Consider the following 72,089-nt stretch of genomic DNA (forward strand, 5'->3'; position numbering starts at 1 on the left):
TTGACGTATGACTACAATTGAGCCCAAAATTGTGGTTGCTAAGCAAGAGCGTTGTTAAGTCAGCTTCACCACATTTTACCCAATCCATGACATCTCCTGGTGAGTGACATCAAATTGGCCACGCCCACCAGGGCTGGGTTTCGACCGGTTCGCACCGGTCCCTGCGATCCGGTTGGTCGCCGAACCCGGAAGTAAGTAACTTCCGGGAACGGCGAAGGCCCCCCCCCGCGCCCGCGCACTCCCGCACACCCGCGCCCGCTCCTTACCCGGTTTTTTTGAATTTCGCGCTTTCCACGCATGCGCAGAACGCCTGCGCGATCCTCCAGGAGCAGCTGGAGCATCGCGCAGACGCTAGTACGCATGCGCGCGCCGCGTGCGTGCGCGAGGATGCCACGTGCGCACGCGCGTGCACGCACCGCGTGCGTGCGCGAGGACGCCGCCGGCCTCGTTCCAACCGATCCGGTTGGAACGGGGCGAGAAACCCACCCCTGATGCCCACCCAGTCACACTCCCACCAAACAGGCCACACCCACAGAATAGGTTCTAAAAAAATTGAAACCCACCACTGGGCTAACTGTTCTGAAAAGTCATTCAGAAATTCCCTCTCTCACATTTTTAATAACTCAGTTGTTTTACTTAATATATTTATGTGCTAACTTTACATAGTTCAAATAATTCCTCAATGAAAGATAGTAAACATGATATATGTACTAAACATGTAGCAAATCTAACCACAATGATTAGTTTAACTAAATATTTAGAAAAGCATACTAAAATAAAGAAGCAGCTTGCAACCTCCATCACCCGAGCATAAACTAATGTACTAACTTTTAACATGCTTTTAAAATTACAAATAAAAAACCTTTTCTTCCCATACATAGCCTATGTTTACAGTTCTTCTTCAGCAAAAAGCCCATTAGGGGTTACTATAAATATTAAACAAAAAGCTTATCCCCGATTAAATAGTTCAACCCTTCTTTTAACTTTTCATAATTTTAAACTTTAAATCATTTCAACAGCATTGCAGAATTTGATCTTGCATCAATCTTTGCATTTAGGAGGAATTTTTCATCAGGTTACTTTGTAAAAGAGGCATTATCAAAAATTTCTTGTTGCATGCCTTTCCTGATTTGTCTTTGATGTTCTGATTGATCTCAATTTGTTGCTTTTCATGCTTTCAAAATTTATATCTATATGAGGCAAAAGTTTTAAAATGTTTTCTCATAGTTTTCTAAAAATGTATCCATTGAAATCTGTATTCTTTGAGATTTTAGTTATTAAAAGTTCAGTTATCCAAAAGAAATCTTTAAGATATGAAATGATTATAGCTAGCTTGACTAATTTAACATTTTTCTGCCTGCTCTTTTAGTTCTTTCTAGTGTCCATTTGCAACCTTCATCCTCAGGCCTCAGCTGTTAATATGGGCAGGTTTAGTTCCATTTCAGTTGTTTCCCATGACTATATTATTTAATGATATAGTTGTTTTTCATAACTTACAGTAAAAATAACTGATATTTCAAATCTCTCTGGTCTCCCAGTCCGTTTACAACTTTCTTAAAGCAAATCCTTTTGTTCTTTAGTCAACTAGATGTTTTTCTCTTCCTCTTCATCCTAGCCTTTTCCCACAGGTGCAGGATCAACAAATATTATTTCATTCAATCAAATGCAGTAACTAGGTTCACTTGGATAATTTTCATGTCCACATTAATTTGTCCTGCCACTATTTTTTTTAATTTTTGCAATTTGAAAATACAAAGAAAACCATTTTTGCCAATTGTATATTATTATATCTTAACTCTTAAACATCTTTTAAATAAAAAAAGGTAAAATTCACCAGGTGTTAAAATAATCTCCCCATTTTGAAGGTCTCTATTATCCCTAAAAAAGTTAAATTGAACATTTCAAAATATGTCTAAAAATGAATTTGGCTGGCTTATTATCCTTATTAAAGGCTCCACTTCTACTGAAAACAAAGTTGTCATCTCCTTTGGCTTCTGGTCCTCAGAGCAGAAGGTGACTGCTCTTTTATGATCTCCTCATGAAGAGCTGCCATTCAGAGCCCCTGTGAATGATCTTCCATCTTTCTTTTTCTCTGGAGACTTTCTACTCCCAATCTTTCATTCTACACAGCCCTTGTCATTACTGTAAATTCACAAAGAGGGTTTCAGTCAATCATGGCTCACAGTAGAATCTGAAAATTGCACTGGATTTTGACTTCTGCATGTTCCTGCTGAAAGCAAAATTACCCCGGCAAGTGTTCTTTCCCAGAGACTCTGTTTTGATTTACATTCCTTTCTTTGTCTCTCAGTTATCTATTCAGCCTTGCGTAAATTGCTATTCTCACCTAGCAACTATGTTATGAGTTTGAAACATGAAACAAGACAACAATCAACGTTGTTCACACATGGTATTTTGGATTTAAAAATTTATTAGTTCTCTACACAATATTAAAACAAATTTAAATGTTAAAAATTTAGGCTACAATTCCAAATGCAACTACTGCACAAAGAATTTTAACATGAGAAATTATCATGTTATAGGGATGAAAGCTGGAATAAGAAAGAGAACATTACTTGTATGCAATGCAAAAAATGGGAATGGTTGATATAATACATAATAAAATAAAGCTTTGAGTCCAAAAGTGATCTAACACTTTTCACTATGCATGGATATCTCAATATATAGTACCTTAAATTGCTTGAAAGGCAAGAAGAGTCAAACAATAGCCCAACAGTTTATAATTTTCATTCAATAGCATTTCTATAATATAAGCAAATATTAGTTGATTTATATAAAATAGTGTCTCCCACTCCCAACTCCAGGCAGTGGTTCATGACAATGCCATGATTTATGTTGTCAGAAGCTACAGAGAAATCTAGCAGGATCAGAGCATTGCACTATCCTTATTTGAGTCACACAAGGAGTATTAGTGTGGTTTCAAAACATATCCAGGTCTGAAATCCAACTGAAAAAAAGACTCAGATAAGCCATTTCTTCTAGGGTTTCCCATAGGATCCACCACCTTCTTAAGAACCTGCCCTAAATAAAGAAAATTGGAAGAGGAGAATAATCATCTAATATTACTAATTCAAATAATGGGCTAGGGTTATAATAAGTATATGCTTTCATCTATTGGGAAAGGTAGGGATCTAAACCATAGGTATCTTAGCTAATCTCCAACTCCATCTTAAGAAACAATTATTAAAACCTGTTTCTTTCATTTTCATTCGATTGATTGCATTAAAATGTTTTCCGTATATCTGAAATTATATTCTTCTTCTAGTCTGATGCAATGATATATCTCAGAAGAGACATTTTGATTGGACAATTATTCTCACTGCATTAAAGGAACAGTTATCTAATTTTAATTAAACTTCTAACAATATTCATGGCATAACTTTTTATGGGTGAAAAAAATAAAGGAAACACAGTAAGCAATATTTTTCATCTCAATAAATTCTTGCCAAAGCTATATTGCTTGCAGATATTTTCAAGAATAGTCCTATAGTACTGTACAAATGTGGTGACTCTTCTGATACTCTTGCATTGTGGCCTCTTTGGTGCACTATAGTTTTATTATCCTTATCAGTTGAATCAGTTTAGCTTGAAAACTCAACATTTTTGTTTTACTGAAACATTTGAACCACTGATGAGTGCTGATGTGGATGCGTAAAAAAGTCAAAAATTATTTATCTACTTTATCCTCTGTGGCTTGTCACTCCATGCTTGAGATTTCTTTTTGGCAAGTTCCATCCATGAGGGTTGATCTGGAGAATGACCAACCTTCTTAAGTGGCTTTACATCTTCTTTTTCAATTGGCAATGATGGCTGAGCTGCATATGGGGGTAAAAAAGTTTCTGTTACAGTATTTCTCAAGCCTGCAATTAATATTTGAAAATAAATCTGTAAATATGTGGAACACCCATTTAAACAACACCCATTTAATATTTCTACCAAAATATTAATTCCAAGCATTTATTGAACATTGTATTTTTGTACTTCATGCTATATCATAGCTTTTGTCACAGGTGTATCAGTCACAAGGTTCTTAAATAGACATCTGAGTACTAAAATCTCTAAAAGGATAGCCAGCTGCTGGTTGATGATACAGGAAAAGCAGGAGCTAAGGGAGCAAGCTGACCAATGAATGGAGGGAGATGTAGCAGGCTATCTGAAAGATCTTGTGGACTATCAGGGATCTACAGAACCTAGTCTGAGAATTGTTTTTTCTAGAAACTCAATGTTCAGCAGTATTTGCTAACCCTCTGAGATTCTACTAGGCAAGGCTGGGTAAGAATTCTGTGAAATTAAACTTATGAATACAATTTTTATATTGTCTACAAAAGTATTCTAGAACTAAATATCAGGTTTATCCAATCCCATGCGGTATTTTTAGGGAATTAATATTTTCTAAACATAATAAAGAAAACAAATCTGTATAAAAAGAATCTGCTACATAGGCCGCAGAAACAAAACCTAGAATTTTTTACCCATTCAGCAAATGAACACTGGATCTTCAGTTCATCTGGATTTGACAAGATTCCATGTATAACTGCGTATACATTCATAGAAAGCACCTTTATACTCTTGATTATGTGTTTGAAACATGTATATGAACAATGTCTTAATGGCCTGTGACTTAAGCACAAAATAATATACCTATAAGTAGCAAATGAACAGTACTGTAGTAATAGTGAATGGGTCTACATATTATGTTAAGGCATGTTTTGTTTAACCACAATTGGTCAAATTAATACTGCATGCCAAGCCAAAGCCAAATTGATACTGCATGCCAAGCCAAAGCCAAAACCTTTTTTGGCTTAGTACAATGTGGGAATCCTGCATACTGTGGAACAATAACCAATAATCACATGTGTAGCCGGTCCCCGCCATTTTCTGTGGGAGAGGGGAACATCCCCCACATACACCTGCCATCCATACACAAAGGCCTCATGGATGCCTCTCCCGCAAGCCCTATCTACCGCCCCTTCTCTTAGGGACGGCTGCAAAAGGAGCAGCAAGCCCAGCGAACTAGGGCTGGCAAGAGTGTGCCAGAAACCGAGACAGAACTTCTGTCCCTCTCTGGAACAGCTGATCTGTGGGCTGTGTGCCAAAATTAAGGAGCCTCCTGCACCTCAAAAATAATAAGACCTCCCTGAAAATAAGGCCAAGCGCTTATTTGGGGGGGGGTCAAAATTATTTTCGGGGAACCACGGTATTAATTCAGTGTTTTGGCTTTTTTTTGTACCAGGGTTCTGATGGGATGATAAGCTATTTCTTAGTGAAGAGTCTTGTGTTTCTAGCTTCATCTCTTTCTTTGTTTCTCCAGCAGAAGCTGTGAATGGGGAAGATGACACTGTGTTCTGAGGCAAATCTGAGTGTTGCCTTACTGCTTCCTAAATAAAAGTACAAAGAGACAATTAGTAATGTTTTACATAATTAATTTGGAAAGAGAATATGAGCGGACTTAACAAACAGCACATAGGTAAACAGCAGAGGTAGATCTCCTGCGCATCTTTGAACTTATCCTGTTACATATTACAGTTGCTGCACTCTTCACACATAATGGACTATGGAATTTATTATCGTAAGACTTGATAATTGAAATGTAATCCATGGACAAAGATCTATCAACAGCTATTATATCAACCCTGCTTGATCAGGTAAAAGGAGTTGCTTACTCCTTTCCAAATTTATTATTTGGAGCCTTTTCAGTCAAGTTTCAGACCTGATTATATTACTGAAATGACATTGATTACCCTTATTGGTGTATAATTTGTGTTAAATATAACACTTATTATACACCAAAGATGCATAAAAAAAACTGCTTGGAATAATCACTACGTAACCAACTTGGTTCTTGGGGCCTGACATTCTGTTGTATACATGGGACTTAAGGGTGGGTTGCTGCCAGTTTTACTACTGGTTCACAACCTGCATGCACCAGACACGTGCTGTGCATATGTGCACTGTTCAATATAATAATTCTTTGTGCATGTGCAGAACAATTTACAATGAACTCCATATGCATGATGGCACAGCGGCAGTGAGGGAACCAGTTTGGGGGCATGGCAGGCCTGAGTTGCTGCCAATTCTGCGACCCAGGCCTGAATTCCACTACCGGTTCGGCCGAACTGGGCCAAACCTGGAGCAACCCACCTCTGATGGGACTGCCACTGAAGAGCATTTGAAAGATGCAACCACTTTGGCAGCAAAGATAGTCTTGGGCATCTCATGATATGCTCATATATTACTAGGACTCTGTGAAGTGCACTTGATGCCCAAGTTCTTGATGAACTTCAGGATACTGACTATCTCCTATAAAATCCTGCTGGGGCTTTATTTGGGGGACTGTATTTCCCCAATTGTTTCGTTTCACCTCATCAGGTAGGATACTTTGGGACTTTAATATTAAGTAGTCCTGTCAGAACTCAGGACATCTATCTTGTTTTTTGTAGCATCTGTCCTGTGGAACAATATCCAGAGCATTGTGCACATGGGTGTTTGCGGGAGCGCACCCAAACCAGTAGTTAAAAAATCGCAACCCACTACTGATATGTACATGCTTATACATACATTAAAAGAGGTTCCCGCTTAGAATGAATTGTAAATTATAGGTGCAAAACAGCATTGGAGGGAGTAAATATACTTTCAATACATATTATCAAGGATGTTGATGCTATTTATGATTTCAACACATTTTTGGACATCTAAAAAGAAAAAAAATACTGTAGCTTAGTATAATTTTGTCTGTACAGTAAAGCAAGAAGAGTATCATTAATGAATGATTAATGAATCTGAATAGAAGTTTAACTCACTAAATATGAAAGATGTATTTTAATTGTATTATAGAGATGCTGATCGAGGATTCAATTACAAAGATATTTGAAGAAAAAGCAAATGGAATGAGAGCAATGGGAAAAATAATAAAAGTCATGGTTGGGTTAATCCCAAAAGAGAGGACAGAAAATATATCAATATATTTAAAGGTCATTTAAATATTAAAAAAGCTGCACAGATACAGAAGGGGATACACATTTAAAAGTGTCTCAGGTGGAAAACAGGCTCACCTATCCCTAATCATGTTAAGGCAGCCACATTTGGAAAATTCAAGGTTTGGGATAGGTTGGAATAAAATTCAACTGGAATAGAAAGTGGCAGCCCATAAAAAGAAGGGTTCTCACAGCATCAGTGAGCTTTGTATGATGTCATAAAGGTTTGTTTTCCTGCATGTATCTGAGCTATACTGCATACATCTATGTGAATGCTAGGAGAGGAAAGGATGGTTTATATTAAACCATTAATAATAAAGAGTTTGGTTTATAAGAAGATTCAAATTTCTAACCAACCTGATCAAACTGCCACGAATATAAATTGACACACTACTTCCCCATAATTTCCCCATAATGTAATAAATAACCACAACTTCATGACAGAGATGAAAAGACATCTGTCATTACTGGCTGAATTCTCAGAAGCAGAACAGGTTTAACTGATTTGATTAAAGGGTATATCAAGGGTTACAGGACTGATCAACAAAACTAAAAGATGTGCCATTGAAATGACACACACCAATCAATCAGTGGTAAATTACATACTTCCATTGTTTCCTTCTCTTTTATTTGTTTTTCTGCATCTGCTTTAGCCTGTCCTTCTGGCTTCTCTTCTTTGCTAAGGTCTTGTTCAACAATCCTTTGCTTTTGCTTTGCTATGCTAATCCAAGCTGGCATTTCAGTTGATCTTCCATAGTCTGCAGCAGTCACAGGAGAAGACAAACTTGTTTCTGTTGAGAGAAGATTTAGGGAGATTATTGTAAAGGGTTCTCCTCCCAGTAAAAAAGAGAGAAAACCTTTGACTTGTAAACCTTAGGAATGGCTAGCAGATATTTCTAAGAAGAAACATAAATTGCTCTATAAACTGAGATGCCAACCCTAAGAAATCCAGAGCTGATGTATATGTATCATTTCACATATCCCCACCCCCTGCCAAGATTAGAACACATGGACTCTGTTGGCCTTTCACATGTTCCTAAAGACATGGTTCTGTCACAATGTCTGGGGAACTGAATACATGACTGAACCCATGTTGTTGTAGTTGCGAAGTTGTATCCGATCTATCACGACCCCCGTGGACAATGTTCCTCCAGGCCTTCCTGACCTCTACCATCCTATAGGAGTCCATTTAAGGTCACTCCTATTGCTTCGGTGACTCCATCCAACCACTTCATTCTCTATCATCCCTTTCTTCTTTTGCCCTCAATCTTTCCCAGCATTAGGCTCTTCTCCAGTGAATCTGACTCCATATTTCCATCTATTCATATTGATTTGTTATGGGTGAATTTATTTACACTCTGGTTGCAAATTACACATTTGTTTTTATTTTTATATCACTTTAATTATTGTTAGTTGCCTGGAGTCATGAATTGAGATACGCAGCCATATACATTGAGATGGCAATGATGATGTTGATAATGTCACACCAAGTAGACACTGCAGATATAGTCAAAAAAATAATTGCTTTCTTCTACAGCTACAGTTATTCAAAGCCAGAAGAAGTAAAAGAAGCCAGAACATCTGAAGTTCATAGCACATAGCACTTTCCAGAAAATGTCATACTGTATAGTTGCACCTATGATCTGGACTTCCTTTCAGGTTAGTTATTGAGATTTTGATAAATTCTTAACACAGGCTATAGTAAAGGAGATAATTCCCACTGATAGTAGAAACTAGAGTTAAAGCAACTGAATCGGACTTGAGATAATTTCCATAAACATATAAGAGCTCAGGAAATCTTGATCCGTGATCTATGGAGTAAGGGCTGTTCTGTTATGCCATTATCCCAGAACCCTAAAATTACATATTCTGGGTACCTTGCAACATGCTGCATGTTTTTGAGTCAGTTACAGACTACATGGTTGAAGGAGGAGAACTAATATAACTGGTAGCTTCTTGTCCAATTGAGAAGAAATTAATGAAGTACTTTTTTCCCATTCTAATCTTGGAATGGAAACTTTGTATGGAAGGCAGTTGATCTTTTCCCTCAATTCCATCATCTGTAGATATAGTTGATTGATTTGTGGTTTTATGATAAGTCTGTATGACTTTCCCTAACAAGCACAAATTCCATAGTAGGCAAACACAGAGCTTTTATTCTACAGATATTTCAAAAACAAAGTTGCAGCTGTTGCTCAGTTTGCACAATGATAGTTATTTGTTTTAGAAAAAAATATTGGGTTTGTATTTATATAGGTTCTAAGGCCAAGAAAATAGTATTTTATTATATACCTCTCATTTCTACTTTAAAAGGCATGGTTTTCCTTGATACTTAAGAAGAACATTAGAGGGAGAATGGATTCTGAAATATTTTGACTCCTAACAAATGCAAGTTCTATAGTACAGTACGTATCCAGTTGATTCATTCACACACATGCAGCTACCCAGAAATGTTTTGGTCAGGCCATTCCTAAATCTAATAAATATATCAATAAAAACTTAAGATGTTTTTATGTATTGAAAATCTCGGGCAAATATACTCTTTTTATTCTTATTTATTCTTATAGTAAATTGGTTGCATGGATAGTTAGTTGAAGACCAATCTAAAAGTTCATAAAATACAAATACTGTGTACAAAATTGCCAATCTATAACTTTCATTTAACCCCCCAGATATTCACTACTCACCAAAAGCAATTCTCATTCTTTTGATATGTTTACAATAAAGACCTATTGGTTTAATTTCAGAATGCCGGTCAATTCTCTATTATAACTATTGTAACTTCAGCATTAAGTGTACATCCCAATGTTTACTTTTATTAAAAATGAAGTATTAAACTGTCAGATTAAACACATAAATTAAACACACAAATTATAAATAAATGTAGTCTTTGCTTGCAAATTCTACTTTGGAAAGTTGTAGGGAGCAGCTGCTCTATTGTGGAAAAAGTACACATAGTCCAAAATATTGTAGGCAGATGTTATATTTTGCCTCCCATGAACTCTGAAGCACTTTGGAGGCTGAAATCTGCACAATTTGGGAAGAAAGAAGCTAATCGATATCTGGGAGAAAGAGGAGAAGCTATTTATCTGTGACTATTCATCACAAATGTGTAACTTGTAATGGGATCTACTGTTTTTGATAATTACATACTTATCAAGTAGTGCAAGATCGGAAGACACAGAGAAACCTGGCCCATAGAATCATCAAAAGTCAGATACAATTGAACGGACAACATTATCATTATCACTTACTTATCAGTTGAGAATAAATGGCCTTAGAAACAAATTTCATAAAGAAAAATAATAAAGGACTGAATTGGTTGAGCAGTTCTTAGCATTCCTGCTGTTCAAGGACATCTCACTGACCACCAAGAGAAGGGAGTAAATTTGGTGCCAAGGTAGAAGACCATTTAATTTCCAGTTTAGTCACTTGTTTTGATTTCTCCTTCATGTTAAGAAAAGGCTGGAACTCATTCTGAGCTAACCTGCTTGTTTTTCACTCTTGCTTGCTGTGGGGGAAGGAGTCTTCACACAAAGCTTTTTTTTCTGTGAATGTCTCAAACTTTAGGTTTCCATCATGTTCTACTTGGTCAAAGTCCGGTGTTGCAGGCTTGTGACCATAGAAACAGGTCCATGAAATCATGGTGCCAGGTTTTAATAAAAACCCTAGTACTAACTAGCATTTATGCTGGGAGCTTCTGCACAAAACCTAGCATTGGATTCTATGGAAACTGATCATCCTTGGAGTATCCCTGCTGTCATTATTAAGGAGCTTCTGACAGTTTGCAAGAGATTTGGGTATCATTTTGCATGGTGTGTCTGCTTTTTATATTATGCTTTAAAATTTGTTTTTTGAATTAATAATAAAGCTTAAAATCTATACCCACTAGTCTGCTCAGTGTCTCTGAATCCAAAGAACCAATTGTCTGGGCATCTGGATCACTGCCCTGACACTTGGCAAAACAGTAGATTGGATAGGCGTCTGGCCTAATTGAGCAAGATAACATAGAAAGTCAGATTCCCTGCATCTAAATAGCATATCTCATTCTCTTTCTTCCAAATTGTAATGCAGGGGTGTCAAACTCATGGCCCACAGCCCAGATGCACCACATGCTGGCCATGCTCACCCCATTTTAGTGAGTGGGGGTGGGGAATCATGATATGTCAAGTGCAGCGGTAGGTTCTGGCAGGCACTATTGCCGGTTTGCTTATGTGCGCACCATGCAGTGCAATAACAATTGTTCTGCACATGCGCAGAAGCAAAAAACAAGATGGCGGTGCCTATGGCGCTGCCCAGAGAACCAGTTCCAGGGCGTGGCAGGCCTGGGCCACTGCCAGTTCCAGTGACTCAGGCCATCAAACCACTACCTGTTCAGCCGAACCGATCCGAACTGGCAGGAACTGATCACTGGTAATGTGACGACAATGTGATGACGCGAGTTTGACACCCATGTTATAATGTATTGCGTTGCATTGTCACTGAGGCTAAGACCACACATAGTGGAAGTACATTTACATCTCTTTCCAAGAAATAGCATTTGATTTTTAAAACCCAGGAGCATGGATGAGTTAATCTCTCTCCTCTTTGCTTTTAAAATCAGCCTCACCTTCATTTCTCATCATTTGTATTTTGAACCTAAGATTGTTTATAACCTTCAAATTCTGAGAGAAAATGGCAGCAGATATCCCAGCTGGCAATGACTGCCCTCAGGATAAGCTTGTTATCTGCTTATTGAACAATTCTTGCTTTTCTTTCATCTGTCAGTCTAATAAGCTCAAAACCACTAACTTTAAAGGCATCCTAACAAAAATGGAGAATACTGGCATAATGTTACCTTTCTTGGATATGTATTAAACAAAACAATTTAATTATTGTAAGATGTTTTATGTATTTCTTTCTCTGTTATACAGGTAGTCCTCAACTTACAAACATTTGTGTAGTCACCATTCAACATTACAACAGCACTGAAAAAAAGTGTCTTATGGCCTTTTTCATGTTTAAAACAATTGCAGCATCCATCACATGATCAAAATTCAGACACTTGACAAGTGACTCACATTTATGACGGTTGCAGTGTCCCAGAGTCATGTGGTCACTTTTTGCAACCTTCTGTCCAGCAAAGTCAATGGGAAATCCAGATTCACTTAACCGCCATCTTAACAACTTAACAACTGCAGTGATTTACTTAACAACTGTGGTAAGAAAAGTTATAAAATGGGGCAAAACTCACTTAACAACTGTCTCACTTAGCAACAGAAATTTTGGGTTCAATGGTGGTTGTAAGTCGAGGACTACTTGTATATACATCTTTCTGTTGCTATATGTTTTTGTTTTGTTTTTAATGAGGAGCTTAGGGAATCGTGCTGAAATATTAAAAGACTGTAAGAACTCCCTAAATAAATTAACTGTCCACATTAATAATGCCTAAAAATAGCTACTTCAGGTGAAAGCCATCAGTTAGATAGGACCCAAATCTATCATTTAAATTGTAAGAGAAAAAAAACCTTTAGATTAAATATTAGGAAGAACCTCTTGACTAGCTAAGTATTTTGACATGTTCCATATATAAGATTCAAATTGTTATTTCTGTCTGTTAAAAAATAAATTAGATATATTTGGATGCAATGGTCTCTCATAATGCAACCAAACACTTTCATATACATCATATTAATGGCTTTCTGAAACTTGCTTATTTTAAACTTTCAGAGTATTACAGTATAGCCATAATCTGTGGTAACTAAATTTTCTAATCTCACACAAATGAGTCATAAGCAAAGTTATAAATAAACATACGGCAGTTTCACTGAAATATACATACATGGTTCATCTTGATTATATTATTTAATTTTGGGGTAAGGAGTATTACAAAAAGAACTGAGAAGGAGAAGTACTAAGCCAAATCAAATTTAGTATCTCTGCTTAAGCCTTTCAATTTTTGCAAGCCATCCTTATTCTTACATACACTGCTTTATGTTTCCTTGTGTTTTTTTATTTCATTTTTTTTGGGGGGGGGTTTTCTTATAAATTCCAAACAAAGATGTCAGAAAGGATCTTAGCGAGGAATTTCTAACAGCTGTCAGAAGGGACAAGAAGCAATATTACAACATCTATAAAGACATTAATGATGGGAACAAATACAGAAGCACAAGGAAGTCTTCTAAAAGATCTTTCAACTCCAAAGAGGATTCCAACCTTGAAACTGATGTTTTAAAGAATACAAATGGGCAGATATTAATTGACTCTAAGAAAATCAAAAGATGGAAAAAGTATTTTGAAATGTGTACAGTAGAGATGTCTACTTCCAAAATTCAAGCCCACCCACTGCTGAAGTCATTTCTGGATCCCAACTTGCTGGTTTCTGTCCCTCTAGGTAAATGCCTAAGCAACCTAGTTGAAAATGATATGAGGAAGAGAGTGAGAGAGGGCGGGGGAAGAGAGAGAGAATAAACCAATGCAGAGTTCTTGCTTGAGGCACAAATGACCAGGGTCAAATCAGTATACTTTAGACAGGCTATGTGAAGGGATAACTCGTGAGTAGTCTAGAATATGAGGAACAAGAAGATGACAACCACCAGCAATAATATCGATGGACTTAACTATAGCAGTGATGTTACCCCATTGGAAGATCTGAAGGTTGAAGGCTGATCATCTTGAAGAAATTTCATCTATGTGATCACCAAGAGTTGTAATCAGTTTGATCACACAAAATCTGTCTGTCTGTCTGTCTGTCTGTCTGTCTCTCTCTCTCTCTCTCTCTCACTCACTCACTCACTCACTCACTCATTCTCACTTACTCATTCTCTCTCTTTCAATGTCTAGGTAGAGATCATCATTCCTTCTAAAGCTTTACTGGATCACAGGTTAAAAATTGGAGAACGTTTTTTATTTAGAAACTGTGTAGCCAGAGATAGGGTTCAATAGTTAGGCAGAGTAAGGAGATGATCAGCAAATATTGTTAAAGAGACCTACTCTACTAATCTGATTCCTTAAAAAGGATTTACATGCTTTTCTGAGCTAAAGGGAACCATAAACCTTAACTTAAACCGTGCTTTTAGCTAAATACCTTGCTGTTGATAAATATATTTCAAAGAAATACATTTGACTAATTAGTCTTATCAATGCCACCAGACATGGCTTATTCCAATCAATCAACCCAGTGTCATGTACCCTTTCAATACTTTTTTTTACTTCTCCTCACACTGACATCTTCCCAAAATGAGGCTTTGTTATTCAGCCAGTGAAATTTATAATGTCCATTGTTTTTCCCCCTACTATTCTCATCATCCTGCAACTACAATTACTTTTGATGGCCAATACTCAATTTCAAAACATTTTCCTCCTCCTTTTTATTTCACATGGCTAATTTTGTGCTTCTTTTAACATATGTTTTACTTCTTATTTTTTATCTTACATTTCTCCAGATACGATTAAAAATCATTGTGATGCTACTGCTTTTTGACCCCACCCTTAAAAAACTAATGTACCTATTATCATAACATTTTTATTGGAACAGATTATTATAATTGACATAACTACCATATTTTTCGGAGTATAAGATGCACCTTTTCTCCTCAAAAAGTAGGCTGAAAATCTGGGTGCGTCTTATACACCCAATACAGCATTTTTTGTCTCCTGAAGCACCGCCCCTTCACCAAAATGCTCATGCATACCCTTATGGAGGCTTTCAGAGAGTTTCTGGGGGCTGGGGAAGGCAGAAATGAGCAAAAAACAGGCTGTTTTTTGCCCCCCCAACCCCCAGCAGCACTCTATAAGCCCCCATAAGGCTATGCAATTAATTTTTTTGACAAAATAGGGGCCCGTTTTTGGGAGGCTTGCAGAGTGTAAAAACTTTTTTCCCCCTTTCGGAAAGCTCTTTAACTGATTGATGAGAATTACACTGATCAAATGTGTCAGCAGAAACAAAGCCTTAGGTGCTGCAGATTGTCAGCGATTTCCTTCTCCAGCACATGGATAAATACACCTGGAAATATCTACCTACCTACCTACCTACCTACCTACCTTCTCTCTCTCTCTCTCTCTCCCTACCTACTTTCTCTCTCTACCTATCTACTCTATTTCCCTCTCTCTCCCCCTCTATCTACCTATGTACCTACCTACTCTCTCTCCCTCTCCCTACCTATCTACTGTATTTCTCTCTCTCTCTCTCTCTATTTCTCTCTCTATCAGCAATTTCCTTATCCAACACATCTACCAAACTACCTACTCTCTCTCTTTCCCTACCTTCCTACTGTATTTCTCTCTCTCTATCTATCCCTCTACCTACCTACCTACCTACCTACCTACCTACCTACCTACCCACTCTCTCTCTCCCTACCTACCTACTCTCTCTCTCACTCCCTACCTATCTACTGTATTTATCTCTCCCTCTATTTCTCTCTCTCTATCCTCTACCTACCAAACTACCTATTCTGTCTCTCTCCTTACCTATCTACTGTATTTCTCTCTATCTTTCTAGTTCTCTCTCTCTATCCCTCTACCTACCTACCTATACACACACTCTCTCCCCCTATCTACCTACTGTATTTCTCTCTCTCTATTTCTCTCTCTCTCTATCCCTTACCTACCTACCTACCTACCTACCTAGCTACTCTCTCTCTCCCCCTCCCTACCTACTGTATTTCTCTCTCTTTCCTCACTCTCTATCCCTCTATCTACCTACCAACTTTTTTAAAAAATTGCCTCTTCAAAACCTTGGTGCATCTTCAGTGAAGGGATTCAAATAATTTAACAACCGGTTCTCTGTCCTAATGACCAGCAGGGCCAACTCAACGTCACTCACGTCGATGGGCGCTTCGCTTTAGCTGTTACAATGTACTAAGGGTTAACTGGAGAGGCAGTTTCTGTAAGCAGGGCAATAAAGATTAGGCTAGAAACAACACCAGAATGTTTCCTTCCTGCCTTCCTTACAGGATTAGCCCTGTAAAGTGGAAAAAAACAAAAGGAGATTTCTTCCAATAACCGGTTCTCCAGACTGCTTAGAAAGTTAACAACCGGTTCTCCCAAATAGGTGCGCACTGGCTGAATCCCACCACTGTGTGTCTTATACTCCAGTGCATCTTATACTCCAAAAAATATGGTAGATATTTCACCAAGACATACATACCGAAAGTACTTCTGTACATTTTATCATAAGCGTCCTTGAGAATAACCCACGAACATATCTGATAACAGACAATAGATATTTGCTTGATACATAGCTCCTACTATTAGCAGACTTGGCTAACAAATGTAGCCAATTCCTTCTGTATTTTAATTCCAGTTATTTGAGAATATGAGTGTTGTTTGTTTCCCTCCTAACTAGTTACAGCTTTAAGTCATGTTTAATTCTAAACAAATAATGTGTTGAACTCTCTGGAATATTAATCACATTCCCAAAGAGGAAGGATCAAATAGAAATAATGAAATACTATATAACACATTGGTTATAACATTTGGTGATATGTGTATGCACTCTCGGTATATATTTAGTTTTGTCCCTTCATAATTTTGATGCCTTATCCATCTGCTTTCCAAATTTCAGGTAAATCCTAATAGAACACATTGAAAAAATGCCTCCTCGGAATTTTCAAAATAAGTAAGTACATACAGTTAAAAATTTGCAAAGTGATGAAGAAATACAGTATATGTTACTGAAAACAGCACTTCCAATAAATTAATTTACTTAAAATCAGTATCCTCAGGAAAGATTCTACAGAATCCCAAGGATGGGGTAAAACAAGAAGAAAAGAAGTGGTACCAAACTTTTAGGATACTGGAAAGCAGATTTTAATATAGTTTTTTTTAAAAAAAATCTTGAAAATCTGATGTAAATGTTCAGAATTTCCTTGTATTTTCAGAAAAGATTTTCACCTAAGGGAAAAAGTAAGGGAGACTTTTGTATCTTTAATATTATTTATCTAAAATCTAGTGAGTTCTGAGTTCATTTATTGCACTAAACCATGGCTTGCCGAGTAAGTTATACACACACACACATATATAAATATGCCAAAGTCTTACCAGGCACTTCGGAGGGATTCTGCTTCTTTTCCACATTTCTGCTTTCTGTTTTAAGTTCTGGATATTTGGTTATCTTTTCCTGCTTTTCTGTACTTGTGTTAAGGCTAGTAATACTGGAGTGTTGCAAAGCAGGTTTTCTCGGCAGTGGAGGTTTTGTGTTTCCCTGTTCAGAGGATTTTAATTTAGTTTTAAAGGTGTCATTGGACAAATCAGTAACATTTCCATCTATTGTCTTCCTGATTTCTCCTTTTTCAACTTTCGGTGAAGATGAAGTCACCTCTTCTTTTACTAAATTAAGTTCAGCATTATCTCCTTTCCTTTCCTTTGATTCCCTTCCAATGTCTCTGTATTTTAACGATAAAGATGTGGACCTAAGTTTGACTTGGAAGGGATTTTGGCTCTCAGAGCTTGAATGGCTTGGATTTGACAGCTGCAGAAGATTACCAAAAGAGTTGCTCAATACTGGTTTTGAACCCAAAGGCTGCGAGGCAAAAGTCTTTGAGTCTAATGCTCGACCAGGAATATCAGATTCTGATTCTAATGAGGATTTTTGTTTATTAAAGCACCTGTTTTTCTCTTTTGAAGAGTTCATCTCAACATCCTTCTTTGTCTTTTCACCCTTTGTGGAGAAATTTACCTGCATGGCAAGAGGCTTTTCATGCTCTGAAGCCTCCTTCGTGTTCAGGCTGTTAGATCTTGATCTCCACCGTGCTGATGACACTGAAAACTTTCTCAAGCCACTAAGGTCATTGGTTTCTTTCTCTGCTTTACCTCCCAATTTACTATCAGATACAGCTGAGAGACGTTCTTCATCATTAGATTCCAGTTTCTCTTGAGTTGCTTTCACTTTGCCTTGAACCAAAGAAGTTTTCTCTTCCAATGAAGAGTTTCTGCATGAAGCCCGAGAAATACCACTGTTCTCTGAGTGGAGTAAATTTGGAAGCTGGGAAGGATTTGTGGATAAAGAAATGACAGAATTGGCCAATAAAGATGTTCTCTTCGTAGCTTCCTTGTTAGAAACACTTTCCAAAGTTTCCTTAGCATCTTTCAATGGTTTTTTCTCTGATGCATCTGATTCCGCAGTCATATAATTTTTGGCAGGGATATTTTTAGTAGTTCCTGTGTCACTTTTGGATGGAATACCAGAAATCTGTTTATTTTCTTGGTCTAAAATACTTAAGGGCACAGTACTTAAATTCTTAGGGGACATCTCTAAAGTTTCACAGTGCTCTTTGTCATGTAGTAGAACAATATTTTCTTTAGGGTCAGAAGTTGAAGATTGCCTTACAATGTGTACTAATGCTTGAATAGATTCACCGCCTTCTGAAGAGTCCTCAGAACAATGTGACTCCATCAGAGAAGTGGAGCGTGACATGTAAGTCTTTTCATCTGGGTGACTCAAAGGCTGAAACTTGGAGAAAACTATATTGGACAAAGCTGCATTGTTAGTCAGTTCCTGTGGGCTGGAAATCACACCTTTGTAAAGCTCTTCAACCAGTACTTCTTTTTCAACACTTTCATCTTCCTCAAGGGTGCAGATCATGTCATTCTGAGACTCAGATAATTTCTTCTGCAAGAAAAAAAAAGCTTGCATCTTTTTTCTACATCACAACATTACTTTCTACAAAGATTAGTTACTCCTAAAATGGAAGTATCATTGATAATAAACACTTTTGGCAACCTAAATTGTGGAATTTTGTGGTTTGTTTCACTTCAACAGTATTAAATATTTTCAAGAGAAAATAGAATTATGAGTGGTGCATGTGATGAAATTCGCAAGGAACATATACAGTATAAGAGAGGCCACCTCCCTTCCGGCTTTCCGCAAAGCAACTAAGACCTGGCTGTTCTGGCAGGCCTGGGGCTGTTGAATCTTCCAGCCCCATCCGAGGTTACGACTGTTGCTGTATTTTTAAATTGTTTGTCTTTTTATTTTATTTTGTACCCCCCCTCCCCTTCAGATTGTTAGCTGCTCTGAGTCTCTCGGGAATAGGGTGGCATACAAATTAAATAAAACCTAAACCTAAACCTATGATTTCAATTACATTTCCCTCTAACCAGTTCCCATTGCGTTTCACTATTCAGATGAACCATAACTTTGGGTGCTCATAAATTCAGTAATCATTAAGATCTACAAATTTTGTTGCCTGATTGCAAAGATTAAGACAGTCATCATTTGGAAATTGTTATAATTCAGAAAAGCAATCCTACCATCGAGGAGGCAACCCTCCATTGATTTTTTTTAAAAGTTATATATCCATTTTTTTTCCATTACTAATTAGAAACCATTATACAATAAATGGAAGAGAAATACTGTTAGTCTCTTATTTTCTTATTCCCTTTCTACCTTTAACAACTAAATACTGTGTAAAAAAGATTTGGAAGTACATCTATGAAGCACCTCTGAACCTTTAAAATAGCTGTATCTTTCAATAGAAGAGACTCTTTGTAGCTCATGTTTAATTGTGGAATCCTTGGTGATCTCTGAGCTTGGTTGTTTGCTTGCATGTGTTTCATTACTTGACTAGATAACATTATCAATGATAGTGGGTGTTGTAGCACTACCTTAGGGGGTAATGAAATATCTACAAGCTAAAAAGCAAGCTGAGACAGCACCAAGAACTCACAGCCACATCTTTGTCCAGCTTAAGTAGCTTCAAAAGCGACTTCCATTTGTTTAGGAACTGATTATTTCAGTTTCTTCATTCGTCATGGTGCTTTTTTTTAAACTGCATAATTTCAGCCTACAACTGTGACTAACGTTATTTTTACAGTATATTTTTTATTGGGAGTCTGTAGTATTTTGAATTTAAAGACAAAAAATGACTTTTCAAATAAATAAATAGTATACTACAATACATCTTTTTGTCTTCACATAAATTAGAATTCAATGTTTCTTCTCAACATGTCCTTATAATTCTTGTCTCTACCTACTGTATACATTTTCATTTTCTGTGTAAATAATTATAAGATAGTCTTGCACTATTATAAGCATGTTGCGTGCTCCCAACTACAGGGGTTATTCAAGCTGTAGCTAAGTATGAGGTGTGAACCAAGCTTGTAACAACAATATTAGGCTTACAGGGATAAGAGATCTGAATTTGTATAAAGCAACTTTTTAGGATCATAAGAGTACAAATAACTTTAGATCTATTCAAGTGTTTCCTTTCCCTCACTTAATGACCACCTGAGAAAGAAAGCTCATATCTAGTAATATAAGTAGTCCTCAACTTACAAACACATATTGCTGAGTGATACAGTTCTGAATCTTGCCCTATTTTATAACCACGGGGCTGGCCTGGAAATGGCAAAGAACCACCTCATGGTGCCTCTACTAGCAAAAATGGGGCAGAGGGGAGGACCTGCACATCTCCTCCTGTGCCCTGTTTTTGGTCTGGACAGCTTCCACTTTGCCAACCATTTTGGCTGGCAGGGTGCTACAGGAGACTGTCCAGCACCACCACCCTGCCTTCTGACCAGCCTGTGGAGAACCACAATGCTTTTCCAGCCCTTGAAGAAATCTAGTTTGACATCCCTGCTGTAAATCATTGCAGTTGTTAAGTTAGTAAAATGATTGTTAAGTGTATCTGGCTTCCCCACTGACGTTGACAACATGACCCTGAGACACTGCAATTATCATAAATTTAGCTTGTTGCCAAGCATCCAAATTTTGATTACATGGCCATGGGGATGCTGCAATGGTGGTAAGTGTGAAAAACAGTCACGTCACTTTTTTAGTATCATTGTAAGTTTGAATGGTCACTAAATGAAAGGTTGTAAGTTGAGGACTACCTGTATATCATGGTGTACCTATTCAATAGGACTGTGCAAAGCATTACAAAGGCATTTTTCACAAAATGCACCAGCAGAGAGGATCCCTTCTTGAGGTGTCAAAGCATTCAATCCTTCAAAATATTTGTGGGGCTGCTTCAAAGGCCATCCTTCCCAGGTGTTGGCACATGTATGATTAGACAATACTTTCACTGGAACCACCCAGCACATCAGAATAGGTGTGTATCCCCATACATGTGCACAGATAGTTGAGGACAGTCCCTGAAGTTGTTGCCTGAGCCTTCTGAAGCATGGGATTATTTTTGTGTTTAGAGGAAGGGAGCATCACTAACATGCTTAGCAAAGTATCCCTTTTAAATCCTTGGCACAGCCCTGTTGCTCATCGAGGAGGCTTTTTTTATATTGTTACATCATAACAAGCCAAAAAACAAATTTCCTTTTTCAAAAACAAATATTTCCTCTTTCAAATGCTTCCTTCTCCCTCTCTCCCTCCCTCTCTCATCAATTACCAAAGGTAGTCTTCTTATTTTACTAGATCTCTGGTTCCGTGGTTTTATTGAAAGCTTGTGCTTAGCCGCAGAATTATCCAAGCAAGAGGATAATTCCGGAAGAATATCAAAATCAGCAGTAGGCAAACAGCTGCTATCAAATGTTTGTTCGGTTATAATTTTAGCTTTTGACTGATGGGAGAACAGCTGACTTTCTGTAGAACAGGATCTTGAAGGACTTTTTGTAACCTAAAGACAAAGGGGGAAGGGGAACACCATCAAAGCACAAATCTATAAGAATTTAAAAAAAATAAAAACAGGAAATTCCTAAATTTTGTTACATACCCTTATTTCATCATTAAAATTAACACTGCTTTCAAATGATCCATAGTCTGTTTATATCTGTTTGTATTTTTTCTGTAAGCAGAACTTAATTTTCCTATTTTATTTATTTATTTAAACTATGGGGGACAAGACAAAAAAAAACAGGAAAAGTCAGAAAAACAGGTACCAAGCACATCAACACTTGGGGGAATAGCAAGTAATTTGCAATTTGCTGACACATATTGTTACATTTAAAATTTTGCTACAGCAAAAATAGTCATATTGTAGATTAAAAAAATAAAAGTTGTAGACTTTCCATAGCCATGTTGCATGTGATATTGTGCTTCTTTTCTCTCTTCCTTCAGGAAACTGAAAAGTGTTTGTTTGGCAGCCTATCATTAAAATAAATCTCAGGTTTGGCAAAAGAAACAATGACCTGTGCTTCATATTTCAGAACAATGGATAGTAGAAACAGTTGATTAAAATAGAATGGTAAGCATTGTTACAATATTCTTTATCATGATCTACACACGGAAAGTGTTCACTTAGGAAAGAAAAGTAGTGATTTCTTTGTGTATTACTTGCTTTCTTCTCCATTTGTAGTGGTCCAATTGTCCCTTCTATCTCCCACATTAGCTCTTCTCCAGATGAGAGAATAAATGGGCTCCTTCCAGAGGCTACTCTGCTGGTTACCTGTGCCACTGATTGAAGAGAGGCAAGCATTCTGTCAAAGAGAGCTTTGGGAAACAATAACAATGCTCTCAAACAGAATAGCCAATAGCCTTCATCAGCAAAGCAGTTGCAATTTTGACTGTTAAGGGGGAAATGTGGCTGATCAATTAGAGAAGAATAAAAGGGCTAATCAAAAGACTTTGGAGATAATCTTTGGACCTGCTCAAAATTAACTTTTAAAGACAATCTGGGGGAAATTGTTCAAAAACCTCACACTTTCCTTTTGGGTGACTCCCAGCCTAGCAAATAAAATATGCCAGCATTTGTTTCCAATTCATTTCTTCCTTAGCCATGTTTGAAAGAAAAATAGATAACAATAGGTGTAATGCAGCTAATGATATCCTTCTTTAATAGCTCTTAAGAAAAGTGTTGCAACCCCATCCCTGAAAGCTTTCTGAGAATTCAGGCATCCCATGAGATATACAGCATTGCCGTTAAGTATAAATGCAATTAAATTACCTGTTCTTCTTCTTCACTGCCCGTTCCAGTTAAACTCAAAGCGCTATGATGCTTGTGAGAGTCTGAAAACTGTGGGATGGAATGAGGAAAAGTTTCAGTAAAAGATTACAAAATGATATGAAATATAAATAAAAGCTATAGTCCCTACTATGCCAGTATTTTTTCAAACTTGGAAACTGTAAGTTATGTAAACTTCAACTCCCAGAATTCCGCAGCCAGCATGCTGTGATATACAAACACAATACTATACCAACATCACACAGGCAACAAGAATGTTTCTAATAGAGCTCTAAAAATTAGGAGAAATCTGTAAATATGATAATGGATGTTGTTTTTAGAAGAAGGCTGACCATATTTTCTAGTATTTACACAGTTTTCTTAAAGAAAATATCAGAGTAAGGGGCTTTCACCACTGATGAACTGAAGTGTCCTCCATCCATCCTTGAACTAATCCCTCTCCTCTTCATTGTTTCTATTCCCAACCATTGTAGACTCCTAATTTTCCTCCAAAATAATGGGTAGCAAAGCTTAATAGATGTTGTTCACCTTAAAGCTTTGATATGTCAAACGAAGGAAGAAAGCACTACTTTAACTTTGGTATAGCTCAGAAAACGTAATGCCTATCTCACTCATACACTGGAAATGAAGTAAAGGCAACATTATGAGAAAAACCACAGGGAAAAAAGATGTTGCCTAGGCATGTTTGTTCCACAATTAGATTAGTTGGAAAGGCCTTCAGATCAGCTGTCATTTTAAAACTTTTTGAAGCTTTTCTTTCTGAACAGTATCACAGTCCGGAAGGAATCAAATAGATCTCTGAGAAATCTACAACAATAAATATTACCTCTATCATTTGACATGATTGTAGGCCAGCGGTCACCAACTGGTGGTCCGTGGACCACTGGTGGTCCATGAGAAAAATTTGGTGGTACACAGAAAAATCATTTGCATTTTTTATATTGCACTAAATATTATTTATCTTAAAAAAAATCCTATTAGTGGTCTGTGGAATTTAAAATTATGAATTTAATGGTCCCTGAGGTCCAAAAGGTTGGTGACCCCTGTTCTAGGCTATTCAATTTCTTACAGTTATTCTTATGTTTATGCATTTTTCAAAACACCTTTTCCTTAGAAAAACAGGATCTTATCTATAGCATACAAATATTTGAGTATCTTTATTATTAAACTTCTGTCATTTACTATTACTACAAAGTGAAATATGAATTTAGATGATAAACACAATCCATAATTATAAAACATGTTTCCCAATTTATCCTACCTTTGGTGTATTGGGATTTAGAATTTCTTGTAGCAAATATGTTTCTGGTGGGCTCCTGGGTAAGCCATCATCTTCTGAACTCATTCCTGCATCCTCTTGTTTTTTGGAAGGCGTTCCAAATGGATAGGAGAGGCCCATCTTCCAGTTTTGCTGGAGTTTCACCTACAGTACAGTTTTAATACATTTATTATACTACTAAAATAATATATTTGCTTTCATAAAAGAAAAAATGATGTAATCACCTGCTGTTCCCAAAATCACAAGCACACTTTCTTTTTGTGCCCAGCAGAATGATGCATGTGAATAATGTCATTTTATTCAGCCTCTTGCCCTTTATCTTATTTAATTATATACAAGGAGAGTTTGGTTTTATACAATGCTTACTTATTGTTGTGACCCACTTTTATTAAATTATGTTGTAAATAATAAACAAAACAATGTTGATCCTGCCCTTGGGGCCCAAGGCATAGGTTAAGGGAGTTTAGTAGCAGGAAAATGAACAAGCAGTTATAATCTGTTCACATTTCTTCACACTAATTACTAATAAGGAAGGACAGGGTATTTGTTCTGAAACTATGTACAGAATGAGCACATCCTTACTGCCCTTTTCAAAAGGTACCTTTTGGCTTTCTGTGTAGATTAGCCGTCATATAATCACCTTGTTATTCAAGTTCCTTGGATGAATAAATTCTCTGCATCATTAATTTAGAGAAACCCTATTGCAAATGTGTCTGTTGATTCACATGTTGAATATCACACTGCATATACCAAAATCAAACACAAATCTGCAAACATACCAGAAATCTGGAAATCATCTAAATTAATTATTTCAACAGTATTACCTGCAAAGTCCTAATTCGATCAGAAACATTTTCCTGAGAAAATACTCGAACTGGCCTAGGTGGTTCTTGTGGAGTCTCAGAAATGAAAATGCTGTCATGTGACAAAGCTCTGTTTCCCATGATAGTTCTATGCATCCTAGGATAATATAGAAAGCTAATAAAACAACACATATTTAAACCTGGTCTTTCTTTTCAAGTAATAAAGTCTATTTGCAATGCAAATTTGAGTAGGAATGTAATAAGGGAAGGAACAGCAGAAGAAAGATGTCCTATAACAGTATCTGACATATTTTGGTCTTTGTGATTTTACATACACATGTTATTTTTGAATAGCAAGTCCACTGGAGATCTAGATTCTCTAGGTAGAACAAATTATAATCTCATAGTTTAGTTAGAAAAATCTAACCAATAAATTGGCCAATGAATAATTTGGAGTTCAGTCATAAGAGATACCCAACGTATTAACAGAATTGAAAAGGATTCTAGATAACACGTTTCCAACTGGTGCCTGCAATTCTTCAGACAACTTTAGTCCAGTCAGTTCCAAGCTAAAGTTGTAGCTACCAAGTACTTGTGAGCCAACTACCGTAGGTAGGTTAGACCAAAAAATCAACTCCATGCAGATGCTAAAATTAATTTTATTGAGATAGGCTATAATAACAGAATCTTGCAAATTTTTGCTATTAATGTTTAACAAGTTATGTTAATTTATATTATCCTTCCAAATATTAAAACTTAAAATTAAATATTTATTCTTTATTTATTGCTATACAATGAACACAAAAAAGAGAAACTGTAAATATGAAGGCCTCCTAATATCTGCTACAAATATGTTCAGTAAAAATCACAAATATTATCCTCCTTCAATCTAGTGTTTCCCATATTTATTGAACTATCATTTCCATAGCTCTTTTTATCTTGCATAAAGATAAATTTCCAGAATTTTTACAGTAGCCTTTCTGTACATTGACTTTAAAGTCATTTTAATAGTAGTACTAATAGGAGATAAAACCATTACGATTTTGTACAATAGCACCTTCTAATGGCACTATTGAGCACAACATTCCTTATTATAAGCATTATAAGACAACATTCTGGAACATTTACTTATTTTATCGACTTCATAAAGTTTACTTTTCCCAGTATAGCTTGCTACAAATGAAAATCACCACATAGTTTTTGAAAATATTCTAAAATAGTAATGAAAATACTACATAGCACGCATACACACAATAGAGCTATGCTGCACTTCAAATCCAAAATTGAAAATGTGCTTTGGAGTAAGACATGGATACACACCCTTCCACCTCTTGGTGCTTTCTTAAAGAAACTGCATCTTTTCCTTGGATTACAAATAGTTACACAAATCCAAGAAATTGTGCTTTGGAGCTAAAGAGCACAGTCAAGATTAGAGCAGATGTGTGTATGCCATCAGAGTCCATTTAACTCAAACTCATTTTTCTAGGCGTCCACAACTATCAGGAGCAACTTGTTTATGGAGCCTGCCCCACAGCACCATTTCAGTTTTGACTCTGAATGTCTTGAAAAAGCACTTTTGGGATGTTTTGACTCTGAAGCATAAATGTTTAGAAAGCCATGAAATCAAACAGCAGACTGCCTGACCGAAAACCTTCCATTCTAGACATAAAAAGGGAAGAATTTTGGAAGGATATTATTCTCTCACATAATACAGGTAGTTCTTAACTTACAACTGCTTAGTGACCATTCAAAGTGATTTATGACCATTTTTTACCCTTACATACAGCATCCCCATGGCCATGTGATTTACATTTGGATGCTTGTAACTGGTTCCTGTTTATGACGGTTGCAGTGTCCCAGTGTCATGGGATCATCTTTTATGACCTTCTGACAAGCAAAGTCAATGGGGAAGCCAGGTTCACTTAATAACCATGTTACTAATTTAACAACTGCCGTGATTGACAACAACTGGGGCAAGAAAAGTCATAAAAGGGGGCAAAAGTCACTTAAAAATTTCTCACTTAGCAACATAATTTTTGGCTCAATTGTGGGCGTAAGTTGAGGACTACATGTACTGGGATGGTAAAAAGAAGTTGCTGGCAGGATAATGGAGTATGTGCTTGATATAGTTCACCAGCAAGAGTATTCAGAATATTTATTTATTTATTCATTCATTCATTCATTTATGATTCCGCCCCTCTCATTGAGACTATCACTAAGAATGTCTATTTCTAACAATGCTTGCTGCTCTCCAGCATGAATGGATATCAGAACATTGTTTTAATTATGTCTTTACAACAGCTTCAGAGGAGTATCCTAGATAGTCAACAAAGGAAACATTTGTACACATGGAGGATAACCCTTTAAAATAACCTTGCTTTTCAGTCAACAACAGCTTGCTTTGCAAAGAAGGAAAAGGCAAACATGTGACTTACTGCAGATCATCTTCAGAATCATAATCTATATGCCTAGATGGTGTGGCTGAGATATCAATTGCGGACTGACATGTGTTGATATTATCACTTCCTGAAAATGTTAATGTTTCTTTCCTTTTTCTTTTCCCAAAGAACTTTTTAATAGATTTGAACTTTGACTTCTTCTTTCCTAGGTGAATTAATGAAAAATAATTCTTTTTAGCCAGTTTTTTCAAAGAGACACAAAATCAGAACAAAGTGATATGAGAATCATTCTCCAACTTGGACAATTCCTCAATTTTTATCCCTAAAACTGACAGCAGCTTTCATTGAAAGAGATATGAAAATAAGAACCAGAAATTAATGATACTAAAAGAAAATCAACTTTTTTCCCAAAATTGATAATCTAATTTACAAATATAATTCTGTTTTCAATATACAGGAATAATTAATGTAACCTAAGTTGAAATTGCTAAATGTCTATTCCAAGTTTAGAGAATGTCTCAATTCATTCATAATAAAATGTAAGCTTCAGAATGAGCATATAGAGGACTATATTAAGCATACGAATATTTTTCTTTAAGAAGCTAAGGTGCTATATTTCTTCCACATAACCTTCCACTTTCCTATAAATAAGAATCAGTGAATTCAATGACATTATTTTTCAATAGAATATCCCTAGGATTGTACTGTCAGTTGATAAATATTTTTGTTTTAAAATATTATTTTCACTATTTCGTCACCAAGTGAAATGTGTTTTTCTAAGTTTTTATAAATCAAAAGGTATCCATCTTGATCTTTAAAAAGTAAGGCAATGCTACTCGCAAATGTGAACATATACAACACATAGCTTCTCCTTTGGAATAATTTCCTTTCATATACAAATCATACAACATACGGGTTGATTAGTTATGTACATTTTAACTGACTACAGTGCATTAAGATTAAATTGGATAATTGACCTAAAAGAAACAGTGTTCCTATTCTGCACAATGAAAAGAATTGCTAGTACCGTATTTTAGGGACTATAAGATGCACCAGAGTATAAGACACACCATGATTTTGAAGAGGTAAATTTTAAAAAAAGTTTTTGCACTCTGCAGGTCTCCCAAATCCTCTGCATGCCTCATTTTTTGCAACAAAAAAGGGGGGGAGGGCATGCAGAGGCTTTGGGAGGCTTGTAGAGTGTTCCTGGGGGCTGGGGGCTGGGGGCTGAATGAGCAAAAATGGCTCATCCATTTTTGCAAAGGAGGAGGGATTTTGGTAGGCCAAAAATGCTGTATTCAGTGTATAAAATGTACCCAAATTTTCACCCTCCTTTTGGGGGGGGAAGGAGCGTCTTATACTCTGAAAAATATGGTAATTATCAGTATTTTCTCAAACATATAATGATAATGAGACATTTACCTGAAACTTCTTCCCCAAATCCTTCTGCTTCTTGAAACTTGGTATCCATTGTCCTTGTAAAATTCATACACTGTAGTAGTCTCTAACATAGAAACACAAAAAGTAACACTTGAAAGTTGAATGCATGTTTTTTTAATTGACAATATCTACTTCTTACTCTTGACCACAGTCACTTTATCAGCTATGAACCTTAGTCAGGGTTTCCCATTCAGTGGCCAAATCGTGGTCATATTTTTAAAAAGGATTTTTAAATTGGAATAATCCTGTCACCCAGTCTTGAAAAAAGGATTATTATAAATGTGTCAATATGGTAGTATTTTAATAAAATATTGCTTAGTTAAAGTAATTTACACCAAGTGTTTTCATAGCTGAACATTTTAACATACAAACTAATTGATTCCTTGAAGTATATCATTGCTCAAAAATGATTGAGAAACTGCTTGCTTTGTTTATTTGCTACCTCTCAGGGTCCTTCCAAAATTTAATACAGGTAGTCCTTGATTTATGACCATGGAGATTCTCAGTCATCCAGGTCATGTTTTTTTCCAAAGTCCGGTTGCCTTTTGGGGGGGGGGAGGAAGCACCTTAGGGATTTGATTTATGATGATCATTGAGCTGAAATTATGGGCATAAGCTGTGTCGATCATTAAACAGGTCATATGTATTTATTTGTTTATTAAATTTATATGCAGCCAATCTCCCTGATAGCGTGACTGTGGTATGTGACCAACCCAATTTTACAACATGTTCTTCAGCAGTTGTAAAGAAAATCACCATGGTCATCAAGCAAATCCACAATTATTAAGCAAACCCATGGGAGGTTTTTGCTGGAAACCAGAAGTAAATGCCAATTTCTAACTAAAAGTGTTGCAAAACACAGTCATGTGTTTTGATTTTATAGACTACCTGCAAGTTTGTTGACCATTTTATTAGGAGTTGCAAGACTCTGGTGAAGTTTGATAATCTCCCAAGTGTCTTTGCTCGTTTCTGACCAAAGTTCAAATACATTTATTCTACATCTTCTCAGGACATTTTATGCAGTTTTCATTGATTCTGCCTTCCATTTTGTAAGATTTTAGATGAAGTAGGCTACTATGCAGTTACTATGTATACCTCATGGAGAGAGAAATGAATACATTATGTCATTTTATAAGATGTAAAAGTTAAATTCTGTTTCACATGGATTCATTTTCTGGTCTTGCATCAGACAGATACAGTATGTTTTTCCTTGCATCTCTCAATATTTTCCAGTTAGAGGAACAGCTCCTTTCTATGAAAAAAGTCCAGCTACTTTATTTAGGGTTAGAAGGAATTAAGGACAAACATATGATGTTCCCTGGAAGTGTTTGGAAAGTGAGATGAGTGGTAGAAAATTCATATTTAACACACTGGCTATTTTAGTTGGCATGATGAAATTTTTGTGTTATCATCTATGCCCATTTATTAAGGCTATAGTTTGGATATTAATTTCTCTTTAAAATTTAAACAAGGAGCTAAGAATGTGCTATTGTCCAGTCCCTACAGTTATGAATATTTAAATAATTGTATAAAGAAGAACAATAAGTTAAAGTGATGAATTTCAGGCTCTGGAGTATGGTCAAAAAGCAAGGAACAGCATAGCCTCAAATATTACAATTAAAATAATAATAATTAGAACCAGTATACAATATATTTCAAATGTTTAACTTGTAATTTATCTTGACAGTGCTACTAATGAGCCTTCACTTTAGCCATCCTAGCAACAGGTTACATGGTCATGCCAAGAAAGAAGAAAGGAATACAACTCTGAACTGACTTTCAAAGATGATGCACAATGTTCAGCATTCTCAGCAGACTTTAAAGATCTACAAACAGAACCATATCCTGCATTTATTTAGCAAGTAGAGGCTTTGGTAGAACAGCAAGAAAATAATTATTTTTCCAGAGATGCTTCCACAGACTTTTTGCAAATATAAGCTTTTTAATGATGCATGACAAAAAAGGATTAAACTTTCCCTTAAACGTCTGGTGGGATGATTTTTCTTGCTTCTTTCTCTTTTATTGAATATTTTCATTGTTTATTTTTCAAGGTTTTTATTATTTTTACTATTTTACTGCTTTTCATTTCTTTTTATTTATTTCTTTATTGCTTAATGTTTTTCAGCAAAGTTGCTTTTTGAAAAAATTACTGCACGTTATTTTTTATTCTTCATCTATGGAAATATTGGGGTGTGCATCGGGGTGTTTCACATTTAGGTTATTGTTAATTACCAATTGGAATTGGAATATAAAAGAGCTTAGATATCCTTTGAAGAGAAGATACCTTTTGACTAAATGAGGGTACTGTAGCAGGTAAAATCTCCCTGTCCTCCGACAGACATTACTAAATTCCCTGGGAGACATTATCAATAAAAAGAAAACAATCTCAACTTGCTGTAATAATTCTAGGCAGCAGCCAAGCTTATCTGACATTAACAATAACCACTATGTTATAAACACATTTCCTCATCTGACGTAATCCCCAAGGATCTAACACAAAGCTGAGCAAGCTGGAGTTTATTAACATGGAACATAATGCTAAAATATTCATATAGCATTCTTATGATGCTATGAAAGCGCTCTCTTCTCTCACTGGAACTGCTTGAAATCCTATTCTAAGTGGCATTCTATTTCCTCTGTTGTTAAACTGTACAGCAAACTTGGTTCTATTAAGTAAGAAATACAGTATATATATTTAAATCAAGACCACCTGGAAATTTCAACTGCTCCAGAATGCATAGTAATGAAGGCCCCTAGGTTTGCACATGTAGCATCATTGCAGTGCAAGCTGCACTGGCTTCCTTTTTCTGGGTGCAAATCAAGCTGATGTTTCTTACCTTTAAATCCCTATATGACACAGAGCCACATTATTTATGGGGCCATCTTTCCCTAAGGACACCTACCCATCCTACCAAGTCAGTTATGATGGGCATGCTCCTAATCTTACCCTAAATATTGCCATAAGATGGGAGCTAGGAAATGTGCCATTTCTGTGGCAAACCCTGCCCTATGGAACAGTCGGCCCATGAATGTCCCATTTCAAAAAGCAACTTAATTACTTGGAGGTTTCCCCTCCCCCGCCTTGAAAATGATTTGTTTCTCATCCAAGAAGCTTCTTCAGTTCTTGAAGAAGTGAGTATTGAAGAAGTTTCTTGGATGAGAAGTGAAATATTTTTTTAAAAAATAACCAAGAAAGTCCAGCTGCCTTTTGAAAAGCATCTTTGGGACAACTATGACCTGGATGATTGTGAATCTCCAAAACATTCTGCCCCATTAAGTTCAGGAGGTCTCTACCCTCTTAACCTTCATAAAACACTGAAGAGCTGGCTTTTTCCCCAGGTCCTCAGCTAAGATTAGATAACTGTATTATCTGAAATTTAACTTGGCACCAGGTTTTTATTGTTTTCAATATTTTAATATAGCTAGATTTATAATTTAAATATGATTTGTACCTTGTTTTAATTGGTAGCTGTCCAAAGTTGGTTATAAGATGGGCAGCTGTATAAAACTTTTAAATTAATACATACCAATTAAATATGTGATCTTTTAAAAAATGTTTTAAATTTAAAAAAATTAAAAACAGCACATAGGAAATATACTTATTTTTACCTATTGATTGTTGTTGATTTAATTCTTCAGAAAAATATTATATAATCATCTAAGATGAAAAGTGTCTCTTTTGCTGAACTCTTAAAAGATACTATAGTCCATTTTATATGAAATTTGAAAACACAGACATCTTTATTTGAAAGTGACTTTATTTTTTTTGTTCAAAAAGTGATGTACTTTTAAAATTTTAGAAATACTTATTCATTATGAATTTGAATTTTATGACATGTTCGGTACCTTCTTTATTTTATTTATAAAATTTTAAAATGTTATTCGCACCTATTTGCATTCTGCCCTTTCATTCTTTTTTCATGTCATTTATTTTTTCTTGTTTAAATTCATTCTGTAAAATATTTAATTAAATATCTATTAAACACATCTAAATCCAATAAATTTTCTACACATTGGGTGCCAATGAGACTTAGGATCACTTTTATTTCAAAGAGATTACAATGTACCCAACTGCCTGATACTAATAAAAGTTAACCAACAAAAAGTACCATTTTCAGAAAACAAAAGCAAATTACTATCAATGCATTTTGAGCTTTATAATCAATCCTTCATAACTGACTTAATTTCCAGAGATATACTATTAGTAGATGAGAGACAAGCATGGATAGTGCTAGGAGTATTTCTTCTGTCTATGGAAGATCAATTTAACACCAATATCTTCAAGAACTAACATACTGTAATCTGGAATCTTAGTGCCCTTTTCCAACAATCCCAAATGCTCATTCCAAATTCCATAACAACCAATTCCTCCATTGGTGAATGGAGACAAAAAAAATTAGCCTTGTACCTAGGCTGATGTGTCACCAGATAGGTGATGCTTGAATTCTACTTGAGCTTCCTGTCCATTAACAAGCATCTGACATTTTAATAGCCAAGCAAGAGAAGGGATTATATGGACACACTGTCATGCTTGCTTCACTGATATGTGATGACTCTCTCCTGTTAACTATGGAGAAGGAAGATGAAGGGGGGGATGCTTGGGAAATTGAAAGTAGGTGCTATGTCTTCTTGAGATGCTGCTTCCAGCTGTCCCCTGCTAGAAGGAGGGAGTGGCATACCAGAACACACTGAATTGACCATTAGGAAAACAGCTTGCAAGATTTTAATTGGTTACCTTGGGGTGGGAAATGAAAGACAGTTGAGGAGGGGAAAGTATAACATAGGGATTTTGGTATGTGGATCTCGGTTCTGGCTATGCATTACTGCAATACACTTGACTTCTAGTAAAAATATAGCTTTCTCAGCAAATGGAGTCAAGGATTGTTTTCTACTTAGAGATTTAAGTCTGTGGCAGGTCTGACACAAATGTGCCATTTTTGCCTGTACTTATGAGAATACAGTATGCTATTTCATTATTTTAACAATTTACCAATATCCAACTTAAAAAATATTATCATTTTCCCCACCAGAAACCAAATATAATGCAATTGATTTCAAAAAAATATTACTCAATATTCTCTTTGAGTTACAATTGCCATGAAAAATTACAAGGGAAAGACAATGATGCATATAAAAATATAATACAAATATATTACAGAGGATAGGAGGAATACACCAGTTGTTTTGTTTTGTGCAGCTTAAGAAATAGTATGTGATAAAATGTGGTATAGAATAAATTTTGAACTCATAAAAATTAATTGTTTGTAATCTTTTCATGTTATTTTGAGGGAATATCAATATATAAAATTTGGCTTTGTTTATTTTAATAAATTTGTTTATTACAAGTAAATAAAAAATTAATAAGCTAATTTGTTATTATCATAGTAGGTAACATCTTCAGTGCAGGAGATACTAAGAAGTAAGGCTTCTTATCTGGCAACATTTTTAAACACCTTTACTCATGAAAATTGCATGTATTTCAAGGATTACTTGCAATCACAAAAATCTTAGAATTTAATTTAATTTTTGTTGCATCATGATGCTGAAACAATGCTCATCGCTGAATTAATTTTATAAACAAACACATATAAGTAGAGACAGCCCAATTTCTCTCTCTTAATGCTTCCCCACTCATGCAAGTAAAACCTCTATGTCATGGAAGCATTTACTGAAAGCAATTTGAGTTCCCACTAACACTTTTTCTCCAAATGTCAGACCTGCCTCACCTTAGGCTTCTAAGTAAAAACAATCCTTAACACCATCAGGTTGAGAAAGGTAGAAGCCAGGTGAAATGCAAAAGTGCAAAGCCGGAACTGAAATTTGTGTGCCAAACCCCAAGTGAAACCTTTTTCCCACTTAAGCACTTCCCATTGCTGGTCCCCCTCTGTCCAATCAATTTCAAAGAAGATATTTTGGAAATGGACGCTCTGATTGTAGGCTGGCTTGCAGCTGCATTCCTCTCATCGCAGAGTGACCTTGAAATGCCGTCTTGGCAGGCACCTTCACTTTCTTAACTTTCACTCTCCCCCCTCTCACCCTCCTCCCAGGGTTTATGGTAGACTGGTACGGAAACAATTGCAGAACACAGGCATGAGGTGAGGCCTCAAACAATACATTGGGATCACATCACTATGTCCTTCACAATCTTCTGAAGGTTGAAAAAGGCACTGAAGTAGTCAGATGCTCCAGAAAACCATGTCTATCTCTGTGCCTCAGTCTCAGAAGCTCTGGGAATAAAGGGTGAGGACCATGTACAACTGAGAGAGTCCAGGTTTTTTTTCTGGAGCAGTGAGACTCAAATGCTTTTATGAGAGGTTCTCAGTCTAATATTTGATCAAAAAGATCATGAAGACTATGCATGCTGTTTCTGCACAGTTGGCTTCTTGCCTACTTTTTCCACCAGTGCCTCCACCTGAAGACCATCCATCCAAAGAGTGCCATTTGCTAAAGTAGATGTCCTTCTCAAATTCTTTCTAGGGTATCTTTGACTTTTACTGTTGGAACTAGCTCATTAAATGACCTAAAATTCATTCTGATCCTCTAAGCAGAAACATATGGAACCTTTTCAGCTTTAGATTTCTAGTTATGCATCTCAGAGTAAAGCTGATAACTCTAATACACAATGAGGGAGAGGATCTGGTAGGTCATAGTTAGTTCATGATTAGGAATTTAGTTATTTAGGAGAAATTATCAATAATTTTTAATTAACTAAATAGCAATGTATGTTCTAATAACTAAATCCATTTTTATAGGAATCGATCATGTTGTAAAATGAGTAAATATAATATCTTTCTCATTTTATTGCACTGGCCATATAATTGTTGAAAAGGAGAGCAAGAGCTGACAGTATAGTGACTTCACACTCAAATAATTAAGACCCCTACAACTCTGTTAATTTAGAAATATTGTTATTATTATTATTGGCAGGGATAGTTTACACAGGATCCAGTAGAAGTAGTAAAGATATGTTGATTACCCATCATCCACACTGGCTTATCAGAATTAAGAGAAAAGAAAAAGCAATTGGCTAAATTTCATGCTAATATTGCAAGAAATAGTACAAAGTGATATTACTTACCTTAAGTGAACTAGCACAATTTCTGCAGTATTAGGCTAGGTTTTTAATCTTGTAAAATTTTATGTGAAGATTATTTATTTGTGATCAAGGAACCATGCTGAATTTAAGGCCCATGAAAGCAATCCACAAGAAAAGGGAGGAGTCATGGTCATCTATTCTATGGTATCCTTGAATTCCCTGTTGATAAGCAAATATAAAAATCAATCTAACTACTGTTTTCTCTTGTTTTCAACAAATATTATATTACCTAGAGCCCTAAACGCTTTTATGGGTAGAGCATTTTCCAACTTTCATATCAAACCTACCCTCTTATATTAATTTAAAATAAAATTTACAAATGCTAGCAAGATGCTATCCTTTCAACAAACCCAACACCTATTCTATTTTCAGAATTCAGAACATTTTTTGTATTCTACAATAAATATATACAGCTTCAATCTTCCCATAGTAGCAATGATAAATGTTCTAATTGACACAGCACATCAGAAATGCAGATACACAATTTAACAATTCTCAGAACTATGTTGCAAAGATTTTTCCCCTCAAAAACTCCTTGTGAAGTCTAAAACATAGGCTGTTTTCATACACCACGTCTATTATTTAATTAATTATATTTTGAACAAATCATTATAGAATAGGGCTACTCAATTTGGGAAGCTAAAATCTAGACAGTAGTATACATAAAACTCTCACAATCATCTGGACTTTTATAGCGCAGATCTGATAGATTCCCACAGAGGTGTGGTTCATATAGTAAGAACCAAAACAACAGCCAGTATTTACAATAGAAGATAAATCAGTTTTATAAATGATTAACAACAAATCAATTTCAAGGCTATGAGCAGTTTGCAATGAGTGGCAGGAAGAAAAAGCAATAAAGGCCAACCAACTCCTTTATGACTTCATTGTAATATGCAATAAAGTTTTTTTTAATTTAGCCATGTGTTTCACATCTTAGACTTTATCTAATATCCTGGGATTTCTGCTTGAGTTTTTCCAGGAAATCGGAGAGACATCAAGTTAAACCATCATCTATAACATGCAAGTAACAAGACCTGGTTTCAATATCATGCTAAGCCAAAACTAAACAAACAAAATTACAGAATAATGTGATCTGGGCATCTAGCCAAAGTATGATTTTATTTTATTATCTGAATAAGCACTCGTTTATTTAAAGAAATTAAACAAAGATTCCAATACGTAATTCACAAAATGTTGATCATAAACAAAAGTAATGAACACAAAGAAATTTTAGACATTTCAATTGAAAATTCATAGTCTGCCTTGCATAATTATAAATAAGCAAAATAATATTGAAAAGCTGCAATTCTAGAGAAATCACATTTTAAAACATTAAAAATGTATGCAGATCCTTTACAGATTATTTACAATATTACCATAGTCAACAATGCATCAATTTTCTTGGAGGGCACATGCATATATTATACTACCACTCCAACAAAGTATTTTTTTAATTACATCAATCCTGATTAATCACAAAAAAGTAAAGGCTGTTTCCTACACTATACAAATGGGAAGAATATGCATATTTGACACTATTCCTAATTAAATACAATAGAAAAAGGCTTGCCCCATTCTATTTTGTTTGCATTAGTAACCAAGAAATCTTTGCTTCAGTTAGATCATATAGGACTTGGAAGTCTTTACCTGAATACAGTTTTGATTTACCAGATTCAGTAACTAGGAAAGTACATGGTTTGAAAATAAATGCCTCACCTTGACAACCAACAAAGCAGTAATAAAAGCCGAATCCTAATCCTATTCTTCACGTTAAAGGAGGCTGGCTGAAGTAATGTTGGTTCAATCTGATTCAAAAGGCAGAGCTCTCTTCTTATAAACAGGCAGGAATGTGTTATGTTACAGAGCTTCTTCCCAAGTGTATGCAAAATATTGCCTTAGGCCGTGCAAATCATCCTGGTCTCTGTTGCTGAATGATTTCATTCAAACAGAAAAAGCCCCACTATCCTAAGTTGCTAGGAAACAAGGAAGGAGTCCCTGACCTGAATTCTTAGTAGAATTTGATGTTGCCCAGGAAGCTTATGGTCTTCACAGTTCCTTGGAATTAGATATATAACTTTACACAATACACAGAAATCTCAAAAGCGAAATTGCTAAGATAACTTGTGAAAAAAGATAAGGTTATTATTCAATTATACAACCCCTAGAGAAAATACATTGTTTTTGAAGTCTAAGAGTGCCATTTTGATTTATGGTTGTGCTTCTGATGGAAGCAAAGTACTTTCCCCACTTAAATCTATGATCAATAACTGCTTTGGGTTGAAGGCTGCTCTATAAACACAATTCCCTTTCCCCTTATGTGCTGTTCTATAGTCCTATCTCTACTTTCTCTGACACTCTCAACATTTCCCTTAATTGCACTACACTGACTTCATCCAGTCCTCAGCTCAAGCATCCAACAGCCTTGAGTCATCAGTAAGGATATTGGACTAAGGATTATTTTCCTCCTTGAAACTAATACTATGTCAGTCCTACGACCCCTCCTACCTCTTGGCCCTTTAAGTAAGAATGACTCTCGAGTAAAGGTTTACTTTACTAAAGGCCAAGTGGATTTCAATATAGTAAACCCGAACTGAAGTTTGCGCACCAATTTTTCCCGGTTAACTTTCCCTGTCCAGTTCCTGTCCAGGGAAGAGCCAAGGTGGCTCAGTGGTTAAATGCAGCACTGCAGGCTACTTCAGCTGACTGCAGTTCTGCAGTTCGGCTGTTCAAATCTCACCGGCTCAGGGTTGACTCAGCCTTCCATCCTTCCGAGGTGGGTAAAATGAGGACCCGGATTGTTGTTGGGGGCAATATGCTGACTCTGTAAACCGCTTAGAGAGGGCTGAAAGCCCTATGAAGCGGTATATAAGTCTAACTGCTATTGCTATTGCTACTGCTATCCTCACCAGTTTCTCCCTCTCCCTGGTCCCTTATTATCCAATTATATTTGAATATATTGTTTTGGGAACTGTCTCTTCAATGGCGGGCTGGTTGGTAAGCTGTTGCATTCCATTCCCAGCATTTTGACCTTCAACTGGTGTGTCTGGAAGATACGATGAGTAGTTAGCTTCCCCTCTCTCAACCAGCTTCCTCTCATAATTCATGGCAGATTGGCAACTAGCAGATGCGAAGCTCAAGCATGAGGGCAGTTTTGACATTCTACTTCCCTCCTATCTTTGTAAGCCTTTGTCAATCCATTATCTTGGAAACTAGACCAGTTGACCTATTGTAGATGTGAGCAGAGTTGGGAAGGAATTCCTCCGGTCATTAGATAGCCTTCACTGTAGCCATGTCTCTCCTACATTTGTCCTCTCCATTAATATTTTGTTTTCCTGAGTTCCTTTCATACTTGTTACTTTCTCCTCAGGTCAGCCAGGCCCTATTTCCTGAAGGGAAATTAATTTATTCCCAAACTTTCAAGAAGATAGAGGAAAGCAAACCAGCTGTATTTCAAGAAAGGGTTGTATTTGAATAAATCTGTACCTACTCAACTTTGAATGGCATTCATGAGATATTTATCTTTTGAAGCAGTACCCCCACCTTTCCAGGTGCACTCTCCACAAATGGAGGAACAATAAACTAAACTTTTGCTACTTATTTGACAGTTTCCCTGTATTTACCAGTTTCAACTACAAATATCAGTCAGTTTCAGTTATTCTGCTCTAAAGCACCTGTCTAATTGCACAGGTGAATTTTAGCCATCTTTTATCTGAATGTCCAACTTCCTGTTATTTCTGCCTGTGATTCTTGATTCACTGCAAGGTTTATTTTAAATTGTGGTACTGTATTTTTAAGACTGTGGGTGTTTTAACTTCTATATTGTACCATGCAAATTGCTAAGAGTGGCTTGGATTGCAGCAGGATATAATAGAACAAATAATGAAATAAATAAATAATAAATGATTACTGTACATTTGCCCTTTGTATTGCTTCTGGATTGTTGACTACAAAAGGCTGAATTGGCACAGGGAATGCTTCCTGCTTGTTCCACATCCTGTGCGACACTTTGCTATGAAGCCAAACCTATTCAGTTAGAAGTAGGCTCCATAGAAACCCACAGAATGCATTCCCACATTAAAGAAGTACACCAGTTGTAGATGTTGCATTAGTGCTAGTCAGTTTCTAGGTAAAAAGCAAGGTGCTGGTTATCACTTACATAGCTTGGATTTATTTATTATATGCCATCAAGTCAGTATTGACTCTTAGTGACCACCTAGATTGCTTTTCTTCATGACAATCTCTCTCTAACCTGGTTTTCCAATGGTGCACTCCCTGATGTCATAATGCTGGTCATCCTTCTGCTGTTGGTCATCGTCTTCTCTTTCTTTTCATCTTTCATCAGCATTAGAGCCTTCCTTGAGATGTTATGCCTCCACATAATGGTACAAAGTAGGGATAATTTAGGTTTGGTCATTTGAGCCTTGAATGAGAACTTTGGGTTGTTCCCTACATAAATGAGTGACTGGATATTTCCCAGACAATCTTTTCTATGTTGAAACCTGCCTCTCTTGCTCCGAGTTACAAATCTGAAGGAATGTCATTTGCAGGGACTCTGCTTGAGCCTTCTAAATGATGGTTCCCCATCTCTAGGACCATTCTCTCTCATACACAGACTATTACATTATCAAAGAACTGCAAACAAGTCACTATACAAAAAGGCCATTGGGACTTACAATAAAGAACTTTCTTGCTGTTACACTTATACTACTGACATTTATGTTTTAATTTCATCTTTTTATGTAGAGTATTTAGAAATGGAGTAGTACATGAGCTAAATAAATAAATTCTAGGCCTCTTGTTACAAAGATAAAAACTGAGATACATGTAAAATTTGTTTCTGGAATTTTTACCTTCGATATCTAGAATAGGTGTCCCAGAATATGGTAAATCTTTTGTTGGCTCAAGTATTTAGGACCAGGGTGTCAAACTTGTGATGTCATCTTGTTGTCACGTGACATATCACAACTTTTCCCCCCTTCGCTAAACCGGGGGTGGGGGTGGCCAGCACGTAACGCATCCAGCCCATGGGCTGCAAGTTTAACACCCCTGATTTAGATTGAGCTTTTTAAATGTACGGTATTTGTATCAGTTACATCAATTTGAAGATTTAAAATGACAATTGTGTTGTAATATAAACTATTTTCCACAAACTGCCCAAGTAATAATTAGTCTTGAGACTTCAATTAAAAACATGGATAATTAAAAACTCCATTTCTAAAGACTTTAACATTAAAATATGTTAAAAACTCATACTGAACCATATAGATGTTTATATTTTTATTTTAAAAAGTAGTAATTTCCATGTTAATATGAATTGATATTAATATTAATCAGTTATTAAATGAACACTTGTATGATAACTAAAGTGTGACAAATATCATTTCCACCCTGAGCCACATATCACTAATAATATTGAGAAATCCCTTGGAATCCAATGCAGACTGAGCCATGTGGAGCATTAATTCCCAAGTGATAAAATGTAACCAGGCAACACTACCATTTTTACTCTACTCCATTGTGCCTAGAAAGAGCCTCTCCACTGCCATAAGAAGAGCACTGAAAACTGATAAAGACAAGTAAAGTGAAATGTAACAGAATGTGTTCCTCCTGCTAAAATATAATTATACAATCTATCGTAGTCCTAGGCCTGTTTTTCCATCTTACTATTCTCTAGAGCAGGGGTGGGGAACTATGCTCCCTTTATCAGCTTGGATTTTAACTCCCCATAATTCGTGAGTGCTAGTTCAGGATTCGGGAGTTGTGAAGTTACAGGTATCTAAAGGGGCCATAGAATCTACCGTAGAGCGAGAGGAACTTTAATTTTTTTTAATACGAGCTCAGAACATAAATTATTAATTGGGACACTGAGAAGCAACGGTACAGCTGATAGCTTGCATCATGCCATTGATACCAACTCTCCCCCACATTCACCAATCCATATTTAACCATTCCAACTGTATTACAGCTTAAACATTCATATGAACCTGCTCTGACTCCAGTTATGAAAAAACCCAGAATAGAGAATGAATAAACTACCCTAATTTATACTCAAAATAAGTAAGAGGAGTTTCACAGGCTCATTAAACCTCTTTAGTTGATTGGGATCACTAACATTCTGAAATGTGACCCATATTGGGGTAATATAGTGCTCAGTAACAGAACTGATAGCTAACTGGGGAGCAGGCTATAGGGACACCCTTGGAAGAGATATTGATTGGAGCTGCTAGAACTTACTGAACGCACACAGCACACTACATTTTATGTCATTAGTTTGTGGATTAATTTGTCACATAAACTTGGAGTTAATGGAATAAACAATGATTCAGTTAACTATGGATTAATGTGTTGTACAATCACAATTATCCAAGACCAAATGACACACATTGTGAAATGGCACATGAAGCATGCCACACTAGGAAGAAAATCTGTACCTAATTTATATTTATTAGATCAACCAACCTGAGAGAAAGGCTTTTCAATCCCTACCTACAAGGTAGTCCTCAATGTATGGCCACAATTGAGCTCAAGTTTTTGTTGCTAAGCAAGGCAGTCATTAAGTGAGATTTGCCTATCTTTCTTACCACAATTGTTAAGTGAATCACTGCAATTATTAAGTTAGTAACATCGTTGTTAAGTGAATCTGCTTTCCCATTGCTTGCCAGTTGACCTGCTTGTCAGAAAGATGCAAAAGATGATCATGGTTGCTGTGACACTGCACCATGATAAATATGAATCACCTGCCAAGCATCCAAATTTTTGACCACGTGACCATGTGAAAATGCAAACAGTCATAGGTATGAATAATAGTCATAAGTCACCTTTTTCAATGCTATTCTAATTTTGAATAGCCACCTAAATGAATTGTTGTAAATCAAGACTACTTGTATTCCTCATCAGGGAAAAAGAGAACAAAAGCAACAAATGGAAATGGTTGGAAGACCCAGTAATTAAGTTATATATATAAGATCATTAGCTTAATGTTTGTCACCTATTGATATCCAGAAAAAGGCTACTATATTCTGAATAAAGAATCATATTACTGACCATTCTGTTCTGAAATGCAAATACTATATCCATTTATCTACACCAACATTCTTCTCTTATCTCAATCCAATATTTATCAGCCTAACTAAGCAGCTGTAATACTGGTACATATAAAAATAAAGGTTAAAATTATTTTAACCTTTGTAAGCTGGATGTGGGTGTTTGCTTTGTACTACTATTAAACTGTGGCTTTGTGGTAACTTTTTAAGATTGCTACCTTTTAAAATATATAATAAAAATGCTACTTGTTATCTTAAGAAGCTTGCAATAACTTATAAAATCTTGTTTCCTACGAAAGAGGGGAAATATGACTGTTAAAAGTATTCCTAAAATATTTTCACTTATGAGTACACATACAAGTATTGCATACCACCTTTCTATATGCGGAAGAGAATTCTTCACATCCTGCTATGTTTCTCCAGCCAGCACACCTTTTTTCTTCCACCAACAGAGGGAAGAGGACCTCCTATACTGGGGCTGCAAAAAGAAAGATCCAAGTGTCATTTCTGCAGCCACCTATAGTGGAAGGAGCAGAAATTCTTTGATAGCAGCTTGCAACTTCCATGCGGCTTCCCCACTGACTTTTTAGGGAAGCCGAAGAGAAGATCATAAATGGTGATTACATAATTGTGAGCTGCTTGCAGTTGTAAGTACCGTTGCCAAGCATCTGGATCAGAATGATGTAACTGGGGGTGGCCAATACGAACATGTTACAATGGCTTAAAGTGATTTATGGACCATAAACACCCTTTCCAAGCCATCATAACTTCAAACAGTTGTTTAAACACCCAGTCATAAGTCAAGAACTACCTGTAGTTTTAAATAATCATAAGCCTGCTCCATTTCAATTTAATCGCTGAGTAAATAGATACTTCAATAGTCAAGTATCCTACTTGGATACATTAGGTAAAGACCTAGCTCCCTGGAGAACCCTGCAATGCTGGGAAAAGTAGAAGGAAAGAGAAGATAACCAACAGTAGTTACAGTGTATTAATTATTTACTATTAGTCAAATTTGTATAACTGCCCACCTCACTGTTGAAAGACCAATTATGAATAGATCATCCTTATGGAGAAAATCTATCTATGTGGTAACTAAGAGTTAATACTGACTTGATGGCACAAAATTATTCAAAAACTAAGTCCTTTAAGGAGACTTCATTCCTAGCTTAGGTACTACCTTTCTTTGATCTGAGAGTCATAGCAGGTATTGTACAGCATGCTGCAATCTGAAGTGGAATACGATCAAGATTCATGTTAAAGAGTTTTTGTTGTTAAGGGTTGCAATTTTTAATGAACTGCAAGTCCTCAGGACACTTATTTGTCCCTTATAGCAAGGGTCTCTAAGGCCCAGGCTGCAGACAGATATCGGTTTGTAGCCTCTTAGGAACCGGACCATACAAGCAGCAGGTGAGGAAGCAAAGCGCATGCACAGGATCTAGGTTGTGTACAAACTATCCACTCCCCTTCAGGTCCATGGAAGACAATTTTTCTTCCAAACCTTATCTGTGGTGCCAAAAAAGTTGGTGGTACCTTACAGTCATCAAAACTTCCATAAATGCAAAACAAATTCTATATACAAGTGATCCTCCACTTAGCCACAACTGGGTCCAGAATTTTGGTTGTTCAGCAAGTAATTATTACACAAAATTGTCACATGACGGCTCTTGCAGCACAGGCCATGGATGACTTGGGAGGGGTGTAGCACAGAGACACAGTGCCCATTGAATGCTGTTGAGTCAGCACACCCAGCCTGGCTCAACAGCATGGTTGCACCCCAGGAAGCCTCAGCCATCTACAAATCCAGAAATGCTTACGACTGCAATTCCCACCCCTCAATCTCTCCCCACCCCAATCTATGTCCTTTTCAATTACTTCTTGGCAGCAGCAGGGCAAAAGTAGAGGCCTGGAGTACTCAGCAGTCTCAGGTGGTAGCTGCCCACAAGCCTCTACTTCAGCCCCAATGCTGCTGCTGTTGATGCTGCTGCTGCCACTGAGAAATGCTGCCTCAGACCGCACACTGCAGCCTGGCAATGCCACCACCAATTGCCCTGCCACTGTGTGTTCCATCGGATTTGCCATGGCCCACTGAACTTCTCAATTTTTCTTCTGCAACAGCCAGGCAGGCCCACAGCCTATGTGAGGCAGCTGATGGCCATGCCAGGCTTTCTTTCAGAGGCCACTTTGCATCATTCTCCAAGCTGGCATCCCATTCACAGAATCCTTTGAAAGGATTCATCCCGCAAATTGCTCATGCCATTCCTAAAAGTTACATGATTGTGATCACATGACCATATGCAGCTGTAACTTCAGCACAAAACTTGTAAGTTTTAAGTCTATTTTTTCAGCATCATTCAAATGTCTTTTTTGTGCCCTTGTAGAGAATTAAAAAAAACTATTATTCCATTTGGACCTCTTTATACGAGTTTGCATCCTAAAAATGCAAGCAATCTATAGCATCACTAGCTGACTTTGCAAAATGTCAGTTAATAGATAGTGTAACATGTCTTGGAAAAACAGCTTCAAGATTTGGACGCATATTGAAATGAATAAAATAATGAATGAAGATAGCCATTTTATGTCTACAGATGTATACCCAAGTCACAGGCTTGATTTGAACATGAAAGGAAAATATCATGGAAAGCAGCAACGGCAAATACTTCCTATATTTTTGCCAAGGAAATACACAGAGCATGTCCAATAAATTATTCAAGAAGTGATATTGATTTAAAGGAATGCAGCATTTACTTTTTATATCTCAATATGATACAGGTAGTATTCAATTTATGACTCTAATGGAGTCTGCCAATTATGGTAGTAAGTTGTTTGATGGCTGTAAAACAGACTGTCATGTGACCAACCTGATTTATGACCTTTTTTGCAGCAATTGTTAAGCAAATGCTGCAATTGTAAACTGACCACTGCAGTCACTAAGCAAACCCATTGTTTGCTTTGAGGCATTTTTTTAACAGAACTTTTTTATTTTATTTTTTCTTTAAAAAAACACAAATATGTCATCATTTGTCAATCATTAAAACATTGAAGTACAATTTTTTTTTTTGTGTGTACCCCTCCCTCCCTCCACCCCCCTCCTCCTTCCCCCCCCCCCGACTTCCCAGAACCCGTACACGGTATAGAATTTTAACTAACACAGTCTAAAATCTATTGAGAAAAAGAAATAAAAAATTAATGACATTCTAGATTGACCTTAGCTTCTTCTTACTGAACTAACTTTAAACAATTTAAATCATTCCTGATCTTAAGCATAGGCTAACTGGAATTTCTTAGTCCCGTATTTATTTTGTATATAGTCAATCCATTTTTTCCAGTCTCGTTTATATCTCTCATTTGAATGATCTTTGAGATATGCCGATATTTTAGCCATTTCAGCTAAATTTGTTACTTTCAATGTCCATTCTTGAATTGTAGGCAAGTCTTCCTTCTTCCAATATTGCGCCCACCACAGTCTTGCTGCAGTTATCAGGTGAAGAGTCAAGTTGGTCTCTACCACTGTAAAGTCAGTACATATACCTAGTAAAAATAGCTGAGGACTAAACTTTATCCTTCTTTTAAAAACATTTTGCATGACCCACCATATTTTATCCAAAATGCTTTAACCTTTTGGCAGGTCCACCATATATGATAATATGTAGCATCGAGAGAACCACATCTCCAACATTTAGGCTGTACATTCGGATACATAGAAGCCAACTTTTTAGGATCTAAATGCCATCTATAGAACATCTTGTAAAATTTTCTCTCAGATTTTGAGCTTGTGTAAATTTCACATTTCTTACCCAGATTCTTTCCCATGTATCCAACATTATTGGTTCCTCAATTTGAGCCCATTTTATCATACAATCTTTAACTAATTCTGTTTCCGAATCCATCTGTATTAATACATTATATATCCTCTTTATATGCATTAAGCTTTGATCTCTTATTTGTTTAAACAAGTTATCCTCAACTTGAATAAAACCAATTTTTTGATCTATTTTCCACCTAGCCTGTAATTGCCCATACTGGAACCATGTTTGAACTACCTTCTCCTCTTTTAATACCTCTAAAGATTTTAATTGTAATACCCCCTTTCCGAGGTAAGAAGCTGTCTGTAGGTAATTCTGTCCTGTTTTTGTGCTGTATTCATATTTTCAATTGCGTGTCTAGGAATTGCCCACATGGGTATCTTGTCATTTAATTTATATGATATTTCTTCCAGACCCGCAATAAAGCATTTCTTAAAATATGACTTTTAAAGTTCTTATCCAATTTTTTGTTGAATAACAGGTAAGCATGCCAACCAAATACCAGATCGTGTCCCTCAATGTTCAATATCTATCATTGGTTAAGTGAATCCAGTCACTAATTACAGATAATACCACTGCATCATAATATATTTTTAAATTAGGTAGTTTCAATCCTCCTCTCTCACGTACATCTTGCATTATTTTCATCTTTACCCTCGGCTTCTTTCCTGCCCACACAAATTTGTTGATACCCTTCTGCCATTCTAAAAGGTTCGCATCTTTTTTAAGTATAGGTAACATTTGGAAGAGAAATAAAAATTTTGGTAAAATGTTCATTTTCACTGCCGCTATCCTACCCAGCAAAGATAAGTGCAGTTTCTCCCATTTTTTCATCTCTGTCTGTATGCTATGCCAAAGTGGTTCATAATTATGCTTATATAATTTCCCATTTGAAGTTAAAATGTTAACTCCAAGATATTTAACTTTTTTAACTACCTCACATCCTAGCATCACTCCTAATTCTTCCTTTTGTTTAATATTCATATTTATAGCTAATATTTTGGTTTTTCCTAAGTTTATTTTAAAGCCCGACACTTGACCATATTGATTAATCATATTCATTAAAACCATACTAGATTCCTGCGGTTGTTCCAATATTATGACCAAATCATCCGCAAAAGCGCGGACTCTATATTCTTGCTGCCTAATCTTGATCCCTTTTAAACCATCCAAGCCCCGTATTTTATTCAACAATACTTCCAAAGTTATAATAAACAATAATGGGGACAAAGGACAGCCCTGTCTTGTACCTTTTCCAATTTGAAAAGAGTCTGTTAGACTTCCATTGACTATAATTTGTGCTGTTTGCTGTTGGTATATTGCTTTAATTGACTGTAGAAAATTATCTCCTATCTGCATTTTTTGCAGTATCTTCAACAGAAATTGCCAGTTAACTCGATCAAAGGCCTTCTCAGCATCCAAAATATAAACGCAGCAGGGATCTGGTTGTTCTTTCCCAAATATTCTAATGCATTAATAATTAATCTAACATTACTTTTCATCTGTCTCCCTTGTATAAAACCTGTTTGGTCCGTATGTATCAATTGTTGAGTGACCAACATTAACCTATTTGCTAATATTTTAGTAAAAATTTTATAATCTACATTCAGTAATGAAATAGGTCTATAATTTTTGGGTTGAGTAGTATCTTGTTCTTCTTTGGGTATCAAAGATATAAACGCTGTCTTCCAAGATGGAGGGACTTTACCTTCCGTTTGAATCATATTAAATAATTCTCTAAGAGGTTCTACCATTTCTAACTGTAAGTTTTTATAGTAAACCGCTGTCAAGCCATCTGTACCTGGTGCTTTCCCTAACTTTAATTGCTTAATTACCTGCAGGATTTCCCCGAGGTTATTGGTTGATTCAATTTTTGCCTGTGTTCTTCTCTAACTGAAGGTATTTTCTCTTTGTCTAAATATTTGTCTATGTCTAAACCATTAATTTTATCCCCTTTATACAGTTCTGTAAAAATTCCCAGAAAGCCTTTTGAATCTCTTCCTGTTGAAACACCTCCTTCCCTCTGTAAAACAGTTTAGATATATTTCGAGTTTTCCTTTTTTCCTAATCTGATAAGCTAACCATCTGCCAGGTTTGTTTGCATTACAAAAGTATTGTGTTTTGCATATAATAGATTAGTAGCCACCTGGTCAGAGATCAACATGTCAAATTGAGATTTTAATATGTTAATAGCTTCCTTAACCTTTGTATCGTCTGGGTTCCTTGTTAACTCCAGCTCTTTCTCTTAATTTCCTCTTCCAGTTCTGTTCGTTTTAACCCTTGCTTATTTCTATGTGTTTTATTTATATTCATCAAACTCCTCTCATATACGCTTTGCTTGCGTCCCATACAAATTCCATAGATGTACCCTTATTCATATTCAAAACAAAAATTCAGATAGTAATTTTTTACAATCATTAATATACTTTTCATATCTAAATAAGTTTTCATTCAATCTCCAAGACCTTCTTGCCTGCACTACCCTTCCCAACTCCATCCAAACTGGATTATGGTCAGAAAGAACCCTAACTGCAATCTTTGTTTTCTTGACCCTAGAAAGCAAATCGTTAGTGGTTAGGATAAAATCAATCCTTGAAAGGGATTGATGCCTGTCCGAGAAGAAAGTGAAGTCGTATTCCTCTGCATTTCTTTCTCGCCAAATATCTCTCAATTCAAAATCATCCATAATGTCAAAGAAAGATTTGGGTAACTTTGCTCGCATCTTGGTATTTAGGCGGGAAATCTTCTTATCTCTCTTAGTGTCTATCACTCCATTCCAGTCACCCAATAGTATACAGGAACTATAGTCCCACTGTACTAATTTAGCATGAAGATTTCTATAGAATCTATCTTGCTGTTGATTGGGAGCATAAATTCCCAAAAGTAATGTCTTTTTCCCTTCTAAGATTAAGTCTAAAGCAATATATCTTCCGAAGGGATCTGCTTCTATTAATTCAGCTTTCATATCTTTTCTTAAGTATACAACTATACCATTCTTCTTTTCCATAGCAGAAGCTGCAAAATGTTGACCAAGTTTTGAGTTGATCAAATATTTTTGATCAGTTGACTTGATATGAGTTTCTTGCAAACAAATTACATCGTTCTTAAACTGTTTGAGATAATGAATATTTTCTTCCTCTTCTGTGGAGAATTCAGTCCATTGACATTCCATGTTAAGATCTTAGTTGTCATTTTTGGTTGGTTGAAGCATTTTTAGAGCTTCCTGCACGGCCTGTTTAACCTTAGGTCTAGCTCCTCCCATTGCTTCCAGATTTGTTGTTGTAGATCCTTGATCGATGGCCGATGATTGTTGATGCTGTTGCTTTTTAGCTTGTTTCTCCATACGTCTAGTAGTCATGCGGCTAGGTCTTGGTTCCATAGCACCTTGCACTTCTAGAGAAGAAAGATGCTCCATCTTGTCTGATGGTTGTGTAGTTTGCTGTCTATCCTGTCGCTTTGAGGCATTTTTGCTGAAAAGCCAGTTTTTGGCAAAAACCTCATAAATCTCAGTCATGTGACTGTGGGATGCTGCAAATGGCTGTACATGTGGGCCAGATGCTAATCGTCCAAAACGTGACTAATGCATTACTTACAAGGCGGGCAGCCATTAGAACTTCAATACTGGGTCTTAAGTATTGGGGGTACATAACTGGGGGGGGGGGCGTTATTAGATTACCTGTTGTAAGTCATGGACTGCCTGTTCCAGTTTCCATCATAATGGCTTTAAAATGAGTTATGACATAATATTAAAAAGCAGAAAGAATTCTATAACAGGAGCTGCAAGAGATCTATTAGCCACTGCAAACTGGTGCAGCACACTCCTTATTGCCCATTCTGACTTGGATAGTAGAAAGATCTGGACAACGCTTGGCCCAGAGATTTGACTTTGAAAGAAGGACCAGATAACTAGTGACAGCCCTGGGTGGTGAGGCAGTGGGATCTGCTGGTTTACCCCTCCATTAAAACCTACCTCTTACTCAGTTCTAGTCCACCTTAAGAAGAAGAATGGGTGAATGTCTTCTTACTGACTGGTGACATCTGGTAGGAGAAAGAGAAACAAAGCCCAATCCTTTCTCTTAGCAAATCTCCATACAATACAGAACTGACTCCACATTGCCTAGGGCAGGTTAGGGATCTGCAACAAGTGCAGTCCTCATTTTCTGCCGGTTCAAGAAGGGGCAGAGAACTGAACTTTGAGGAAGGTTGGCTTCTAAAAACAAGAAAAGTCTCTCAGTGCTGCCATTTGACTAACTCCCACTTACACTAAGAAAACTTCCCCATCCACAGTTTCTTCAACACTTCCCTGAGCCAAGAGCTCAAGTAATAAGTTTACTTTTGTGTTGTGACTCTGCTTGGTTAGGCTGAAATTCATGAATCCGCCCTCATCTTTTGGAAATTAAGCGGGTAAAAATGCGGGCACTGTCAGGTAATTATTCCACAAAACGTCCTTTGCTCAATGAACCAGCTTCCTGCTTATTGCTTCCAACAAGTGAGTCTGCCTGCCCCCACTAGCAGGAGCCTGGCTCTACCTCCCTGGGACTTCCTTCGGGGCAAACAAGCAGCGGATTAGGCGGCGCACAAGGAAACCGAAGAGCTTTGAAAGCGCAGCCTGGTGGCGAGGCTGGCCTGCTGGCTGGGCACGCGCTGACGGGAATCTACATTCCCGCCAGGTGCACCCCAATCCTGAGGCCCGCTTCTACGACGCCCCCCGCCTCAACTTCGCCAGCCTTGCCGCTCGACGGCCGCCGCGGCACTTACCTTTCCGTCGGCCTCAGGCAGGGAAGGGATTGCCAGAGGGAGGAGAGCCCCACAAGGCACCTTGACCGAGAGCGAGAAATAAGAGGCGGGGCGCAGACCCGGGCGCTGCCAGGGGAGACGGGAGGAGGAAACGCAGGTCATCCACGAAGCAGCCCATTGGCATTCGCTCGGCGACTTCCCCGCTTGAGCCGTGAGGGAACTGGAGCTGGAGGCTCGCTCTAATCGGCGCTCTCCTTCCTGGGACCGTTCGTGCCACTTTCCTGGCTGAAGCATTGGCAGGAAAGCGCCCGCCTGAAATTGCAATCCTGCATTGGCTTCTCTAGGAAAACTCTGCTGAATTCCTCAGGGTTTGTCTCCGAAGAAACGAGGACTGGGTTGATTATGGAAAAGAATGAAAAAAAAAATGCTTCCCAGGTTTCGCTCCCCGCACCGAAGTCTAATGTCGTCGGTTACAAAGCAGATTACTGTACGGCACAAGCCTTTGGATATAGCACTCAAATTCAGTGGGGCTTAGTCGCAGTCAAACCTTAAAGAATAGGATTCTTTGAAGATTGGGAAAAAAACTGGCTATAATTGACATGTTTGCAATGATATTGATGCAGGTAGAAGGAAGGTGTATTCTAGATAAATGAGAACATTTAACAACAGTAGTGTTTTTAGAATCATTTTATCCTTAATCCATTCTAAACTATAGGGTAAAATGGTCCAGAACACCATCTTCCCAGCTATGTTAACAAAATCAAAGGGCCATTGGAATTCCCAGCTATGTTAACAAAATCAAAGGACCATTGCAGTAATGCAATAAGGTACAAAATTTGCCTGGAAGCCCATTTCCAGAGAAAAAGCTGTATTTCAAGCCTCTCACTCCAGCTTCCCAATCAGCCAAAATAATAATATTCAACAGTCATACAATAGTGTTTTAGAAAATGGCCAGGAATGTCAATTTACAGTCAGCCAGTCCAATTGAAATCATCAGTCATATAAAACTAGAGGAAATTGGTGCTGCAAACATGGAATTGTTTTATGAAAATCACAGACCATTATTGATTCTAGGAAAACAGTTTTTTTTAACGATAACTCCCAGGATGTCAACTTGCTAATCAGTTAAGCTAACCAAATTTTACCAGTTTTGTGAAACTAAAGAAGACTAATGCTAGACATCTAATTTTTCTATGGCTATTAAGTTCTGCCACTGACTCCAAACAGGTTTAAAAACTGTTCTGATCATCATGTCAAAACAACAGAATTGACAAGAAATTGCATGAAATTTAGAGTTTTCTGATGCAGCAGGACATAAAATAACCAAAGGAACCAAGTTCGCCTAGCCATTCTGGGCAAGGTAAATATAGATTAGATAGGTAGGTAAGTAGGTAGGTAAGGAGACAATGGAAAATGATTCCCATTGATATTTGTGTCTTATTCTATCAAAACCTCTTAATGCTTTTTTGTGACTGGTAATTAGCATATGATTTGTCTGATTGAGGAGAATAAACACCAGTCAGTTATCCAAAGAAAAAAATCTTGTACCTTTTCTCCCAGAGAAGTATTTTCCATTGTTGAACAATGAGGTGGAAATTCTTTTTGATGCCCAACCATAATCTTATAATTTAAAGTTTAAACCTATTCTTTCTTGCCATGTTTCCTAGAACAAACCGGTCTTCTCTATGATAGCTCCCAAGATTCATAGCTCTCATGTCTTCCCGTAGATTTTCCCCCAGACTAAATATTTAATACCTCCAACCGTTCTACCTAAGTTTTATTTTACATGTGGTCTGACCAATATAGAATAGAGAGTTACTTTTCTTTATCTTGACATTATACTTTTGTTAATGCAGTTTGGGGCATTTTTATAGCTATATCATACAATGGATTCATGTTTAAGTTGTGATTTATTAAGGAAGTTCTTATTTTTACTGATTTCAGTAAATCAAAGTATGAATAAGGTGGATCTCTCCAATGTAAATAAAACTGAAGTTTTTTAATGGAATTTTGGAAATTCTATTGACAATGACATGAAAATGATGGCATAGTTCAGAAACACATAGTGGTTAAGGCATCAGGCTAGAAAGTGGGAGACTCTAAAAAGCAGAGTGTCTTTGGGCCAGTCACTCTCTCTCTCTGTCCAAAGTTGTTGCGGTGTGGAAAATAGGAGGAGGAAGATGTACTGGATAGGCTTTACACAAAATATATGTATGAATTTTGCCAATTCTCTTGTCCATCACTCCCTATCAAACTCTATTCCCTTGGATATCCTAAACTCCAGTAGCAGTCGAGTAAGTGTGGGCTTCCTGAAATCAGCACACTCATTGTGCTTTGTTCATTCTCAGAAGGAGAAAATGGGGTAGAAACCACTAACTTTGTCAGCTTAAAAAATCAGCTTAAAAAAATAATTCAAGCATTCAATGGTTGTATAAAACTGATTTTGTCTATCAATTTCTCAAATATTAAATAATTTAGCAAATGTGTAACCAAGATACAATAAATAAATGAAGAATAAGCTGTGTAAATTTTTCATTTAATATATTTCTTTGATGGTGTGCAGTTCAATTTTCATTTCGAAACATCTTTTTGATAATAAAATTTTTATAAAACAATAATAGCTTTTATTGTAATGCCCCAAATAACATATTTGTGTATGTAGGCTTCTTCAGTTAATAAGCACTCTGAACATTATCCTTTACCAATTGGATTAAAGCAATTGTTTTAATAAACCTTGAGTTTGGTTTGGCATGTATTGGTATTTTTATAATGGAAGTTAATTTTTCCATATCTTCTTCAATTAGAAGTCCTTTGAAATAGAATCTCTATGAAAGAAGAAAGAAATTTTGTATTTTATTCAGTGGTAATTGTCCATTCCTTTCAACACACAAACACACATAACACAAATCTCTTTTTTTAATTCTTGAATTATAAAGATTAATTCTTCTTTGGATAATATTTACGGTCTCTATGGTAAAACATGCCTCATTTAATTGATAATCTCAAAGTATGTTTAATCCATACAGTTCTATAATCCATAGTCCCTCCCAAACCATGAAAATGAACTGTTACAAAAACAATCAGTAATTTTGTGGTAAGGCAAATGGAAAGGAAGCAAAAGATCAAGAATGACATGAGGGGATCTAAATATCATTGAATGAGTTCCTATGAACAGCATCTTCAGAAGCCTTCTTGCATCAGAATAATGAAGTCAGCATTGTAACAATACTATGTGACATCATGATGAACATACAAAAAGGTGGGGGCTTGGTGCATAACAGTGCTTTCGTTAGTCTGACACACACACCCCCCCCAGCTTTTCCATAGATGCCACTGGTATGGTTTGCCTGGCATGAACCTCATTGTTGGTTAGGGTTTATGGCTTATCTTAAAAAGAACCCAGCCAACTGTGGTTTATAAACTGATGATAAAGCAAACCATGATATAGAACCAATCACTGTCCTGAAACAGTTCAGAACACAAGAAAAAAATTAAAATTAGAATTCTCTTGGCAGTTTTTAACACTTGAGATTTTATGGGCCATTTTGGGCACACTTTTGCAGGACAGCAACACAGAAATAAAATGATGGCCTTCATTTCTAATTTAAAGTTGTATTTGTAACATGATAAAGAGAGGATCTATACCTCAATAACAGTGAGAGAAAGGAGATATATATTTTAACAGACATTTTCTTACCCATCCAAAGATCTATCCAGAGACCTCTCAGGAGACCAGTGCCTGCAACGTTCAGGTGATATTGATCTTATTGTAGAAGTTAAATGGTATGAAGCTGTACGACTCTGCCGGCGAAGTTCTTGGACTGCACGGTCCCTAAAGGGTTTTTCAAAAAGTGTATTTAAATAAGAATACTTAATCCACATACTTAGGAAATTCCTAAGTCCAGCAGTTACTGTCTCTTAAAAATCTCTGAGGAATGTTTTAATTTTTAAAAGGGAAACAAATCATTTTTTCCTAATTTTGGACAGTAAGTGACTAGAGATGTGAAGTAAGGACAGACATAAAGATCACAGAGTAACTGATTTAATAATAAAATATTTTGAACAAAATATAGAAGATCAGACATTTGCATGGAATTCAGAGAGAATTGGACTGGATGGAATTCTACCAGTGCCTATTTTAAATGTAGGCCAAAGTTCCAGCTTTCTATGGAATTTCCACTAGAGTTATTCTTTAAATTGTTACCTTCTACTTAGTATAGTGTTAGTCTTACTAGTTACACACAAAGATCAGGAGAAAGTAATATAATGTTTTTGCCAGTCTCCACAGCAGCACTTTAAAAAAAAAAAAACACATACATGTAAAGGGACTGCCAAAAATCTGCTTTTTTTTACAACTATTGTCTCCTCAGGACTCTGGTCCATTTATATGGTGAATACTGCCTATTTCCAAAACATCCTTTCCTCCACATTGGTCTCACTTTTGACAGTGGTTTTAGCTCCTTTTATTTCAGTTTAATCAATATAAGGATAAATACATGCAATGGTGGGAGAAGCTAATGGGAAAAGAAGCTTAAGAAAGCTTAAGGAAGATTACATTAAAAATACAATTAGAAACAAGACTATGTTAAAAGAAAATATGGATGCAGTTTCAATAAGGAGATAAAAGATAAGAAAGAAAAAGAAGTTAATGTGACTAAAGAACAAACTTAGCAAAGAACTGAAATAAAAAAGATATATGCAAGAAATGAAAACGGAACTAGATCACAAAGGAAAACTACAGAATGGTAGCCCAGAAATACAAAACTGATGTCAGGAAAGATCATATTTTATTGATTGATTGATTGATTGGATTTACACGGTCACTAATTGTAGAGGCCTGACTCTGAGCAACTCTCAATATTAAAAATAAGAACAGATACAAAATATATAAAAACCATAACACCCAGAAAAAAATTACAAAGTCACAATCCAATACAACATAACCAAGCAAGGGGCTCAAAACCCCCAAATCCCATAGCCATTCAATCTTGCTAGGGTTGTTCTGAAACCTGTTGCATCCTGTCCAGGCGCCCATAGCCTCCAGGAACTATAATTCCACCACATCACTCAGATCACCTAAAGGGGATATGCAAATCAGCGTACTGATAGTACCTCATACAAAACTGCTGACTTTCCCCAATAGCTTTATGAAGATGCTAAACTGGAAATGAAATAGCACCAAGGTCTGAACAGTGAGGCCTAGCAATAGCTTCTTGAGGAGGGGGTGAACTTAGGAAACAAAAATACAAAGGAAAAGTAATAGGATAGGGAGTACCTGGTTTGCTAATAGTAATCACACAGATAGTCTTAGAATAATACAGGTAGTCCTCACTTACCAACCACAAATGGAACTAGCAACTCCACTGCTATACAGAACATAATAAAATATAATATGACCATGCCAAATTATGACATCAGTTCTGGCTGCAGTCATTAAGCAAATCATTATGAATTATTAAATTCAATGTCATAAAATCACTACTTGCAATTTCCTACTGGCTTCCCCAATGATTTTGCTTGTAAGAAGCCACCTGTGGAAGGTTGAAAATGGTAATCACATGACTGTGGGACACTGTGGCCATTGTAAATATGAGCTGGTTGCCAAATGCCTAAATTGTGATCATGTGAATACCGGGATACTGCAACAGCTGCAACTTTGCACACCTGTCATAAGTCTTCTTTTTCAGCACTATCATAACTCTGAAGAGTTGTTGAATGAGTATTTGGTAAGTGGAGATTATGTGTTTGACTGCAAATGAATGAAATAGCAGTATGTTAACTGCAAAGACAGCACATAGAATTCTAGGTTGCATCAACAGATATTTAATTTCCAAATTTATAGATAGTAATTGCAGCATCTGTTCTGTTCTCATTAGGCCATCATCTCAAGTATCTTATAATTATCTTATAATATGTAATATAATATAACATTTATTTTATTTTATTTATTTATTAAATTTATTTGTTGCCATTCTCGCCACAAGGCATTTTCTGAACACTATACTTAAAAAAAAGGCAGAAAAATTAGATTGGGTTAGAAGGACAATAATAATCAGAGGACTAGAAACTTGGTAATACAATTCTTGGTAAGAAATTTGAAGGAGTTGAGTATTTTTAGCCTTGAAAAAAGATGACTGGGTAATATGACCACATTCTTCAAATACTTGAAAGGATGTCACACAGGAGGTGAAAACCTGACCTCTCTTTTTCCAGCACAGAATAATGGAGTGGAAGAGGAATTTCATTTGGATTTTATTCACAGCCAGGGTGAATACCACTGGAAAATCTGAGTCTGAGATTAAGAATACAGGAAACTATTATTTTAAGTCAATTATCTAGTCTAAAGTTACCTGTTCTGGAGTCAGCCAGTGATCTTTTTTCTTCATCATTCTGTGAATGATGAAGCCCAGCATTGATATACACTTGTGTCATATAGCTATGTTTTTCTTTAACTTCTGATTGGTTTCCTATGTTGGGTAACATTCACCCCTCTGGCTCACTGGAATTGTATTTAGGTGATTCTACACCTCTTTACTCACATCTAGAAATACACTTTTTTTTTGAAAGGCAAAATAAGGCAGGTTTTAATCCTGGCTTGCAAAGTAAGAAAACTGCCATTCTCTCACTGCTAAATTTAATGCAGTAGGCAGCTTTATATGCTTATTCGATATTGGCTAGGAGTGAGTAACCCATGTTCTACAGATCATATACAATCCTAAGCAAAGCATCTGTTCCAAAAACTTGAGACAATGCAATTAAATTCATTCATGACAAAATGATCAATGCTTGACAACATAGATTTTAACTTCCAACTTGAAGCAAAGAAGGAATTGCTCTATGGAAGCTTATCATTCCAATTTTTTCCTCTTAAATCAAACGTTTGAAATAGGGTCTGTTTTCCTTCCAGTGACTTTCTGCATTACTTTCTATTCTTAAAACTCACCAAAGTATTAAACAAATTAAATCATAGAAGTTTTACATGGGAGAAAGTGCATTTAAGGACAAATAAGTTTCATTCAGGGAAAACCTGCTCGTAAAATTTCATGATAAATCCCAATAAATTACCTGGTCCCATAAATAAATAAATAGATAGATACTTTGTATATACCCAAACAATGAAACTACAGGTAATCCTTAACGTACCCCTACAATTAGAACCAGAATTTTGGTCACTGAGTAAAGTGGTCATTAAGCAAGATGACCATATGACTGTTTTACTCAATAACTGTAATCCTGGCTCTCCCTATTTGGTGATAGTTAAGCAGTTATGAGAATCATTAACTGGAGTGAAGGGTACATTGGGGAGGGGGGTGGAAGAGGCCCTGGGCCCACTGGTGTGCAGAAACCTGCCTGGGACCTGCAGGCCCAAGCTTTCTCCCCACTACACCACATCCAAGTGGCCCAAATCCTTTCTCTGTTGCACTATATCTGGGAACACTTAACTCTGCAGCTTCTGAATGTGTCCAACCAATAGGAGGTGTAGCCTTCCTACTGACACCAACTCACACCATCCTGCAAATGGACCCTATTCTTGCAATGGTTCTTGAAGGTTAGAAAGCTAGCAAACATAACTAGCCTTCAGAACAATAAAGTTAGCAAGTGTGACTAGCCTTCAGAAGGATGTTTGCTCGCTTTCTAGCCAAAAAGCTAGCAAATGTGGCTAGCCATTAGAAATATTGTGTTAGGAAGGAAAGCAAGTGAATGCAATCACTCTGCTGAAATCACATTCATGTGATTTGGAGAAAGCCTTCCAAACCATCACAAAAAGGAAACCTGCTTACAGGATAGCAGTGAGACAGCCTCATCAGCGGGATATATCTATCTACAGCTGCAGAATAATGCAAAGGTAAGTGGACCCTGGTATGGTGGGGTGGGGAGAAGTGACCAGGTAGCAGACCAAGGCCTCCAAAGCCAAGGCAGTTTTGTGTGTGCTGGTGGGCCAGGTTAGGGGCTGAGATGGGGGAAGATACAGGCAAGTGAGGTAATTGCAATGCCTCTGTGGTCAATTGTAAGGGCAAGCAGATTGCCAAGTCTAACAGTAATTGAATAAATGGCTGTAAATCAAGGATTACTTGTAGGATAAAATTGTCTAATTCTATAATTTTAATAATTAAGCATATGTTACATATGCAGTAGATCTATTAAAACAGCAAAACAAAGCAATAACACAGCAATTTAAATTTAGACTATGTAACATCAATAACAGAAGTTGATTTTGATAACTGAAATCTATGATAGATTGTAACGTCTTTTTAAAAAACAACAGGATGCGCGTCCGCGTACACACACACACACACAAACACACGATGTATGTACAGTCAAATAGGTCTGTCCTTTCAGTCTGCCTAAAAACTGATCTAGAAATAGAATGTTTCTGTGAAGGGTTAGGGGATGGACTACAGTTAAAGCAGCAGGTTTCCAGAAAGGAGGTAGCATATTCCAAGTGTATATGTGTGTCAGAGAGATAAGAAACCATGCAATCCAGAGCTGGATTGTGGAAAGAGATTTAGGACAGCCACTCCCAGGCTATATCCATATCCATTAGATTAAGATAGATAGATTTAATCTGGCAAGATTCTGTCTATATAGTGTTGAATTTTGACTGGATTGTTTACGTCAGTCTTGAGCTAGGCCTGACAATCTGTTTAATAGCAGTAGACATTTGCTCAACTCATCCCCTTACCAATAAAACAGAATAAATATTTTTTTTCACAATTTACATAAGATATGGCCAAATTATCCCTCTCTACCCTTTCTTTCAATACCTTGTCCCATGTTTATGGTTCATAATTCTGTTTTAGAAATTATACAGTAGATTAGGGGAGTTAAGATATTTTAGATGTTAGAGATCACATGAATACAATAATATATCTAAAGATGGGCCCAAAGTTAGTCCTTTATACTTCCAGATCAACAATGTACGTTGGAGTTTGGACTTTTATTTGCATATACTATATTTACTTCTGAAAGTGTTTTAGTAGCTCAATTAGTCAGAAATGCTAATTTCCCTAAATTTGTGGTTTTCAGAATATTTTCCTGGATGGTAAATTTTGAGGCAAGTTAAAGTCATCAATTTCATTGAATTTCCTTGAATTCTGGAAGTATTAGGGCAATAACTGAGGTTATAGTTAATGCTGAGCTATTCCTCTCAGTAGGCTACTTATTGAAGGAAAATTATGAATTATGCGTTTTAGTTACTTTATAAATAATTGGATTTTATAATGAAATATGAAACATGCAATGAAATGATTCAATCATCATTCTTTGAATAATATTTTCAAGTTTTTATGAAAAAATCATTAATCTACAAATCTTTTCTATTAAAACAATCTATAAATACCCACAAGTTTTAAATATAGTACTTGCTAATTATAAAATAGAATCTGATTTATTTCAATCTGATAAATAATCTGATGTATATATGTGGGGTGCAATCAAGTGGAAGTTTATTCCCAATTAAATCATGAAATAATAAAACATGTAACTAATAGAACTTGTTCCCTAGTAAGCATTCTCCAATGCTGAATTTTAGTCTTAGTATTAGTGGATATAAATTAGTAGCATTATTTAATGACTTTAGCCCTGGGTTTTTCTAGATTAGTGCAAATGTATATATTTAATTGGGAGAAACAGATGTAAATGATTAAAAATGTGGTCACACACTTGCCTTTCAAAGCGTTCTGTGCCCAACTGTCTTTTGGTGATATCTAACTCAGATTCCAGTTGAGTAATTGTGTTTTTGATCTGTGAAAAATCTCGATTCTGGATAGCACTATAAAGGACAAAGTTGTCACTTAAACTGAAAGGCTGTAACTAGTCAAATATAATAAAATAAAGAATAGGATTAGTTTTTCAAGAACAGCTTCCAATATATTTGATATAAAATAGTTGGATAAGCATCCAGAAAGAAAATAGAAACAATTATTTATTTGTGCTGTGTCAAAGGCATTAAATACCTGTGTTAAAATTTTCTAATTTTACTGAACAAAAACATTTTCATATTAAGGTACAAATTGTTTTTAAAATTCTAATATATATTTATTCCCATGAGATAGATACTGTTTTGCCTAATATTTAGTTTCTCTAGTTTCAAGTGATTTTTAATTAAACTATCTTCTACTCTAATAAAGGGCCTCCTAAAGAAGGTAAAAATGGGAAGATTAACAAAAGTATAACAGCAATTTTTAATTTGTGATAATTGAGTGTTGTTTGTACTGGTTACTCACATTTTGTTTTCTGCCAGAGTAAGTTGCTCTTTAAGAAGATGTATTTCAGAATCCTTCTCTTGACTTATCATCTGAGATTGATACTCTTTTTCTCGATTGGCTGTTAACAAAGATTCCAAGTTTTTAATTGAGCTTCTTTCATTGTTGAGTTGCTTTCTCAGAAATTCTATTTCTGAGTGAGATGATTCCCATTCATTCTGAAACTGAAAGCCAAAATAATGAGTGCTCTTGTTTTCTTTAATATGTAGTATACTAAAAACTAGCAGATTACACTGTAAATTGAAAATGAACACCCCTCCCCCCTATCTTTTCAGCTTTTCTTCCTTAATGTAAAAAACTGTAGCCCTCTCTCTGCTAAGAACTTATAGTGGTTTTCTCTAAAGACAGTATAGTAATATTTCTTAATGTGTAAAAATAAATGGGTTTTATTTATGATGTTAATCCAAAACTATACAATTTTTTGGGTTTTTAGTATTTTTTGACCTTGGCTGTTTTCCCGCACACGTCTCATCACAAAATGTTACATTATGTTACACAAAATGTAATACTGTAACATCACTGACACATGAAAGTGGAGTTTGCTGGTGGCTCATAGATAAGTATGGTAGTTTGCCTAGCCAGTTTGGAAGTGGTTTCCTTTCCAATCATTGTAAACAAATGACACTGAACATTAATTATCACAAATCATGACGTGGAGATATATGATTTAAAAGTTAAGTCTTTTAATGTTTTGATTTAAGTATTTTCCCAATTTGATACTATTGTAAGATGTAATCTGAAGCTCCACAGAGTTCCAGTTACATACACACTAAGTTATCCAAGCAGAATATAATCTATAATTTCCTTTTTATATGCTGGACAATACTTTAGTTCTTAGTGAGGAATCTTATGCTGTGGGACATTCCATCCCGTACAAAATACATCAGAACCCTCTAAATAAATTTAGAGTATTTAAATCAAGATGGATTGCCACATGAACCACATGAAGCTCCCATATCCATTTTAATAGCCCCCCCCCCCAATTTCACTATCAACTACTAAAGTGGATGTTAAAATCAGAAGACTGGTAGTACTTTTACAGACTAACATGAACTACTACTCACTTTGTCAGATGCACAAAGTGACAAACAGGCCAAACTTCACACAAAAAAATTAATGATGACAGACTTGGCTTCAGGATTGCATCGTTATCATGCTTGAAGTGCTCAGAGCTTCCCTAAACCCTTTTAAAATTAAGCATGACCCTATGGAACACGAAAACAATTGCCTGCCTTGGCTTAATCTAAAATTCATTTGCAGATATTTCTCTTTTTGAAATGAGCCTGTCATAATTTTTATTCAGCTGAAGTATTTTAAAAAATCTATCAGGAGTTTTGAAAAAAGTATGAAAAATGTTTAGTACCAACAAACAGAACAGATTGATGGTTAAAAAAAATCTCATTCAGCCTCAAATTTTGTGATCCATCCTCCCCATAGCCGAAAAGAATGAATGGATTTGTATTCACCAAATCTATTTAATGACGATATTTGATTGTTTTAAAGAAAAAAGACAAGTTTAAATTAAGTCTCTCTCAAGAACAGTGTAGAATGAGATAGTGTTAACAAGGTTCTAGAGTTAGGACTTCAATCATACAGCACACATGCCTTTTTTACTTTTTTGAACTATACCTAATAAATAAGACTCAGCAAACTTCAGATTTGAAGACTAAAAGGTGCTTCAGAATATGCAGGAGTAGGAATGGAATACATGTGAACAAATGCATAATATAATTGTAAATTTTCCTGGAATCATATGGCTGAGCTCTACTGAATCCTTGGATCACAGAGCAAAATTGACACACACACTCATACCCACACACAAACACACACAGTCATTTAAAGGTATGGTATTTTACAAATTTCTTGTATTAATACTTTAACCCTCTTAACATATCCAATGAATCAAGAGATACAAGAATATACTTCCTGTGATGGACAATTTCTTGTCCAAGTGACTCTAAGAAAAATCTGACATGTAAAGAATTTTCCATGAACAGCAAGAATTTAATTCAAGCATTAGGAAAATATTTATGAGTTTTCAGCTTTAATGTTTGTTCTCTATAAATCAAGCCGAACTTATTTTATACCTACTCTTTCTACTTCTTTTGTTGTGTTCTTTAGTTGCCGGCTTAATAACTCATTGCTAGTATCCAGTTTAATGCAGAGTTCCCGAGCAGAAGTCAAATCTGAGAGGATAGAAACCTTTTCCAGGTGGACTTTCTCAAGTTTCTCCTCCATTTTCATCAGAGACTTACCTAAAGTAGAAATCTGTGACTTATAGGCTTTTTCAGATGCTAAATGCTGCCCCAAAAAAGAAAGGCCAATTAACATTTATGTTCTAAATGAACCAGTAAGAATATATTCAAGAAAAAATAATTTTACTTAATAATAAGCATGTTTATCTAAATAATATGCTTCTGTTTTATGTTAATTTTGAAATGTTCTATAGTCAATAAAAATAAAAGCAGACTCTAAAAATACATCAACAAAAATGAAACATACCAAAATTTGTTTTCATAAGTTTTATATATAATTGTTAAGAGACTTTATAGCACTAATAGACAATTCCAGAATTGCATGTGAAGTTTATTGGATACTGAAAATATCATGTGTTGTAAATTTCAGTGCATTGTTTGTTACATCAATAAAGGGAAGTCTTGATAAAGTAGAGAACATGTGTATCCTGAAGAATTTGTGTCAGAATGTAGATACCAAATGGAAATGATATGTTATTCAGAATACAATAAAATTGTTTATTTTATAGAACACAAGAAATTAATAATTAATATAGAAGGAATTATTTTTAAAAATATTACTTTGGGAGTGCAAATTCAGTTTTAGAGTCAAAAAGATTATTCAGTGAACAAACATATGGATACTATTTCCAAACAGCCAGACTAAGCATGGAAAATATTTTACAATATCTCATATCTACTATCTAAAAATATTAATTCTGGCTCAGTTGAAATTCTATGATTCATAATTACTATAGACAAATATCAATGCCTTTCCACTCCTATAATCCAATCCTAAACTTTCTTAAGAAAGACCAGAATGTTTTAAAGTCAAATGCAGCAAATGGTCAATAACTTTTCCTTAAAATAAACTTCCATTTTGAAAATTCCTGCTGCAATCTGATAATAAGTGCAAAGCATCACAAGACAAAACATTCCTTTAACTCTTTACTCATGTGGGAGGTGAATAGTAAGTGTTACAAACACCATTTTTAAAAATGTAAAAGCTGCACTACTAACTAGCCAATGAAAGAAAATGAGATAGAAAGAGAGAGAGAGAGAGAGAGAGGGAGGGAGATTATAAGAGAAAGCTTTTAAAACCTACTTGTCCAATTGCTATTTCATGCGATTCTGCTTGCTCTTTCAGTCTATGGTTCTCAGATTCTGCACTGAGAAGTTCCATCTGGATGCAGTTATAATCTTTTTCCATTTGATGCAACTTTGATTCCCATCTGTCTGCCTGTTCACGGATCATGTGAAAGTTTTCCATAAGATCTTCATTATCTTTCTCCTAAAATATAAATTTTGATTTTATTTTTGAGATTTACTTAGTTTACCATCTGAAACTACTATAGGTAGTCCTCAACTTACAATAGCTTTTTTAGTGACTGTTTGAAGTTACAATAGCACTGAAAAAGTGACATGACTATTTTTCATTATGTCCATTGTCACATGATTTACATTTGGATGCTTGACAATTGGTTCATATTTATGATGGTTGCAGTGTCCTGGGTTCATGTGACCATCGTTTGCGACCTTCTGATTAGCGAAGTGAATGGGAAAGCCAGATTCATTTAACAATAACACTTAACATGTTATTAATTTAACAACTGCAGTGATTCACTTAACAAATGTGGCAAGAAAAGACGTAAAAAGGTAACAAAACTCACTTAAGAAATTTCTCACTTAGCAACATAAATTCTAGGCTTAATTGTAGTTGTAAGTTAAGGACTACTTGTATACCATTTAATGTTACATTTATAGGCTTGCTATTGTGTACAAAATCATGATATCCTATAAAACCTCCTTTAGATTAAAGGTTCATGCAAACTAAGTGCATCATATGCATGCTATTTATAATAAGAGTGACTGATTAAAAACTAGGATCAATTAAAGCATCCGGGTCAATATTTCAGAAGTGTCAAAGTTAATCCATTGTCTGAGCACAATCACAGAAATTCAATGGACAGCCTTTAAATATTTTTAAAGCGTCACAAGATTACTTTTTGCAGTCAGCTAGACCTTTTGATCATACAATAATAGCAATAGCACTTAGACTTATATACCACTTCACAGTACTCCATAGCCCTCTCTAACTATATACAGTCAGCATATTGTCCCCAATAATCTGGGTACTCATTTTACCGCTCTCTTGGAAGGATGGAAGGCTGAGTCAACCTTGAGCCAGTCAGGGTTGAACCTCTGGCATTAATTAACACTGAATATCTAAAAAGCTATGAGCTAAGTCATCATTAGGAAGCTACAAGAGTTAATACACTTTTTGTTGGCAAAATATAAACAATAGTTTTATATTAATTTCTAAAAATTATATTCTAAATTGGCTGTTAATTAAGATTTTCTGAAATGGGTCAGACTCAAGTAACTGGCCTCTTGTCAACACTTTATTTTTTGTTTTTCATTTGAATACCCTGTTTTCCCCAAAATAAGACCTCCCCAGATAATAAGCCCAATCGAACTTTTGAACGCATGCACTAAAATAAGCCCTCCCCAAAAATATTGTAACACAGCAGCAGCCATGAGGTGACCATACTCGCTGCCTCCTTCACCTCAAAAATAGTCAGACCTCCCTGAAAACAAGGTCAAGCGCTTATTTCGGAGTCAAAAGAAAATAGGACTGTGTCTTATTTTCAGGGAAACACGTACCTTAAATGTTGTGTCCTGTACCTACAGTATTTTGAATGGATACTATTGGTAAAATCAAATCTAATGTTAAAGGTAATATTATAGGTAATATTTCTTTGTAATGAGCATTATATTTATATTATTAACATTTTATGCCATACTTTCAATTTATTTTCACAACTGGATTATATCTTTGAGACAACATCTCTCCCTGATTTTTAATATAACAAATTTTATTTTATACTAAAACAAATCATTGTATTCTTTTGATATCTAAATACTGCAAATTGTATACATATTATGGTACATACATACATATCCGTGTGTGTGTGTGTGTGTGTGTATTTGTTTTATGTCATAAAATAAAAAATCATCTCTTCTATGGGCCTTGAAAACTGCATTTAAAAATTACTGTATTGTAATCAGATCAAATCAAAATTTTATTACAGCCCTATGCAGCACAGTAAAATTAATTGGCTTGTATTAATAAATCTTTAAAAATTGTAATAAAATTTCATAAAATACACTATTATTGTAACTCCAGTACAAATAGCTATTACAATCACCAACATTTGGGTCTAAACCTCAAACATAGGTAGGATGGATACTACAAAAAACAGCTAAAATTGGGCACTCGAAAAATATGTCAGATAAAAGCAGTGAAAAATAGATATTTGCTCTCTACCAGGGTAGATCTTTAAAATGGAATACATATCTTCCTGTGATCAATTATTTATAAGACCTATACTGGTTTATAGCCATGTAATTAACAATTTTGGAAACAATGAAGTTTGCTTTAAAGATGTAGTGGTAAGGTAGACAACATTCTAAAGTACTCAAAATACTATTAGTTACAGGTAAGTCCATAATAGTATAGTATGAACTGGGAACAATTAAGCATGGTGCAGCAGAAGTTTAATTTTTTTCTCCTTGGTATCTTAGGGTTCTTTAAAATTAGTCCTCCTATTGCATATGAAAAATTCCTCTTTAACAACAAATTTTTTTCTTTTTCAAGCTGTCTCTGCATTGACTACTATGTATTTAGGAGCTTTCCCACTTTATGTGGACAGTAGACTCAGTCCAGATTGGGCTGCTATGTATTTACAATTAAGAAGTTGGATCTGGACAACATGCAATTAGCATATCTAGTTTCCTAAAAGAGAAAGATTTAGCCAAATGGAAGAGGCAGTTATAACTTCCTCCTGCACTTAAGAGCTTTTCCTTGAAACTTTTTCAGGAGCCATTTCCCAGTAATATATTTCAAGGAAAAGTGAGAGAAAAATAACCTGCAAGTGAGAATGAAACTGAGGAAGAATAAACAGCTCCTTCTCATCTGACAAATCTCTCTTCAAAATTCTGCTCTATATATTAGCATTTTAAGGGAAACATGGAAGTGGAAATCTCACATTTATCTTACAATATATAGTTTTGCTCGAAAGAAGATATCCTGAAGTAACTGTGCTTTCTATAAGCAAGGGCTCTAAAGCAGAGCTGGACAACCTCTTGGTAATCAAAGACTGTACAGTGTGTAGGGCCAAATAGTACTTATCACATATGTGCGGAAGGTCAGGGTTTTTTTGTAGAGTTTTCTTTTAATTGTTATGGCAGTTGTTATGGGATGGCTTTCCTGTGTTCTTTCATCTCAAACTGATAGGAAATTCTTCACTCAATTATCAATAATCAGATAATTACCAACAATTAAAGGAGTCTCTGGGAGTTTTAAAAAAGGGCATGGGGGTCAAATTGCCCACACCCATTCTAAGCACCAACCATTCATTCCTGCTTATTGTGGCAGGAAGCCTTGTACTAAGCCTTTTTATAGTGGTATCTTTTCAAAGTATATGCTTACTTTGGAGTTCAGTAAGGACTTCAATCTTTGAAAATCTTCAATTTTCAACTTCATGTCATCAAAATCATTCTGACTTTTACTGAGTTTCTCAAATAGAAGCTGTCAAACAAATCCAAAGTATTATTTATGTTTAATTTATTCATGTTTTAAATATGATTTGATATTTAAACACATTAATAAGTTGCATTATTACATATAAAAAGAGAAATATATTTAAAATTGAGAAAATGTATTGCAATATGTCATCCTTTATTCAATAAAAGTTGAGCAGCTATAGTGGACACAGCCCTCGCCCTAGATGAGTGGGCCTGCAGAGGGCTGAGATAGCAGAAACTTTTCTAAGACATATAATATACAAATGAACAGATAATCCAATGTGCATTCTTACTATGAGAGAGAATGTTAATAAAACCTCTCTTATCTATCTGTACATAAACAATCACACTGATTATTGATTTTGTTTCTTAAATGCACAAGTTTACTCATGGCAAAATACAAAGTTCTTTGAAACTCTATGAAGTTAAGGGTAACTTTCTAATGGTCTTATTGAAGCGAAAAGAAATATTGACAACATAATGACCTTAATTAAAATGAAAATTAGAAACAATTTGGGTAGAAATGATATATCTGGGAATAATATTACTTGTTATTTGTGGAAGGCTATAATTATTGGATTAACAGGAGACCTACTAGTTTAATTTCATGATAGGCTATAGTAAACAGCAGCAAAAAGCTATTTTCAGTGTAACAGCTGTAAATTTGAGATAGCTAAAAGTTCAAATAGTCTGTTCATTATTGCTAACAGACACCCAGATTCCATGAAGGAAGCATCACTAACCAATGTAAACCTAATGGGGAACTCATCAAATTTGCAGATGACACCAAGCTGGCAGGAATAGCCAACACTCCAGAAGACAGGCTTAAGAGACAGAAGAATCTTGACAAACTTGAACATTGGGCACTATCTAATAAAATGAAATTTAATGGTGAAAAGAATAAGGTTCTACATTTAGAAAACAAAACGAAATGCAACGGTACAGTATAGGGGGTACTTTGCTCAACAGTAGTAACTGTGAAAGGGATCTTGGAGTCCTAGTGGGCAACCATTTAAATATGAGCCAGCAGTGTGCAGCAGCTGCCAAAAAAGCCAACACAGTTCTAGCCTGCATAAACAGAGGGATAGAATCAAGATCACGTGAAGTGTTAATACCACTTTACAATGCCTTTGTAAGGCCATACTTGGAATACTGCATTCAGTTTTGGTCACCACGATGTAGAAGAGATGTGGAGTCTTTAGAAAGAGTGCAGAGAAGAGCAACAAAAATGATTAGAGGATTGGAGACTAAAACATATGAAGAACGGTTGCAGGAACTGGGTATGTCTAATTTAATAGAAAGAAGTACTAGGGGAGACATGATAGCAGTGTTTCAATATCTCAGGGGTTGCCACAAAGAAGAGGGAGTCAAACTTTTCCAAGGCACCTGAGGGTAGAACAAGAAGCAAAGGGTGGAAACTAAACAAGGAGAGAAGCAACTTAGAACTGAGGAGAAACTTCCTGATAGTTAGAACAATTAATCAGTGGAACAGCTTGCCTCCAGAAGTTGTGAATGCCCCAACACTGGAAGTCTTTAAGAAGATGTTGGATAGCCATTTGTCTGAAAAGGTATAGGGTTTCCTGCCTAGGCAGGGGGTTGGACTAGAAGACCTCCAAGGTCCCTTCCAACTCTGCTACTGTATTGTATAATTGAATCACTTAAAAAATTGGATGAGAAAAAAAAGATAAAATATTGAATTTTGTTCAGCTGAAGTATGGAAGTCAGAACTTCAAGGAAGAGGTCAGTACACTTATGAAATAAAAAGACAAAAATGTACAAAGTTCAAGGAACAGAGTGATTGATAGCCTTGCAGCAAAATGAAAAACAAACCACTTTACTTTGTTAATACTGCCTTCCTAAATTTTGATAACATTTAAGTAACACAAATGGAATATGTAAAGCATAGTTTGCACAAATGAAATGACTTATTCAAAAAAAAAAGTTGTTAAGCAAATGTAAGTCATGAATCTTTAATTCATGCATTCTTTTTGGTGTTCAACAGAGAGAAAACAAGAATATCCCCCATTTCTTAGGATGCATTTTTTCCACATATCCAAGATGAAAATGAAGTGAGTACAAGATTTAATTCCATCTTGCTTCAATTAAAAAGAGTATGATAAATACCGTATTTTTTTTTGGAGTATAAGACGCACCAAAGCTTTGAAGAGGCATTTTTTCAAAAAAAGTAGGTAGGTAGATTGAGGGAGAGAGAGGGAGAGAAAGAAATACAGTACTTAGGTAGGTAGGGGATAGGGAGAGAGAAATAGAAAGAGTTAGAGAGAGAGGGAAATACAGTAGATAGGTAGGGAGAGAGACAGAGAGTAGGTAGGTTGGTAGGTAGAGGGAGGGATATATATATATATATATTATATATATATATATATATATTAATATTATATATATTATATATATAATATATGTTATATTTATGCTGATAAATAAATAAAGGGAGACTAGTATAGATCTATTTCAAGCTATTTCGCTCTCATCAGCTAGCCCACCCTTCTTGGGAATCGAACCTGTGCTCTATTGCCTCTTAGGCAGATGTGTTAATCTTTGAGCTACAGAGCTCGACTCCTTATCAGCCAGCCAGGGTGAGAGGTACATATTTGGGCATACCAGGGGTTGTGACTTTCCCAGCTACTGGAGAGGCAGCTGCCTTTGGAGGTGGAGATAAGTGGGGAGGAAGAACAGCTGGGACCTGTTCTAGATGTGCATAGCTATTAGAAGAGGAGAACAACTGAGGATAGGAGTTGACTCGGGAAGAAAGGCACACATGGACGTTGAATGGGCCCTCCCTGGCTGAAGAATAAATAAGAGGAAAGGGGAGTGATGCTTATAGGAGACAACAGGTCAGATGGAAGATTTGCTCATCATAGTTCTGCCAGAACTAAATTTACAGCTTTGTGGCTGGAAGCTCCCAGCCTGGCAATTATCTCAAGGAACTTGATAAGGTCTGTTACTGCAGTTAACTCTTTGAAGAACTATTGCCTGGACTTTTCAGTATATGAATGCCATTAATTCACATGAGATAAATAAAGGGGGTTTTCAGGATAAGGAGTCTGTTTCTTGTTTCTGCTAGGGCTGCGTCAGAACAGATGATGGACTTGCATTTCGATCTTCCTTATCCTAATTTTGCACCAGAATTCATTGACCATTTTGTATAAATAAAACATTGGTTAATAATGGCTAAGGTACTGGGCTAGAAACCAGGAGGTTGTGAATTTTAGTCCTCATTTCTGCATGAAACCCAACTGGAAAACTTTAGGGCAGTCACTCTCTCTCAACCCAACTCACCTCACAGAATTGTTGTGGGGAAAATAGGTCAGGAGCATAAATATGTATGCTGCCTTGACATAAAAAAGGCAAATAAAAATAAAATTTTTCCATCTCTTAGTAGCTAGTTTCATTTTCAAAAGAAGTTGAAATGGGATTTCATCATACTTATTTGGATAGCATGCAGTTTTTACCTTTATAGTTATTAGCAATGCAATCTGAGGCAAGCACAGATGGTTGTTGCTTAACAACACAACTGATAGCAGAATCTCAGTCATTGAGTGAAATGATCAAGT

At 36.0% G+C, this 72,089-nt stretch overlaps 2 protein-coding genes across 7 annotated transcripts in view; both read right to left on the reverse strand.

Annotated features, from left to right (window-relative positions):
- Positions 1 to 2,410: 2,410 nt before the first annotated feature.
- Positions 2,411 to 51,522, reverse strand: CRACDL (CRACD like). Of its 6 annotated transcripts, XM_032226935.1 has the most exons (13): positions 51,453 to 51,522; positions 50,665 to 50,732; positions 35,825 to 36,001; positions 28,729 to 28,810; positions 27,343 to 27,511; positions 24,929 to 25,064; positions 24,087 to 24,248; positions 22,808 to 22,876; positions 21,314 to 21,541; positions 17,013 to 18,582; positions 7,599 to 7,783; positions 5,249 to 5,396; positions 2,411 to 3,833 (listed from the first exon to the last, which is right to left on the reverse strand). In XM_032226935.1, the coding sequence occupies exons 4-13, from the start codon at positions 28,793 to 28,795 to the stop codon at positions 3,694 to 3,696; spliced, it is 2,874 nt and encodes a 957-aa protein (XP_032082826.1). In that variant the 5' UTR covers positions 28,796 to 28,810; positions 35,825 to 36,001; positions 50,665 to 50,732; positions 51,453 to 51,522; the 3' UTR covers positions 2,411 to 3,693. The 6 variants fall into 6 exon arrangements, with proteins under 6 accessions (XP_032082826.1, XP_032082828.1, XP_032082827.1 ...); XM_032226937.1 differs by lacking the exon at positions 50,665 to 50,732 and having other exon boundaries at positions 51,453 to 51,518; XM_032226936.1 differs by lacking the exons at positions 50,665 to 50,732; positions 51,453 to 51,522 and adding an exon at positions 43,263 to 43,359.
- Positions 51,523 to 53,994: 2,472 nt separating this feature from the next.
- TSGA10 (testis specific 10) overlaps positions 53,995 to 72,089 on the reverse strand; it is a 42,045-nt gene continuing 23,950 nt past the window's right edge. The window contains 7 exon segments of the mRNA XM_032226229.1: positions 53,995 to 54,256; positions 55,129 to 55,263; positions 61,099 to 61,203; positions 61,658 to 61,860; positions 63,788 to 63,997; positions 65,036 to 65,221; positions 68,423 to 68,521. Of these exon segments, the coding sequence (XP_032082120.1) occupies positions 54,232 to 54,256; positions 55,129 to 55,263; positions 61,099 to 61,203; positions 61,658 to 61,860; positions 63,788 to 63,997; positions 65,036 to 65,221; positions 68,423 to 68,521 (963 nt within the window). The 3' untranslated portion in view covers positions 53,995 to 54,231.

Source organism: Thamnophis elegans, chromosome 11 (genome assembly GCF_009769535.1).
Source record: "Thamnophis elegans isolate rThaEle1 chromosome 11, rThaEle1.pri, whole genome shotgun sequence".
NCBI lineage: Eukaryota > Metazoa > Chordata > Lepidosauria > Squamata > Colubridae > Thamnophis > Thamnophis elegans.

Bases quoted from the DNA above. Each gene is read 5' to 3' on its own strand.
- CRACDL (XM_032226939.1), bottom strand. From the start codon at position 28,795: ATGAATTTTACAAGGACAATGGATACCAAGTTTCAAGAAGCAGAAGGA. The intron at 5,397-7,598 runs GTATGTAATTTA...ACTTTTATTTAG, and splicing joins AAGAGAAGGAAACAATGGAA to GAAGCAGTAAGGCAACACTC. The intron at 3,834-5,248 runs GTACAAAAAAAA...CCCCATATGCAG, and splicing joins ATCATCCCATCAGAACCCTG to CTCAGCCATCATTGCCAATT.